Source organism: Cibotium barometz, chromosome 10 (genome assembly GCF_041138505.1).
Source record: "Cibotium barometz isolate CiBa-2024 chromosome 10, ASM4113850v1, whole genome shotgun sequence".
Taxonomy (NCBI): domain Eukaryota; kingdom Viridiplantae; phylum Streptophyta; class Polypodiopsida; order Cyatheales; family Cibotiaceae; genus Cibotium; species Cibotium barometz.
Genome location: NC_141055.1, coordinates 42,875,687 through 42,947,775, shown reverse-complemented (window position 1 = coordinate 42,947,775; position 72,089 = coordinate 42,875,687). Strand labels below are relative to the sequence as shown.

The 72,089-nt window shown below is 39.1% G+C and overlaps 1 protein-coding gene and 1 pseudogene across 1 annotated transcript; both read right to left on the bottom strand.

Moving 5' to 3' along the window:
• Positions 1-45,787: 45,787 nt before the first annotated feature.
• Positions 45,788-47,862, bottom strand: LOC147634934 (ricin B-like lectin EULS3). The gene is made up of 3 exons (XM_086804193.1): positions 47,470-47,862; positions 46,676-46,798; positions 45,788-46,046 (listed from the first exon to the last, which is right to left on the bottom strand). Exons 1-3 carry the CDS (start codon positions 47,791-47,793, stop codon positions 45,843-45,845), a joined length of 651 nt encoding a protein of 216 aa, XP_086660319.1. The 5' UTR covers positions 47,794-47,862; the 3' UTR covers positions 45,788-45,842.
• A 17,044-nt stretch (positions 47,863-64,906) lies between these two features.
• On the bottom strand, positions 64,907-65,548 carry LOC147634933 (uncharacterized; annotated as a pseudogene).
• Positions 65,549-72,089: the final 6,541 nt, after the last annotated feature.

Genomic DNA, 72,089 nt, shown 5'->3' with positions numbered 1-72,089 from the left:
ACAACATTCTAGATGGCCTACAATAATGCCCAATATCTCTATGCGTAAGCCTAAACCCTAAACTCCGCACCCACCAAGGGTGCAATAAACATGAGGTTGAATGAATAAGAGAGCTTACCTCGACAATGTCAAGCCAACCAAGAGAAAACAATAACACACGCTTAGACAAAAAAGGCAACATGTGATATTAGAACATTGTTTTGATCTCCTACAATATTGCTTAGACAAGCAGGCTGGATAGTGTCCCTTTGGATGATAGCTTCTAAGGACTTTCCACATGCTCCCCACTATCAAAACTAAAGGCAACTTCTCTTTTTATAAGAGAAGGATAGTGAGAAGATGAAGGGCTCCCCCTCCACTATAACCACTTACTCGCGGCGGATAACCACTCCTAACTTGACATAAACATCATTCTAGATGGCCTACCATAATGCCCCATATCTCTATGCATAAACCTAAACCCTAATCCTACATAAACCTCTTGCATAAGGCTTATGCATAAGCCTATGCATAAACCTATTGCATAATCCTTATACATAAACCTATTGCATAAGGCTTATGCATAAACCTATTGCATAAGGGCTTATACATAAGCCTATTGCATAAGGCTTCTGCATAGCCTATTGACCTAACCCTAATCCCCGACACCCAAGGGTGTAAAAACACAAAGATAAGAAAAATAAACAAAACATGGAAAAAGAGGGCTTACCTCTTTAATGAGAAGCCATATGAAAGGATTGGCCTAAACCCTAGTTCACTTGAATAATCCTAGAAAAAAGAAACCATTAGGAAGTGAATGGGGTCTTCTTGGGCCCTTTAATTTGCCCAAGCCTAATCAAGGTGATTAAAGAATAGCCAAATGGGGGGTTGCCATGTGGACTGAAATGTTGGGTTTGTAAGAGAGGTGTAAGAGTGGTCAAAGGGTGCACTTTTCCCCCCAAAAAGGGGGGAGGCAATTTTACAATTTTTGGACCTCCATAACTTCTACATACAAGCTCCGATTTGAGCGGAGATTATAGATCCGTGATCTACGCATCAAGAGCTTTCCATAGATATGTTACATGATATGGTTTTGTGCGCTAGATTTTAAATTCCATTTTTCCCCCAAAATTCAAATTCGAATAAAGTAGCCGTTTTGAAGCTTCTAATTAGAAAACCTTTCTTCTTAAGAGAAAAGGTTTGACTCCTTAAATTGCCAAATAAAAGGGCCCAAGAAGCCTTCCATTGAGGTCCTAATGATAATAAATAATTTTTTTAGTTCTAGCCTATTGCATAAGGCTTATACTACATAAACCTATTGAATAAGAATATTGCATAAGACTATTGCATAAGGCTTATGCAATAGCCTATTGCATAAGACTTATGCAATAGGTTTATGCATAAGCCTTATGCAATAGGCTAATGTGGTAATGAGAACTAACTTTTTTATTTATTATGTAATAGGTTTATGCATAAGCCTATTGTATAAGGCTTATGCAATAGGCTTATACAATAGGGATTTTTGAATTAAACATTAATCATAATTAATATTTAATTATGATTAGGTAAATTTTAATTTTTACTTAATCCTCCTCTCTGATTACAGAGAAGGAGGGGGTGGAGAGAGAATGGAATGGAAAAGAAGGAGAGGAGAGAGGGAGTCTCCTCTCCCTCTCTATTTGGCGCACGCAGGGGGGGGCGCTGTAGAGGCGGCTAGCGAAAAATGCCACCCCCCAAAAAAAACATTTTTTGAAAGGTCTTAAAAACCTTAATTAAAAGGTTTTATTTTTAGCTTTTAAAAATATAATAAAAAAGAGTTTTTTTTTAAAATTCCAAAAAAGCTTTAAAAAAAGGAGAAAGTATGAAATTTTGAGGAAAAAAAATCTCTGAAATTTTTTGATTTTTTCTTCTTGAATTCTTTTGGCTTTTTCCGCATTATTCTGGGGAAACCTTTTGGCTTTTCGAATTCTGAAAAATGTTTTGACCTTTCGGATTCTGGAAACTTTTGACCTTTCACATTCTGATTTTTTTTTCTTTTCATTTTCTCGAAACTGTTGGCTTTCCGTAATCACGAAAAACCGTAGGGATTCTGAGATTTTTTGACCGTTCGTATTCTAAATGCGTTTGGGGTAAATTAATTTTTTTTAAATTCCTGAAAAACTAGTGGAAAATTAGACAAAGGTTATTTTAAATTTTTGGAAAATGTGGAGTTAGTGTTTGGCATGTGGTGTGTCCATTCGGGCGCCCATGACCATTCAAATTCCTTTAAAAAGTATATTTTTTGACCCGAAAATTTAAAAAATCCATTAAAATTGTAAATTTTCATTGGATTTGAGAATTGTTGGGCGGAATCGAAAATTTCGTGAACGATGGGATTCTCAAGAAAAATTAGGAATTTTTTACAAATCATTTTTAAAAATCTTAAAAAATTGGTATTAATAAAATATCAATGGTATTTTGGCAAATTAAATTGCTAATTTTTTTTGAAAAAATATGGGTTTGGAATGCCATAAGATAGGTTTAGTGGACGTGCAGTACTTGACTCTATGTTAGTAGTCGACCCATATGGCGGCGGATCTTTTAAAGTTGCACTTGTAAAGAACCTTGAAGCCCAGGCTGCTACGCGATGGGGTGGGCACAACACCTTCTGCATTCTCGCACCCCACCTGGTATCCACCTTCCCATAATGAATATATCTCCTCATTTGTGAGGTTCGTTCCTATAGAAACTGGCCATATCTTGGGTGGTGGACTAGGCTTTGGGTCTATGTTGTTGTCCAAAATATAGCAATGAAGCACCTGGTCAAGGCAGAACCACATCCATTGTCTAATGAGACCATTAGGATGCTTGCAATAGCCCTCAAAGGAAGGTGCAGGCACACCCTTAGCAGATCTGACTATGTTTTGCCCGCACCTCTTACCCCCACGAGGCGTTCTGTCTGCATGTGACCTTGCTGCTAATGCATGTCCTCTATGACTTTTGTAGTTCTTTCTAGAGTTCTGCTTGTATCATGTTCTTTGAAATTGAACTTCCGTGGCCTCCCAAAATACTTGCAGTCTCTTATATGTGTGTTGTACTCTAGTTGATGCGTGGCCTCATCATCAATATCAATTACCACCCTTGATGGCCTCTTGTGACATGCACTCTTTTTTTCACCAGTGAGAGGGGTAGGCGCCCTATACATGGGTGTTCCTTCAGTTGCCTGATTAATTGTTTGGACCACACTTGGGCAGGGCTTGTAGAGCACCATTCTTTTAGTTTCTCCAAGATTGGGCCTCTTGAGTGTAGGAGACTACCATTTTGCTTTGAAAAACTTCATTCACCATATCGGTATTACATGCATCGTAAAGAGAAATCTTGTATCTATATCCTTCCCCTGCCAACCAACTTCCACATGCTTGCTTTCTACTAGGTTTGTTCTCGGGGTGTTTGGATCATCATTACTTCTCTCTATCATTGTCATGGTGACTGAATCCCATGAATGTACTATGCGCACTTCCCACCAGCTCAACCAAGAGTCCATTGCTGACAAATTCCTATCCATCACATGACCACTGTGCCACCATTATCATATCAATCGAGCCTCACTGATGAAGCTTCACTAGTAGGAGCCATGCACCACTTCTCACACATTGCTTTGTGCTCTCCTTGAGGCATAACACAAACATACTTTGTTGTGTGGGCAACCATGCTTTACTCCCAAATGAAATAGGCAAGATCTCTCCCTATCTGTCAAGACGTTGTTGTTTCCACCATTGAACACATGTCGAACTGCATTCCAGTTTTCCTGAGCCTCGTCTGCCATGAAACCATAGAAATCTGCCCTCTTACAACCATGGTTGACCATCACTTCATTAATGCATTCCCAGAATAAACATTGGGCATCCATATTCTCCTCTTTCATTTCACATGTCACAATGGTGAGAAGATCGTGCATGCTGTGTGAAAACGATAGTTATTTAAGAGGTTGTACAATTAGCTTGCTCTAACCACCTAAATACTCTACATTGGTAATTTTCTTCCTTGGATCATATCCATGACAAGACATGGTCACCCGTCGGGTGTGGTTGACGAACTGTATCCACGCATGTTACAGGTCGCTAGAGCCGGTATGTCACATTCTACTCACCAGATCTAACCCTGAAGTGGGTCCAATGGTGGAAATCTTGAAAACATAGCACTTCTCACCTAAGGAGGACGCTTGACTTGGGAACCTTCTCCATGGAATACGTTGTAAGTGTACTCTCGCTTCAGCTTTAGAAGTGCATCCAAGCTAAAACTCTCCTTTGAAGGGCCTTGCAAGGCTAAAGTGACTTACCTCCAAAACCTAAAAAATAAATTGTTCAAATATTACAATGCATCTTATCAAGATTTTAATAACTATTTAATACCTACCAAATTTTCCAATCAGATTAGCCTACCATCTGTCTTCCACTAGTGGTCCAATATCCTACCATCTGTCTTCCACTAGTGGTCCAATATCAGATTAGCCTACCATCTGTCTTCCACTAGTGGTCCAATATCCTTTGTAATGTTGATGAACTCTTGTTCCCCAATGAAATGTGAGGAACCACCTTCTTGCACTAGTGTTGCCATGACGATTTCTTTTGCCACACACATTTGAACCTTCCTTGCCCCCAGCATTGTGATCCACCCCTAGAACCTCGGACATCATTTGCCTGGTCCTATCAGTTAGTGCCTTTGATGTGCCTACACATACATTATGTTGATGGGTGCCAATGTGTATCATTAATCTTCTCATTGTCTCATCGAAGGGCATCACATAATAGATGTAGCAATCCCATGCAGCAATGCACATTGTTGGAGCTGAGCAGTAATGCCAAAGGAGCTTCCCATATGCATTGCTACACTCCTCTCCAGTGGTTGGTGCCTTTAGCATGCTTCCAGTAAAATGTGATGTATTTGACACCCTATGGCTCTTTAAATGTGGGCAAAGTTCATTAACACACTTCAAACTACCTAGACAATGGCTTTGCCGACATACTCCAGGGAAGGGAATGTTAGAGGTTTGTGGCTTTGACCACCAGTGGGGATCATACTTATGCTCCATGGAGTCCATTCCTAGGTGTGTTCCCATGATTGGTGGGAACTCAAATGCAATATCACCATTTTATTGTCTAGGAATCTCCGCGGCCTTGATAACGTCTTTGACATTTAGCAAAATCTTTGTTAATGTGTTTCCCTTCTTCATACTGAAAAGGTATTCTAAAATGCTCTTACCTTGTCCTCTTGCAACATTGGATGAGCCTGATGCATTGGTATCCTTGTTATCTTGAAAGGGACTGCATAAATCTATCACATTCTTCAGAGTTGCAAGACCTCTGGGTGGGCTATCTAAGATGGCTATTGGTTCTGGGTTTGACTTCAATGAAGAATCAACTATTGCCAAGTAGTTGGCTGATAGAGAGTCCTCAAGTATGTAGAACTCCTCCCCCTCATGATTAGAGGTTGCCTTGACAAGGATGTGCAAGTCTTGGGCCCCAATACTTACTAGGGCTTGCAATCCACAAAATGAGCGGGGAGCTACTTTTTCATGTAAAAACTTTTCACTCACCACAACCCATCTAGAAACTCAGTTCTTTCTTAGAAGATAGAAATGTGATTGTGCAACTCATTGTAAAGAGGAGCATAAATGAAGTACACAAGAACAAAAAAGAATGGTACAATAGTAGGTAGGGAGTACACAAGTACTGAATGGTTATTAAGACCCTTAAAAAAGTTGGTTGTTTTTAATTAGACTGTTAAAATTTAATTATATTTTTTTATTATTTTATTTTTTTTAAACCTAAAAAATAAATATATATTAATTTATTTTTATTTTTTTAAAAAATTAGCACCCAGTCATCTCCCTCCCTCATCTCTCTCCTATATTTCTCTCCGTACTCTCCTTCATCATGGTTTACAAGATGAACATAAAAAAAACATAACCATCTAAAAAACGCGATAAATACATTAAAGAAGTTGGCACTATGAAGTTTCTATATCATCAAAGAAGTTGCATTATGAAGTAACGCCAACATTATTACAAACCTCAAAACTTAGTAGGAAACACACTCATAAGTTTCTACGATAGGCAACCATTGATTGGGCCGTATTCCTAATTAATTGCTCGTTCCCATCGTTAATGACTCTATATGTCCTCTAATAAGCAATTGCACTTGATATTCTAAGCTAAAAAATATCTATGATTGCCAGGTCGTTCTCCTATCCTTTTATTATTTGCTTCAATTCCAATAATAAACTCCTCAAAATCTATCTAGCACGGTACAAGTCACGATTGATTGAGTCATTCTTGTACATCTCATCAAGCGCCATGTATCCTTGCAAGATGATACACTCCATGGTAAGATCCTATAACGATGGCATGGTCATGATGCGTAAATAAACACAAAAGTGGGCGCTTGTTGGGAGGAGCTGAGGAGACGCTTGAGGAAATTGTGGGATCAGGAGGCGCTTAAGGAAGGGGCGCTTGATAGAGATTCAAGGTGGAGGGGCCGCTTAAGGAGGGCACGAGAGGAGGTGAAGTGGGCACTTGAGGAGGGAACAAGAGGACGGCAAAGGGGGCCGAGAGGAGGGCGCAAGAGGAAGTGGAGTGGGCCAAAAGGAAGTGGAGGGGGTGCTTGATTCCGGCGCTAGAGGAGGTGGTGGGGCGCAAGAGGAGGGAGTCAAAGTGGGCATGGGAGGCTTAAAATAGCCATGTGTGGCGTAGCATGGCAACACCATGCATGGCTCGCACTGGAATTAGCCATGCATGGTGTGGCCACACATGCATGGCTACCATGTTGTCGTGCCATGGCACGTCTATGATGTGAAACCGTGCATGTGAGGCCATCAAATACATATCCAGATGCATGGGGTTAAGTGCCATGACGAGTCATTATATGATGCCATGTACATATGTTCATATTGTAAATGAGGTTTAATAAGATGAGTTGAGGCAGAGCAAGATCTAGGAGTTTTGTACATGAGTGTGGTGTGAATTATGGAGTTTTATGCATATGATGGACCTTGTAGTAGGGAACATCCTTCTTAACATGTATGAAAACGCAAAGGTTTGATGCCAGATGAGTTAAAAGAAATTCAGTGGGGGCCAGTGTTGTGAGAACTCATCCAAGTCTGTCGAGCCATTAAAAAGAGCTTCTCTCAGCTTGTTGGTCCAGAGCTGGCAGTGGCAGCTTTGACTATGAGTATGTTAATAAGAAGGATGAGGAAGTGGATGTGTCTCTAAGTTGGCTTCAGTGCAACCACCACTTGAGTTTGGTCTCTTGCTTGCAAGCCACCCGGAGGATAAAGATGATCAAGAGGAGGAGGAGTAAGAGGCGGTTGATGGATCCCTTTTATGAAAATGATGAGGCCTTCGCTAGAGCTTTACAAGAGGGTGAGCACCATGATGCAACCATACTTCTATGTGGACATTCTTTTGGAAGTGAGAGTCTCCAACGTGTTCTAGAAAATAATGCCTGTATATCATGTGGAGCAGCAGCTAAGAGGGAAGATATGGCGCCAAATCATGGGATGCCTTAATGGATGATGTAACCGCTTACATGATGGCATCATTGGTGTCGACGGATGAACATGCATACTTGCTTCACCATATTGGAAATGAAAGGAGTAAATATGATACATCTGGCTGGCAGCTTACGTGTAATAACCTCTCGAAGAAATACAAGCATTAATGCGCAGCTTTTTTTAAAATGGAAAGCCGAATTCTAAGCTGCAAAAGGCGAGGGGACGCCGCATCTCTTGCGGGAATCGGTGAGATATAACCAGTTCGTGGGGGCAAAAGAAAACCAGTCTGCAGAAAATATAACCAGAGGGGAAGATGACCAGTGCTCCTATTTTCTTGACGGCGGCGACTGTACATGATGTCTTGGGTCTCAAATTAAAGAGGAATTGAAGAGTGATAAGGAGATACGTTTCCCAGAAAAACCTTCAAGCTTCATGATACTCTGTCCTCACGCCTACAGCAAGGTGGCGAACAAAAGGGAAGAAACGAAAACTGAAAATCGCTTCTTTTCTTTTTAAGAGATAAGCGAATTTTTTTTTCTAAAAAGGTTTCCCTCCAAAAAGCTTTGGAATGAGGTCTTGTATAGTTTTTTTTAAAATAATTTGGAGAACCTTAAAGCTTGGATTTCAAATTCTATTTAGCTGGGCTTTAGAGTGCAAGATAGGGAACTTTCAAAAATTACAAAATTATGTGGTACATATGCCATGCTATTTTGCTTGTGAGATGTTAGAATATTAAGGCAGGTTTTCAGGTGATAAAGTGCATCTCGAAATAATGGTTTTGATGGCACTGGATGTAAAGGATGTAACTGGTCACATGTATATTGGAAAAATTGGAAGGCCTTGTTATGCCTACATGTGAATGGTTCAAAGGATTTCAAGAGAGAAGTAAGTGAGTAAAGGAACAAACACTTGGTATGCAATTTTGTGCAATCATCAGGATGAATTCAAGGATGTATTGAGGTGAATCGACACATGTATTTGTCATTGGAAATAGTGATGTTCAATACTCCTTGGGAAATTTTGTGTGTGAGTTTCCTTGTTAGATTTGACATTCACTCTCACGGCTAGAAGTCTCGTACTTTCCTGGCTGTACCGCACACGTCACGACATCTTTGGTGAACCCGACGTGAAACTGCTGGGATGAGAGTGTGGTGAAATATACAGGGAAGCTATGGCTGAGAATTCTGAGGGTCAGGGGGTTCATTTTGACCCCGGAGTTATGCAGATGTTTCAAATGTTTACCATGTACATGCAACAGCAACAAGCTGCTGAGAGGGGACAAATTTCCACGACCAAAGCATTACAATCAATTGTGAAAAAGGTGGATCAATTTGATGGGAAGGACATTACAAAGTACCTGCGCAATTATATTAAGGAGATGGAGCTAAACAGGGTGACTGAGGAAGATATGGTTCGAAGTTTCGAGCTGGTATGTGTTCCTGAAATAAGAGAGCACGTAAGAGGATTGCAGATAGCACATGGTGGCAGAAATTGGGAGGAGTTCAAGCTTGCTTTAAAGGATGAATATTTCATGGAGGATTCTGAGCGAGTGACCAAACGAACTTTCTTGGAATGGGTCACAAAACCTAAAATGGGAATTTCTGCCACAGAATTGCTAAGAGAGTTTGAGAAGCGCTATGCCCAGCTGTCAAGGATAGAGCGTGCAACTTTGGACAGAGAAAAAACAGAGCTCTTCTTGCAAGCAGCTGGGAAAGATCTTCAGGAGAAATTGGAAATCCTCCTTGAGGATAAGGATACAGAGCAGGGATTAAAGAGTGATTGGAATGATGTTGAGGATGCAGTCACTATGTTAGCAAAGCGGCAGCGGAGGAGGGATAAAATGGTGATGGGCTCTGCAACCCCCATAACTGCTGTCACCCCTGAGAATCTATCCAAACCAGCTGCTACAATTCCAAAGATAGATGGGCCGATGGATGAGCTTATCAAGGGGATGCGTGACTTAAAATTGAAGATGTCCAGGATTGAAGAAAAAGGTCTACCATTGGGGCAGGCTTCTATGCAAAGGCCTCAAAGCAAAGAAGGGTTTACATATAGATGCATATGGTGTGATGACCCAGAGCATGCAAAGAAGGATTGTGCTAGCTATAAAGAATTTCTTAAAAATCAACTTGTGTTTTTCAAAGATGGGAAAATCCATCTTACAGAGACTGGTCTTCCATTGAGTACAAACTTTGGGAAAGGAGGGATGAAAAAGCTGGTAGAGGATATGGCTGCTAGTCATGCCATTTCTATGGTTGAGGCAGCAACCTATGGATTAAAGGTTGGTCAACTAAAGCAGGGATTTGAGAATGATGAGGATTATGAAAATGAGGATTTTTGGCCATCAACAATGGAATTAATTGCGTCAAAGAAAGTATCAAAGCAAGCTTTGCATGAGGCAGGTGATTGTATACGTCTTGAGACTGGCTGGGAGGAGCCTGTGGATTCTTTATCCATTCATGCCTATATTGCCAAATGCCAAAATAATGAGGCACAGGTAGAGGAGAAGCGTAAAAGGGAAAATGAGGAAGGAGGGCCATCAAAAAGAGTTACACGTGGAAGTGAAAAGAAGGATCCTGGGCCATCACATATGCCTCCACAGCATAGCAGACCTCCACAGGATGTTTCAATGGAAGAAGTGCCAGCAAAAATGAAGGAGAAGGGTAAAGGGAAAAGTCCACTCTACAAGCTTCAATCTGATATTGAAGTTGCAACAGATCTCAAAAAGGTACTTGAAGAAAGGATTCTAAACTGCAGGGTGGAATTCACACTGGAAAGTCTTGGGGATTGCAAAGAAAGAATTTCATGATGAGATAATTGATATTATACGAAGAAAAAGGCAGTCCATAATTGAATCTATTCCATCACAAGGGGAGGCAAGCACTTCCAAGACTCATGGAGTACATGTACAGAAAAAGGACGAGAGAGAAAATGTGGTGGAATGTAATCACTCTGCTGATGGGGCACGACAAGTGCGCTTTGTGGAAGAGGATGATGAAAAAGAAGTTCTTACAAAGAGTCATTACTCCTGGAGCCATTGGGCAAGAGCAACCACTAAACCCTTGTCAAGATAGGTGACTTGGAAGAGCCATATGCCGCTCTAATTGATCATGGGTCTGAAATAAATCTTATGGCTAAAAATCTCTACAACAAATGTAAATGGCCAATGGATGTAGATCATGGGTGGATGATTAAAGCAGCTAATAACTCATCTGGAGAGCTTTATGCAGCATGTCCAAATGTAAGGGTAACTATAGGGGATGTGAAGGATGATCAGAATTTCTTTGTTCAGGAGATGTCATCGTATCCCCTTATCCTTGGACAACCCTACATTACAGCTGTAAGAATGGAAACAAAGGTTTTGGATGATGGTTCAGCATATGCAAGAATAAGGAGTAAAGATGGTAAAAAAGCTGTTCAGTTTTTGACAGTTTGCATTAACCATGAAAGGAATCGTGAGTCTCTTCGGGCATAGTCACTCCCAAAGATAAACAGAGAGTTCATGAATTACAGGGAGATGAGGGATTTTGGCCAGGTGCCATTGTAAAGCGGGATTCCAATGGTACAAGGGGAAATGAGTTCTCGCAGGACTCAATCAATGTAAATAGCTTTTCAGCAAATTTTCAGGGATTCTCCAGCTATGGGTCACTGGTTTTTGTAAAAAGCAAGGATTTGAAGCGTGGCATGCAAAAACATATACAAAATGAACAAAAAAGTTTTGAGCAGTGTGGTCTTTTGGAGAAGAATGAGTTTATTTCAGGGGTGCTTGATGAGGTGTCATTTGTAGATACTATGGATGTGCTTTTTGATATGGGAAGAGCATGCTTACAGGGTGGAAATGAAATGATAAAGGTGTCATCTGTGGAGATGTATGATATAATCCAGGAATTTGAGGGGGTGGAATGTAAAAACATGAATTGTGAGATGGATGCTCATGTTGATACAAAGTACAAAACGGTTGCAAAGAAGGTGAAACCAGTTGCCTTGCCCTTGCCACCAGGAAGCAAGGAGAAGATAGATGAAGCTTCTATGCAGCCAAATCTTAGAGATCCGAAGAAAATTGGGCATAAATTTACTCAAGAAACTCTAAAAGAGCTGAAGATTGGTGAGAAGGATTTTCTGTTGCCAGTTGAAAGGGAATGCTTTGAGGAAATGCTTGTAAAACATGGGAAAGCTTTTGCTTTTCAGCCGCATGAGATAGGCTGTGTTGATCCAAGTGTAATAGCACCAATGGTGATCTTTACTGTTCCACATGTGCCCTGGAACCTGCGGCCAATTCCAGTACCAAAGGCTCTCTTGCCAAAGTTGATGGAATTACTAAAGGAAAAGATCAGGATGGGAATCTTGGAGCTTTCATGTGCCCCATATTCCAACAGATGGTTTACTGTACCAAAGAAAAATGGGACATTGCGCTTTATTCAAGACATGCAACCTGTAAACAAAGTCACAATCAGGAATGTGGGAGCAGGTCCAATTGTGGATGAGTTTGCAGAAGCATTTGCAGGGAAAGCTATATACTCTATGGGTGATCTGTATTCGGGATATGATCAGTTCCAGCTGGATATGCAAAGCAGGGACTTGACCACAATGAGAACTCCTTTGGGATTAGTAAGGATGTGTACCTTACCACAGGGAGCCACTAACTCAGTGGCACATATGATGAATGGAATGAATAAAGTCTTACGAGACTTCATACCACAAAAAACTATGCCATTTTTGGATGATGTGCCAATAAAGGGCTGTGATGAGAAAGACAAAGATGGGGATTTGGATTCAAAGGGGTGCCGCAAGTTTGTGGCAAATCATATAAAGGATTGTGACATGATTCTATCCAGGCTTGAAGAAGTGAATCTTACTTTATCTGGGCTGAAATCAGTGTTTGGAGTTGGTGAAGTGCTAATAGTGGGACATCTTTGTAGTACTAGTGGACGCCGACCTTGTCCAGCCAAAATAGATGCAATACAAAGAATGAAAGAGACATGCATTAATGTTACAGAGCTGAGGAGATTTCTTGGAGCATGTGTCTTTTATGTTATTTGGATCCCACATTATGCACATGTAGCAGATCCTCTTTATCAACTTTTGAGGAAAAATCAAAAATTTTTGTGGAGTGCAGTACATATTAAAGCTATGCGGAAGCTGAAATATTTGCTCCAATCATCACCCATTTTGAGAAAGGCAGATTATGAGTGTGGCAGGCCTGTGATTGTTACAGTTGATACTAGTCCTACTGGGATAGGATGGGCAGTAGGGCAAGATGATGAGGATGATCATAGGTATGTAATTAGATTTGGAGCAAAGGTATTAAGCTTTCGGCAACGAAAGTATCCACAGATCAAGAGAGAATTATGGGGGATAGTCACTGCTCTAAAATGTGAAAAAGAATATCTTATTGGGGCATCTGTACTTGTGGAAACTGATTGCTTGCCACTTCTTGGGATGATAGCAAGTTGTACCACTCCAGATATTGCTATGCTTAGGTGGATTGCTTATATCAAGTCACTAAATCCTGAGTTTGAGCATATTGCGGGAAAGGATAATCCAGTTTTGCAGATATGCTATCAAGAGCCAGGTATGAAGATGAGAAATAAATGATTAGTGACATTGATGATGTGGGTACAAAATTCTATACTACAGCATATGCAAAAGGGGATCATATTTGCCTATCAAATGCACTTGAGTCTTTTATTGAGGAAATATATGAAGGGGATTGGTTGCTTATTGGTCAATATTTGAGTACTCTGACAAGGCAAGAAAATTGGTCTGACTCGGAATTTAAGAGAATCCGCAGAAAAGCATATGGTTATTTCCTAAAGGATGGGTATCTCTGGAAGCATCCTAAGCAAAGGAATGCTATGCCACAGAGAGTCATATGTGATAAAGAGACTCAAGGAAAGCTTGTGAAAGAATTCCATGAGAGTCTCTGGGCTGGACATAGAAGCGTGTGGGCCACCTTTACCAAAATAAAGGAAAAATATTGGTGGAAAGGAATGTACAAGGATATTTCCCAATATGTGGAAACATGCATGGTATGCCAAATGTACTCAAATGTGCGGCATCGTGATGGCTTGCAACCAACCTACCCACCTGCCATGCACTACAAATGGGTAGTGGATCTAGTTACAATGCCTTTGGGAATTTGGCAGATGCGGTACATTGCACTTGCAAGAGAAGATTTGACAAATCAGGTAGAAGGGCGTGCTCTTAGAACAAAGAGTACGGAAACAGTATGCAAATTTCTCTTGGAAGATGTGATCTGCCGGTATGGTTGTGTTGGGAAGATAACAGCTGATAGGGGTGAGCTAGATGTTGAAGAAGCAAGGGAATTCTTCTCTAGAATTGGTATCAAACTGTCCCTAACATGTGCTTACAATCCTGAGGGCAATGGGAAAAGTGAGCGAGGACATCCTCCAATCATTAAAGCTTTGGCTAAGGCATGCAGAGAAAGAATGCGAGAGTGGCCAAAGCTGCTACCATATGCCTTGTGGGCTGACCGTACAACTCATAGCTCAGTGAGACAGGATACATGCCTGCAGAATTAATGTATGGTCAGAAGCCAGTGATGCCAGTTGAAGAAGTAGTTCTAACTTGGAATGTATTGCCCTGGGTGGAAGGATTGAGCAGAGATGACCTCCTTGCATTGCGAATAAGACAGTTGGAGAGGAGGCCTGGAGATATAGAGCTTGCTAAAGCTCGCTTAAAAGATGCAAGGTTGAAAAATAAAGAAAGATTTGATAGCAGACACAGACTCCGACCAAAACCTATTGAAGAAGGTGATTGGGTTCTAATGTATGACAGTAGCCTTGACAACCAATTCACTGTTCAAAGAAAATTTGCAAAAAGATGGTTTGGCCCTTACATTGTCAAGCATGCGCATGGAAATGCCACGTATACCTTGTGTGAGCTTGATGGAACAGAAATAAAGAATCTTGTGGCAGGCAAAAGAATCAAGATATTTAAAAGAAGGCATGATAGTGATCCTTTTGATTCACAAGAGGCTCAGGATGAGAGGCTTGACAGTGGTAGTATGGATATGGTTGAAGAGGAAGAGGATGATCTTCCTGGAACTGTAGAAGATGAAGACGACATCCACTTATATGTGGACCTTGATGATGATTTGGCACATACCAGAGGATGTGCAAGTTTAGAGGGGGTGGATGTCATGCCATGGCACGTCTATGATGTGAAACCGTGCATGTGAGGCCATCAAATACATATCCAGATGCATGGGGTTAAGTGCCATGACGAGTCATTATATGATGCCATGTACATATGTTCATATTGTAAATGAGGTTTAATAAGATGAGTTGAGGCAGAGCAAGATCTAGGAGTTTTGTACATGAGTGTGGTGTGAATTATGGAGTTTTATGCATATGATGGACCTTGTAGTAGGGAACATCCTTCTTAACATGTATGAAAACGCAAAGGTTTGATGCCAGACGAGTTAAAAGAAATTCAGTGGGAGCCAGTGTTGTGAGAACTCATCCAAGTCTGTCGAGCCATTAAAAAGAGCTTCTCTCAGCTTGTTGGTCCAGAGCTGGCAGTGGCAGCTTTGACTATGAGTATGTTAATAAGAAGGATGAGGAAGTGGATGTGTCTCTAAGTTGGCTTCAGTGCAACCACCACTTGAGTTTGGTCTCTTGCTTGCAAGCCACCCGGAGGATAAAGATGATCAAGAGGAGGAGGAGTAAGAGGCGGTTGATGGATCCCTTTTATGAAAATGATGAGGCCTTCGCTAGAGCTTTACAAGAGGGTGAGCACCATGATGCAACCATACTTCTATGTGGACATTCTTTTGGAAGTGAGAGTCTCCAACGTGTTCTAGAAAATAATGCCTGTATATCATGCGGAGCAGCAGCTAAGAGGGAAGATATGGCGCCAAATCATGGGATGCCTTAATGGATGATGTAACCGCTTACATGATGGCATCATTGGTGTCGACGGATGAACATGCATACTTGCTTCACCATATTGGAAATGAAAGGAGTAAATATGATACATCTGGCTGGAAGCTTACGTGTAATAACCTCTCGAAGAAATACAAGCATTAATGCGCAGCTTTTTTTTAAAATGGAAAGCCGAATTCTAAGCTGCAAAAGGCGAGGGGACGCCGCATCTCTTGCGGGAATCGGTGAGATATAACCAGTTCGTGGGGGCAAAAGAAAACCAGTCTGCAGAAAATATAACCAGAGGGGAAGATGACCAGTGCTCCTATTTTCTTGACGGCGGCGACTGTACATGATGTCTTGGGTCTCAAATTAAAGAGGAATTGAAGAGTGATAAGGAGATACGTTTCCCAGAAAAACCTTCAAGCTTCATGATACTCTGTCCTCATGCCTACAGCAAGGTGGCGAACAAAAGGGAAGAAACGAAAACTGAAAATCGTTTCTTTTCTTTTTAAGAGATAAGCGAATTTTTTTTTCTAAAAAGGTTTCCCTCCAAAAAGCTTTGGAATGAGGTCTTGTATAGTTTTTTTTTAAATACTTTGGAGAACCTTAAAGCTTGGATTTCAAATTCTATTTAGCTGGGCTTTAGAGTGCAAGATAGGGAACTTTCAAAAATTACAAAATTATGTGGTACATATGCCATGCTATTTTGCTTGTGAGATGTTAGAATATTAAGGCAGGTTTTCAGGTGATAAAGTGCATCTCGAAATAATGGTTTTGATGGCACTGGATGTAAAGGATGTAACTGGTCACATGTATATTGGAAAAATTGGAAGGCCTTGTTATGCCTACATGTGAATGGTTCAAAGGATTTCGAGAGAGAAGTCAGTGAGTAAAGGAACAAACACTTGGTATGCAATTTTGTGCAATCATCAGGATGAATTCAAGGATGTATTGAGGTGAATCGACACATGTATTTGTCATTGGAAATAGTGATGTTCAATACTCCTTGGGAAATTTTGTGTGTGAGTTTCCTTGTTAGATTTGACATTCACTCTCACAGCTAGAAGTCTCGTACTTTCCTGGCTGTACCGCACACGTCACGACAACGTGTGAGTCCCACGATCGTGGGCATCACACGTGGCTGCCACATGTTGATGTTTAGGAGGCTATTTTTCTTAACTTTGAAATATTTTTAGATTTTTTATGAGAAATGTTTTATTTTTATCACCAACAAATTTGTAAAAACTCATTCCAAATAGTAGAAAATTGTTATGGAAATATTAATTGTGAAGATTATTTGACATTTAATGTGATATTTATGGTACACATGGTCTTGGGATTGGCTACGTGTGAGAGTGTGGAATAGTGGTCACATCATGTTGGGCACATAAGAGAGATTTAATGTGTTGTGTTTTTGGTGGGCAGATCAGTGCACAGAGTAGCGTGGGTGTGATGGATTTTGGCCAGTGTGCGGTCGTCGAATTTTGGTGTGCGCCGATAATCACCCCATAGTTTCATTTAATTAAACTACTACAATTTGAATGTAAATAGCCAAGCTTAGGGACCAAGTTACTTTTTGGAATTAATGGCTTAAAGTGGAATGTATCAAGAACACTTACTTTTTGGCTAATACATAAATACATGCACGATGTAAGATTCCTCCAGCTTGAATAATTAATAAGATTTTACTTCAATCCCCCCTGTAATCATTCCTTGTTTCTAAATACAAAAAAATATTATTTTTTCCTTATTTTTGCCTAGAGAGAAAAAATTCTAGAGAGAGATAATTCAATATTGAGATATTTTTAGATATAAAAATTCTACAAATATCAAAAATATATTTTCCTAAAACAGAAGTTCAAAATAAATTCTCCAAGGTGCATTAGGAATCAATTAAAAATGATATAAAAGACCTTAGCCTAAGGGTCAAGATTTTCAAAAAAATTTGAATTATGGTCCAATTAAGGTTCCTATGGGCCAATAGGATTAATCCAAGTGTTGGGATGAGATAAATCCAATAAATAAATGAAAATATCCAAAAATGAGTAAATGCTCACATAAGATGAAGAGTTGACTGAGTACAAGGTTTATTAGTTAAAAATTAAGAGAGATTACTAAAAAAATGAGATATTTTGGAGAAATGATGAATTTTTGACACCTTGGTAAGGAAGGGGAAACCTTTGAGGTAGGCGCCTCCTTCACATGTGGGAGGGTTTTTTATTCAAAAATATTAAGATATTTTTATCTCTCCTCTCTCCTGGATCAAACTAGATCAAAATGGGAGCTAAACTGGTTCAAATCTTGTCCAAATTCAACCAAACTAAAGCTAAAAAAATCTAGAACTTAGTTGGACTCAATTAGTGGCCTCCCTCACCTATAAATAGACCCTCATTCTTTTGTATTCTCATCTGTGAACTATACCATGCCAGTATTACATTGAAATACTCATATTTTCTATTATCCCTTAAAAGTTCTCTACTTTTGGAGAGATTGGAGCTTTTCTCTCTCTTCAACAATCCTTGGAGCTTTCTTCTCAACATACTAAACCAATTGATTAGTTGGGGGCTTCCTTCTAAGATAAAGAAGCAAGCCAAATCTAGAGGTAAGAAGTAATTTCATGGTTTTCATTAATATTTTCAAAAGATTTTACTTCTCAACCCCTCTCAAGCTTGAGAAGCTTCAAATTAATTGTTTTCAATGCAAATCAAGCTTTCTATAAGAATTTTAATGATTAATCATAAAAAAGTGAATCTTTATGCTTAATTAGGATTCTTAGAAGAATTTTCACCATAATTCCGCCTAGAGAATTAGGGTTGATAAATTAAGTTGGTAGAAGAATATCTTTAGATATTTTATGTGGATAAATCACCAAATTGATATTTATCCAAAATTAGATTAGAGAATTAGGGTTGATAATTTAAGTTGGTAGAAGAATATCTTTAGATATTTTATGTGGATAAATCACCAAATTGATATTTATCCAAAATTAGATTAAATGGAAGAAGAGTAATATCATTAAAATCTGATATTCTCATGTAAAACCATTTCTTAATCTATTATAGTTAAGAAGGAATGAAATTCATAAAGTTGGAATTTTCTTCGGTTAGAAGTTCAGTAGATGTTTATCTGAAGAAAATCCTTGGAATCAAAGCTAGAACTAAACCAAATGATTTTGGTTAGAGACCACGACTATGAGAGGGATGGTCAGTAAACTATTTGTCCATCTCTCAATAAAAACTTCGTGACCAATTCTAATTCTTAGTACAAAGAATAGACTACCATTGAATTAACCTAGTTTTCCCTTGAACGAAATCACCAAGAATCTAGTTGGACATTCAGTCAAATGATGGATAGATTACCCTCATAGAGATCAATGATTGTCATTATGAAATTATGGATTAAGAAAAAAGGGTTTTGTGGAACCAATCTCAAACCGGAAATTTTACTTGCATAGAACCTTTGTTTTCTTTTAAAGGACTGTTTTACGCCAGAATGCTGGAGAAATCATTTGGTATGTGTTTAACTAAGAAGAGGTTCGTTACAACAGCTGACAGGGAGTCATCGAGGGACGTCGCTCAGCAAAGCCTACCGAGGTCTTGACCAGCCTCGGTACGGTTAAAATGGTGCGCTTTTAGTACGATGGGCAAGGACCGACGAAGCGGTCCCTGAGTGAAGTGGTAGGACACCTAAGTAGGATCCTAGAGGGTTCTGACCAGGTGATGCACGGGCTCGCGGCGGCGGTTGCTAGGACACCCATGTGTGCGTCGAGAAAGATTCGGATGGACTAAAAAGAATGACTTTTGTGACTCAAATTTTGATATTGGATCTCGTTGGTTGGCTACGAAGAGTCCAGATGACATATTTTGTAATACAATGGACTCAACATTTTGGAGGATTATGATCAGTAATACTACGATTTTCATTAAAGGATTGTTTTAAAGACAGCCGAATCTATTATAATGGCAATTTCATATTGGGTGTGTACGTGGTATGCCTACCTTAATGTTTGCATGAAACGCCCATTAGGAGGCTTGGGAACTCTTTTCCTCGGTACTCGGGCAAAACATAACAAATTTTTATAAAGGAATCCCACCAATACAGTGGTTGGGTGGTTGGCTAATCCATGGACTATGCTGGATTGGGGGATTCCTGTGATACAAATAAGTTACGATTAGTTACGCTAGTTAGATTAAGTCCTAGGAAGACCCTTGTTCTGTGGAGAGAATCAGCGCCGGCTGTGCCTCGTTTTAAAGGACGAAAAAAGTAGTGATTCTATGGACCAAGTGCAAGTCTCTTCTTTGATCTGACCATGTGACTTTGGGTTCGGTCGGATCAATTTAAATAGATAATACTTTGACTCGTTAGATTAATTCTCCCATTAGATAATTTTCCAAGCGGAATCGCCTGTAAGATTCCTCCCCAGCCTCTTAAGATGTCCAGCATCTTCCCCTGTAATCAAATCCCTCTTCAGAAATATAAAAGATCTTGTTTCTACCAGTTTTGGCCTGGAGAGAGAAAATCTTCTAGAGAGTGGTAATTTAGTTTTTAAATATTTTTGGATAGAAAAATATATCATCTTATTAAAATAAGTTTCCCTGAAACAGAAGTTCAAAAAGATTTTCAGAAGGTGCATTAGAAATTAAGTATAATCTGTTCAAGAGGCATTATCCTAAGGGTCAAGATTTTTTTGAAATTTTAAATTAAGGTTCCTATGGACCAATAAGATTCATCCAAATGTAGGGAGGAGATAAATAGAAGAATAAAAGGAAAATCCCCAAAAAATGAGTAAATACTCACATAAAATGAAGAGTTGACTAAGGACAAGGTTAATAGTTAAAAAAGAGAGATATTTAGGTGAAATGATGCATTTTTGACACCTCAGTATGGGGGAATTCCCCTCATGAAGGAGGCACCTATTTCACATGCTTGAATGAGTTTCAAACTCCCAAAATAATGAGATATTTTTATCTCTCTTCTCTCCTGTTTCAACTAGATCCAAAAAGTGGACTAAATTGACCCAAAAATGATCAAAAATTGACCAAACTGATCTGGAAAATTCTAGAATCAGTTGGCTTGGTTAGAAGCTCATTTTTTCCTATAAATAGAAGCCTTCTCCTTTTTTGAAACTCAATAGTGTTTTGCACTGTTACCCTGTCTCTCCCAAGTGCCAAAAACTGTGAATTTTACTCCATAATTCATTAGTTTTTGACCTTCCCTCTTCTAAAAGATTGGTGGCCACTCTTGTTTCAAACAAGAGTAGAATCCTCAAACCTTAAAGCCAAAGGAAAGCTCTCAAATTATCCATGTAAGTTGGAGATTCTTCTCTTTTCTATTTCTTTTATGGTTTTTCTTATGACTTTTGTCTTCTCTAAATTGAATGGATGTTATGCCTCATTGAAAAAAGGCATTACCCTCTCTTCTTTAGTAAATCCAACCATTCTTTATCCTAGATGAATGATTAATGAATAAAATCAAGTTTTTCCTAATGCTTCTCTTAAATTAGTAAAAAATGTTTACTTTAGAATGATTTAAATACTCTTGGTGAACTTCTAATTAATTTTAAAGAATAAAAATTAAAAAATGGTCAGCCATACAAAGGAGGTTATGGTGAAATTTTTTAAAAATTTGGAAAAAAGTATTATCTTTTATTATTCTAAAAGAGTAATCCTTATGGTTTCTATATTCTAAAGTGTCATTTTCATGCATAGAAGATGCATTTTGATTATTTGCATAAAAGAATTTTATTTTTATTATGAAAGTGTTACTTTCTTCATAATAGATTTTTATGCATAAAATAATATTTTTATTATTATTATAAAAGTGTTACTTTTATCATTATTGATTTCTATGCATAAAAGTATGCATAAAAGAATATTTTTTTATTATAAAAGTGTTACTTTTATCATTATTGATTTTTATGCATAAAAGAATATTTTTTTATTATAAAAGTGTTACTTTTATCATTATTGATTTCTATGCATAAAAGCATACATAAAAGAATATTTTTTTATTATAAAAGTGTTACTTTTATCATTATTGATTTCTATGCATAAAAGTATGCATAAAAGAAATTTATCTTTTTATAAAAGTGTTATTTTTATCATTATTGATTGTATGCATAAACATATGCATAAAAGATATTTTTTTATATTAAAAGTGTGATTTTTATCATAAATGATTTTTATGCATAAAAGATATTTTTTTATATTAAAAGTGTGATTTTTATCATAAATGATTTTTTATGCATAAACATATGCATAAAAGATATATTTTTTATATTAAAAGTGTGATTTTCATCATAAATGACTTTCATGTTAAAAGAGTGATTTTTATCATAAATGATGTTTATGATGATAAAAGTGTGACTTTCATTAGAATCTTTATAAGTAAATAAGGGTTCTCCTTAATCCTCTGTTTAATTTTTACAAAAATTAAAAAAATGAATAAGTAGATAATCTGTGAGAAGAAATGCTATCGTTTCATATTCACTAAGATGGTAATGAGAAAATTCAATTAAACTATCGAAGTCGGAGATCGAGATAAATGATTATTTTAATCCTCAGATTCATGTTTTAGAAATCTGTAAGCAAATATTCGTCGAACGAAATTTAGAAAAAGAGAAATTGAAATAGTACCTTTCAAGAAAGATAGTTGAGGAAGAACCTTTCCATACCCAAACTCTGATTCAGACTATTGACCAAGACCTAATTCCTTCGTCAATGACGATGTGCTCAGTTCAGGAAAAATGCACTCAAAACACCCACCGAATCTGAAACTAAGTTAAGCCTTTTGATTTTGATCTGAGGATCAAGTTAACAGAATTCGAGGAATTTTGTTTGGAATTAAGACCTGGATCTAAAAGTATTGAGATATGGATTTAAGATTATTCATGGTTTTCAAACAAAATCAAAACTGAAAACTTGTATAGAAACCCTATTTTCTTAAAGGACTGTCTTACGCCAGAATGCTGGAGGGAGCATTTGGCATATATGTTTATCTAAGGGAAGTTCGGTTGTAACAACTGGCGGGGAGTGTTCGAGGGACAGCTCACACGGCAAAAACCTGCCCAGGTCTTGACCAGCCTGGGTATGGTGAAAATCGGTACGATGGGCGAGGGCCGACGAAGCAATCCCTGAGTGAAGTGCCAGGACACCTAAGGAGGATCCTGGAGGGTCCTGACCAGGCAATGCAGGGGCTCGCGGTGCTTAGGACACCCATATGTATGTCGAGGAAGATATATATATGTATGTTGACGAAATGATTATTGCAATCTATTACTGGATCTCCTCTGACCAGCTGGTCCCAACGGAGAGTCCAGAGTGGTATTGTTTTTGTGAAACAAGGGATTGAATGGAAATTTTTGAGTAATGAAATCTGTGATCATATCTGTTTTGTCAATGGATTATTTTTTTATATTAAAGTTTTAAAGAGGAGTGTGTGCGTATCTGTTTTCTAAAGCTAAAGTTAAGAAAGGCAATTCAATTATGGGTGGGTGAGTACTTGTTTGGTTCTATCGATTCCAGTGTGGTAGGTGGTGGCTAACCCATGGGCCGGATGGGTTTAGGCTGGAATCAGTGGAGTTTTAATAATCAAACTGAAAAATCTTAGGATTACGGTAGGATTCGAGTAGCTAGTTAATTCTCTGATAAATTTCTTAATTGAGTGGATCAACGATTGTGCCTGATCTTGATTAGGAAAAAAGCGTTGAAATTACTCAAATGATCAAATCATATCAGCGATATTTTCCTTCTATTTGGTTTATTCAGGTGAAGGATAGTTTAGAATTGATCTCGTTAGAAAAAAAAAAATTGTTAAGAAAATTCAAAAAGGTGGAATCGTCCCCGCTTTTCGGGCATGGAAAATTTTCTCGGTTTCTATTTTCGGAGTGACCACCAGCCTAGTCTCGTGCCCGGACATTCGTGGGCAAGGCCTCGAGTGAGAAACCCTGCCCTGCGCATGAGGGGGCTGCTGCCGCTGTCATCTACCGGGAGTCCCCGCCGATGTGCGGAGGGGGCAAAAGAATCTCACAGTTGGTATCAGAGCTTTGTTAAAAGCTAATAAAGATAAATAAATTCTTATCAAAAATTGATAATAAAAACTCAAAAAAAGCATTTTCATAATGTATTTTCATTCCGTAAGCTTCTTTAATAAAGAATTTTTAATCAAAGAAATTATTTTTAGAAATTATTTTTATAGATGGAAGTTTCCTATTTATCTGGTATTCTCGACCTCACCCAGTCTCAAGATATGACTGCGTTCGCCTTCGAGCATCTCGTTTCTTCCGCTTCAACTCGAACAAGCCAAAGCCTGCACCCTCTAACAGACTGGTCAAGAATGCCAAGCCAGTGTCCATGGGCTGAAGCAGTAAGAATGGCAAAGGATTTTGCCAAAGCCTTTGTAGTAAAGGTCCCGCCAAAGCCTGCACCCTCTAACTTTAAAAGATTCCAAGCCCAAGGAAGTACTTCAAACTTTCCACCCCTGAAGAGGCAGCAAGGCCCCAATCAGAATCAGAATCAGAATCAGGATGCAGGAAGATTCCGAAGTGAAGGAAGACCCTTCCCCCCAGAATACTTTCTCAGGAGCCCCACCTCTTTCAAGAAATCAGAGGGATGAGCTCAAAATTGTAAATCGATGTTTTGGATGCCAGGGTTTTGGTCACCAGTTAAAAGACTGCCCGACTCCTGCCATGTCAAGGGGATAGGGAAGTCAAGGACCCCAAGTTCAGAGACCAACCCGTTCATACCAGTCTACCATGTCGCCCAAGCTAGGATAACCCTAGAAGAACTCCAGCTCAGCCATCTGCCTCTATCCAGAGTAACCTCAGAACTCATTCCCATAACTGGGGCAACCAAAGAGAAAGAGTTCCGCCTTAGACTGTAGCAGCCAGAGCAGTCACAATTTTAGATGTAGTAGAAGAGAAAAGAGGGCAGATCTATGCTGCAATTGAAACCCAAGGGCCTAACCAGTCATCCATACTCCAGCAGAGTATCAGGGTAAGCCTTTTAAGCTTTTGATTTATTCAGGCACTTCTCATTCATTCATTTCCCCTAGATGCTTGCGTAAGCTAGTCTCAGAACAGAAATCACGGAAACCTATGCAAGTTGAATTGGCCAGTGGGAAGACTCTTTTCACTCACCATGAGACAGATCTTCCAGTTCAATCTAGATGGTAATGTAACCGACTGTCAGTTCAAAGTCTTACCTCTCGGAGTTTTTGATGGGATCCTTGGAATGGATTGGCTCCACAAAAATCAAGCTGACATACACTGTCACAATGGAACCATTTCCTTCCATGACCTTCATAGGAACAAAGTTCAAGGAACTGGACTTTCCGGATCCCCAGACCTTCAGTTAGTAAAAGCTTCTAGGTTGCTGAAAGGACTTAGAAAGAAGCAGCAAATTTATGTTGTCAAAATGAATCCAGTAGACTCAAAGCTTAAGGCTAAAGAACCAGAATGGTTAAATGAATTTGATGATCTATTCCCAGCAGAGCTAACTGAAATGCCTCCAATCCGGGAAGTAGATCATGTGATTGAATTGACCCCCAGAGCTCAGCCCACAGTAGCCCTGCGCGCACGTACAAAATGCTATTTTCTGAAGCCATTGAACTCAAGGAACAGCTTAGGCAGCTATTAAAACAAGGGTTTGTAAGACCCAGTGTTTCACCTTGGGGAGCGCCTGTTCTCTTTCAGAAAAAGAAACATGGAATGCTTAGACTCTGTGTGGACTACAGAGGTCTAAATCAACTGCTGACAGTTAGAATAAGTATCCTATACCAAGAATTGATGAGCTTCTGGACATGCTAAATGGAGCCCATATCTTCACAAAGATAGATCTCAAATCCGGGTATTACCAAATCAGGATCAATGATCAAGATATACCGAAAACAGCCATCAATACTCGCTATGGGCATTATGAATTTACTGTCATGTCGTTTGGATTGACAAATGCCCCAGTTACATTCAATCGCTTAATGTTGCAGGACATTCTTAGAGAATCCTTAGATGATTTTGTTCTTGTTTTCTTTGATGATATTCTGATTTACTCAAAGAATGCAGCTGACCATGAAGCTCATGTCAGAAAAGTTCTTGAGATTCTAAGGAAGCACCAACTCTTTGCCAAAAAGAGAAAATGCACTTTCTTTGCCGACCACATTGAACACTTGGGCTTTTTGGTATCAAAAGATGGAATTTCTCTAGATTTCGCGAAAGTCCAAGCAGTCATAGATTGGCCTGAACCAAAGACAATGAAAGAAGTCAGAGGATTCTTTGGATTAACTGGTTGGTATAGAATTTTTATACCAAAGTATGCTCTCATAGCTTCCCCCTAACTAATCTTCTCAAAAAGAATACCCCATTTCACTGGTCTTCCAGGGTGCCAGAGCGCTTTTGATAAGCTGAAGACCACCTTAGTAACCAGTCCCGTTCTGAAGCTGCCAGATTTCTCTCTACCCTTTGAGGTAGTAACTGATGCAAGTGGTTTTGCCCTCGGAGGTGCACTCATGCAGGAAGGTCATGCAGTGGCCTATGAATCCCGAAAGCTCAGAACGCATGAGAGGAATTATGCTGTTCACGACCTGGAATTACTTTCAGTAGTCTATGCCTTAAAGTTGTGGAGACATTACCTACTGGGAAAAAGATTCACTTTGATGACAGATCATCAGAGCTTAAAGTGGATCTTTACTCAGAAGGACCTCAACATGCGCCAAAGAAGGTGGATGCAGACCTTACAGGAGTTTGATTTTGAAATCAAGTACCACCTAGGCAAAGAAAATGTGGTAGCAGATGCCCTCAGCAGAAAAGCCTCCTTGCTTGCAATTACTGTAGTATCAAATCCCTTGAAATCTTATTGAAGCAAGAGAGAAGATCATGCAGGATAGATTCTTTGGCCCTATTGCTACCCTACTTATGCAGGAAAGCAAAACTCCATAGGAGTTAAACAAAGTTCAAGGGTACAGCCTGAATGATGGCATTATGTATTATAATCGTAGGCTATGCATTCCCAATGATGAGGGAACCAAGGGCCAAATTCTGAATGAAGCCCATGACAGCCTTATAGCAGGACATCCAGGTTTCATCAAAACCTACATGTCTGTAAAGAAAAGCTTCTTTTGGCCTGGTCTGAAAAAAGATGTACTGAATCATGTACGTTAATGTCTGACATGCCAGAAAGTCAAAGCTGAAAGTGTAAAAATGCCTGGGAAGTTACATCCGTTGGACAGCCCCCAGATGAAGTTGGGAATGTATCAGTATGGACTTTATTACTGGATTACCTTCAGTGCAATCAGGTTACAACTCCATTTTTGTGGTAGTTGACAGACTAACCAAAGTTGCCCATCTGATCCCAATAAAAGAAACCTACACTGCAGAGATGTGGCCAGAGTGTTCCTCAATGAAATCTTCAGATTGCATGGCCTACCCAGGAGAATAGTAAGTGATCGAGATCCCAAATTTACTTCAAGGTTCTGGATTGCATTTTTTGAAGCAGTGGAAACTTTCTTGGATCTCAGCACAGCTTATCACCCTGAGACCGATGGTCAAATTGAAAGGGTAAACCAAGTAATCGAAGATATACTTCGGTCATGTTGTGGCAGGGAACCCAAGAAGTGGCTAAGCTATCTGCACCTAGTCGAGTTCGCCTACAACGCTTCTTATCACCGAAGTATCGGGATGAGCCCTTTTAAAGCTCTATATGGACAAGATTGCTTAACTCCATTAACTTGGTCCGACCCATTGATTAAGGTCGAGATGTCCAGACAGATGCTTGACGACATGGAGCAGCAGATGCAGGCAATTCGTAAAGATATAAAAGTTGCCCAGGATAGACAAAAGCAATATGCAGATAAGAAGAGGACAGACAGAGAATTCAAAGAAGCAGATATGGTCTTCATTCGAGTATGGCCCAAAAGAAGTTCTTTATCTCTTGGGATGCCACCTGGTAGAATGAAGCAGCCGATCTGTTTTGCGGGATTATCCCCAGTTTGCAAAATGAGAACATCTCGTGTTTTTCAAGTGGGAAAGAATGTAATATTCCTCCCCAGCCTCTCAAGATGTCCAGCATCTTCCCCTGTAATCAAATCCCTCTTCAGAAATATAAAAGATCCTGTTTTTACCAGTTTTGGCCTAGAGAGAGAAAATCTTCTAGAGAGTGGAAATTCAATTTTTAAATATTTTTGGATAGAAAAATATATCATCTTATTAAAATAAGTTTCCCTGAAATAGAAGTTCAAAAAGATTTTCAGAAGGTGCATTAGAAATTAAGTATAATCTGTTCAAGAGGCATTATCCTGAGGGTCAAGATTTTTTCAAAATTTTAAACTAAGGTTCCTATGGACTAATAAGATTCATCCAAATGTAGGGAGGAGATAAATAGAAGAATAAAAGGAAAATCCCCCAAAAATGAGTAAATACTCACATAAGATGAAGAGTTGACTAAGGAAGACAAGGTTAATAGTTAAAAAAGAGAGATATTTAGGTGAAATGATGCATTTTTGACACCTCAGTATGGGGGAATTCCCCTCATGAAGAAGGTGCCTATTTCACATAGTTTTAAACTCCCAAAATAATGAGATATTTTTATCTCTCCTCTCTCCTGTTTCAACTAGATCCAAAAAGTGGACTAAACTGACCCAAAAACGGTCAAAAATTGACCAAACTGATCTGGAAAATTCTAGAATCAATTGGCTTGGTTAGAAGCTCATTTTTTCCTATAAATAAAATCCTTCTCCTTTTTTGAAACTCAATAGTGTTTTGCATTGTTACCCTGCCTCTCCCAAGTGCCAAAAACTGTGAATTTTACTCCATACTTCATTAGTTTTTGACCTTCCCTCTTCTAAAAGATTGGTGGCCACTCTTGTTTCAAACAAGAGTAGAACCCTCAAACCAACAAGCCAAAGGAAAGCTCTCAAATTATCCATGTAAGTTGGAGATTCTTCTCTTTTCTATTTCTTATATGGTTTTTCTTATGATTTTTGTCTTCTCTAAATTGAATGGATGTTATGCCTCATTGAAAAAAGGCATTCCCCTCTCTTCTTTAGTAAATCCAACCATTCTTTATCCTAGATGAATGATTAATGAATAAAATCAAGTTTTTCATAATATTTCTCTTAAATAAGTAGAAAATGTTTACTTTAGAATGATTTAAATACTCTTGGTGAACTTCTAATTAATTTTAAAGAATAAAATTTAAAAAATGGTCAGCCATACAAAGGAGGTTATGGTAAAATTTTTTAAAAATTTGGAAATAAGTATTATCTTTTATTATTCCAAAAGAGTAATCCTTATGGTTTCTATATTCTAAAGTGTCATTTTCATGCATAGAAGATGCATTTTGATTATTTGCATAAAAGAATTTTATTTTTATTATCAAAGTGTTACTTTCTTCATTATAGATTTTTATGCATAAAATAATGCATAAAAGAATATTTTTTTAATTATAAAAGTATTACTTTTATCATTATTGATTTCTATGCATAAAAGTATGCATAAAAGAATATTTTTTAATTATAAAAGTGTTACTTTTATCATTATTGATTTCTATGCATAAAAGTATGCATAAAAGAATATTTTTTTATTATAAAAGTGTTACTTTTATCATTATTGATTTCTATGCATAAAAGTATGCATAAAAGAAATTTATCATTTTATAAAAGTGTTATTTTTATCATTATTGATTGTATGCATAAACATATGCATAAAAGATATTTTTTTATATTAAAAGTGTGTTTTTCATCATAAATGATTTTTATGCATAAACATATGCATAAAAGATATTTTTTTATATTAAAAGTGTGATTTTCATCATAAATGATTGTTATGCATAAAAGATATTTTTTTATATTAAAAATGTGATTTTCATCATAAATAATTTTTTATACATAAACATATGCATAAAAGATATTTTTTTGTATTAAAAGTGTGATTTTCATCATAAATGATTTGTATGCATAAAAGAAATTCTTTCATGTTAAAAGAGTGATTTTCATCATAAATGATGTTTATGATGATAAAAGTGTGACTTTCATTAGAATTGGATTTTATGCATAATTAGATGCATATAGAATCTTTATAATTAAATAAGGGTTCTCCTTAATCCTCTGTTTAATTTTCGCAAAAATTGAAAAATGAATAAGTAGATAATCTATGAGAAGAAATGCTATCGTTTCATATTCACTAAGATGGTAATGAGAAAATTCAATTAAACTATCAAAGTCGGAGATCGAGATAAATGATTATTTTATTCCTCATAAGAAATTCATGTTTTAGAAATCTGCAAGCAAATATTCGTCGAACAAAATTTAAAAAAGAGAAATTGAAATAGTACCTTTCGAGAAAGATAGTTTAGGAAGAACCTTTCCAGACCTAAACTCTGATTCAGACTATTGACCAAGACCTAATTCCTTCGTCAATGACGATGTGCTCAGTTCAGGAAAAATGCACTCAAAACACCCACCGAATCTGAAACTAAGTTAAGACTTTTGATTTTGATATGAGGTTCAAGTTAACAGAATTCGAGGGATTTTGTTTGGAATTAAGACCTGGATCTAAAAGTATTGAGATATGGATTTAGGATTATTCATGGTTTTCAAACAAAATCAAAACTAAAAACTTGCATACAAACCCTGTTTTCTTAACACTAGTTCTGTAATTGGACACTAAAGTGTCCTGAAAGTTAGCATTTTTCTTGAATTTTTGTGGGCAATCTATTAAGAGTTTTGAAATGCTTAACATCCACATATGTTCCTCAAGACCCAAAAAAAAAATTTGAGATTTTTTAAATTGCACTTTTCTTAGCTTTTGCAAGGCAATATTTTAATTTTCTTAGACACATGCTGATAAAACGCATGATTTTTGCTGTTTTCAAAATAGTAGTAATTTGTACATAACTTTTAGAAGGGACATAGTTTGATCATGAAACTTGGCTTGATGGAAAGCCCATGATGTAAACTAAATCTTGGAATCATTAAACGATAATTATTGGATAAATTTTTGACTCGCTAATATTGAAATAATGTTTTTTATACAGGTGGAGCATGAATTTTTCTCCTTCCATATGCAAGCTAATAATGTAAAACTTGAGGTGCACCCATGTTATATAGGGTAAATACTACTTTGTTTTGAATTTTCCAAAACTTTAGAGCCACTTTTTGGGCCTCTTCTCATACATGGCCTTTTGCGCAACCTGTTTTTAATACGTAAAATGTCTAATTATGAGCCTAATTTTGATTTTCATCAAAGGGGAAAGCTGTGTAAGTGCATTATTTGTTGTAACTATAGGTGTAGACTACTTGTGCAAGCATAGTTATGATTAGTTTTTGAAAAAAGATAATCAAATTTTGTATTTTTTACAGTTTTTTTAGAACTAGGCGATAAGAACCTACTTAAGTGGAGGCTAAGTTAGTGTCATACACATCAAATTATGGCTTATTTATCTCATCTCAAGCATGAAAACCAATAATCAACATTCTCATTGATAGGGCTACAATTGTTTTTAGTGGCGTGATTGAGTTTTGATAATACGCGTTACTTTTGCTGATTTTATACAACTTTTTTGAAAAAAATTCTAGGAAAGGAAAATGATTTTTTTGGTAAACTTCTACCTCCTTGGACTGATGTATGCTATCAAAATATCTTGGGAAAAATGCTATTGATATCATTGGATTTTTTTTTGAGAGAATGATGCTTGCATATTTGGAAAAATCTTGAAAAATCTTGAAAAATGTTCATTTTCAAGACATATGCTACTTTGTTGCTTATGTACTTCCAAATAAAAAGGCATTTTATATGTTTAGCATTTTTTACATAAGCATAGGGTTATGTTCTACATGCCCAATGAAGCATTTTGGTTTTTAAAGCCTACATTAGGAGTTTGATTTTTTTTTTCGCAACCCCCAAAAAAGGACACTCAAGTGTCCTGTTTTGGTACCAAACTAGTGTTAAAGGACTATCTTACGCCAGAATGCTAGAGGGAGCATTTGGCATATATGTTTATCTAAGGGAAGTTCGGTTGCAACAACAGCTAGCGGGGAGTGTTCGAGGGACAGCTCACACGGCAAAAACCTGCCCAGGTCTTGACCAGCCTGGGTATGGTGAAAAATGGTGTGCTTCCGGTATAATGGGCGAGGGCCGACGAAGCGGTCCCTGACTGAAGTGCCAGGATACCTAAGGAGGATCCTGGAGGGTTCTGACCAAGCGATGCACGGGCTCGCGGTGCTTAGGACACCCATACATATGTCGAGGAAGATATATATATGTATGTTGACGAAATGATTATTGCAATCTACTGGATCTCGTTGCTGACCAGCTCGTCCCAACGGAGAGTCCAGAGTGGTACTGTTTTTGTGAAACAAGGGATTGAATGGAAATTTTTGAGTTATGAAATCTATGATCATATCTGTTTTGTCAATGGATTATTTTTTTATATTAAAGCGTATCTGTTTCCTAAAGCTAAAGTTAAGAAGGCAATTCAATTATGGGTGGGTGAGTACTTGTTTGGTTCTACCGATTCCAGTGGTAGGGTGGTGGCTAACCCATGGGCCGGATGGGGTTAGGCTGGAATCAGTGGAGTTTTAATAATCAAACTGAAAAATCTTAGGATTATGCTAGGAATCGAGTAGCTAGTAAATTCCCTGATAAATTTCTCAATTGAGTGGATCAACGGCTGTGCTTGATCTGGATTAGGAAAAAGCGTTGAAATTACTCAAATGATCAAATTATATCAGCGATAGTTTCCTTCTATCTGGTTTATTCAGGTGAAGGATAGTTTAGAATTGATCTCGTTTAGAGAAAAAAAATTTGTGTTAAGAAAATTCAAAAAGGTGGAATCGTCCCCGCTTTCTGCACATGGGAGATTTTTTCGATTTCGATTTTTGGAGTGACCACCAGCCTAGTCTCATGCCCGGACATTCGTGGACGAGGCCCCGAGTGAGAAACCCTGCCCCGCGCATCACGTGAAATCTCCAATCCCCTCTACCACCATTCCAGAAGCCCCAATGTCGTGTGGGCAAAGATTGCATCTCTAAGCATCCTTCACATGTTCTCCAAATAATTATAACCAGAGCTAATTCTACACTACCCTTAGACATACCATCTCTCACAACACCCTTTCACATGTACTCTAAATAATTGTAACTAGAGCTCATTCCTAAACTACTCTTAAACTTACCATCACCTACGTTCATGAGATAATGGATATCTGGATCAAACATCAACATATGGATACTATGCATTTTTGCCACCACCACATATCTACACATATCTACATGATATAGGCTACAATTTCTTCATGCCACCATTATCCATATTGCATAACAAGAATTTTCTTCATGACAACAAATGCCTATGTGAGTTGAAATTTACACCCATAGGCTATACGATGTATGTCGCTAAAATTATCCTTTTCTGAAAAAATATTTCAATTTTCTACTCTTTTAACATGCTTAGGTTTACTCAACGCCTCCATAGTTACTGTCTTCTACATATATATGAATAGAAGTCTACCTTTGCACACCTATAAGCTAACCTCTTTAAACTTTTAGCATTGGTTGTATATCATGCCCACTACCTGCTTATAATTAATAGAGCAAATAATTATGTCATGCAAACTGTCAAGGTATGTATATACTCAAGGCTTTGCTATTTGGATCTATAAATAGACTCAAGGATGCTTGTATGATTTTTTCATAAATTATGGAGCTTATAATGTTATGTATTCTAATATTTTTTGAGTGCTTCTCAAATAATGTATATATTTATACATAGTGGTAGAATTTTTCCCCAAGAACATCCATAAAAAAAGTCTCTTACATTCATGAAATTTATAAAATAAATTTTATTCAAAAAGATTAATATTTATTTAAGTTGTGTAGACTCCTATGCCATTTTGTAAGTCAAGTTTATATTTATGTCACAAACAATAGCAGTTTATAAATCCACAAAGGTCACACATGTTCTCAATCTTGAAAAAAATATCAAAATTCATGCAATTTTTAAATGTATATATGGAATTCTAGATGTGTTTTCAAAAAACTATGTTTTTAAGCCATTTTTGAGATTTCACGCATTTTGAGAGGGAATCTTTTTAGGTAACCCTTGTTAGTTTTACCTATTTTTCTCGCAATAGTGTTTAATTCTGGAAAAAGAGGTTAATAATTGATCTCTCCTCCCTTACCAATGAGCACTTATCACTATGACAATCCATTACCGCCAACTCTAGGATGTGGAACCTATTGTCCTCCTACCCACTCCCACATCACAGCTCACCACCATACTCCACACATCCACCACCACCACTTCTTTCATCTGCATGTAGTAGTCTACTACCAAGATACCTTGTGGTTCCATGCCCCAGAACTATTGGTATAATGACGAATGTCGAGCCACATGCTCTCGTCTTCTTAAGCATGAGGTATGGATTCGGAAAATCACGAAGTGCCAAGTGCAACGAATTTCTCAACGGCTCACCCAACACAAGAAAACGGGAGCTCTACGCTCGGAAAGAGGATGATTTATACCGACTTTTTTTAGGGCCACTGCAAAGAGGCCTGGAGGAAACTCTAAGAACATCAACCCCCCATACCTTCTCTCGGACACATGACACTCCTATGCACGCTCCCTCTACCGTATCCCCCATCAGCCACCCCTACCCCCACCACCAAATCCTCGACCACCCCACCACCTCCACCTTCTTCACAAAGGGCATGGTCCTCAAGGCCATCCGTAGATTATGTAATGGGTGATCCCATGATTATGAGGGACTCATTGCCGAGATTACATCTTACATGTCGATGATACCCTGGCACCCCTACTAGCCTACATGTTTAATAGAGCCCTTTGTGAAGGATTTCCACCCTCTTGATCCCCAACACCATCACCCCCATCATAAAATCTTAAGATCCACTTGATCCTAATAATTTCAAAACGATGATGATTGGCCACACATTGGCAAACTCTATGGGTTGGTGCTAGAGGCAAAGCTCAGTTTGTTTGTGTACGAAGATAGGGATGCATAGCCTCAAGACATGAAGGCTTTCGAACACTACACTACCCTTGACCACATCTTCACCCTTTGTGCCATCATCGAGGAGGGTAGCGCACAACATCCTACTACTTTGTGGATTTCCACAAAGCTTTTGATACTCTACCACGAGCATGCCTCTTACACCATCTACAAGAGATATGAGTCCCATATGACATGGTTTGGAGCATCATCACCCTCTATGAGTCCATCACCAGAGAAGTAAGAGCCCCATGAGGTACATCACATCAAATTTGAGCACTATTGGGGTGAAACAAGGATGTCGTTTTTGGCCTCTACATTGATAAGATATCGAGCTTCATTGATGGATTAGGTGGGGTTGGTTCCACATTGGAAATCATATTGATATCCATATTACTTTTTTGTAGATGACATCTTCCTCCTCTCAAATTCAACCAAGGGTCTTTAGAGACAGTTGGATGCCTTACAGGACTTCTGCACTCAACGGGAGATCTTTGTTAACCTTGATAAAACCAAGGTAATGGTCTTCAATACTTTTTGCCCCTTCACATCCAAATTGAGCTTCACGTACAAGATCCTCTGAAGATTGTCTCATCATCCTATGCCTACCTTGTTGTCACTTTCAATGGGCCATGATTCACCATGGTTCCGGAGCACACGGGGATATGCAATCTTGAGCTTACTTGAGCACCCCAACACTTCTAGGCTCATTTCGCAGAGCCTAAGATGACGGGTTTTCTTTTTAGCACCCTTGTCACACCAGCCTTAATGTATGGAGCAGCCTTCTAGGGACCAAATTTATCTAATGAGGATTAGCGGCGAGTTGAGAGGCCCGAGGTGATGGTATGATCCATAGCAAACGATCAGTCCCACACCAGATTACCTAGGCAGAGTTGGTTGTAGCCCCAATGGTAGTGGATGCACTCTTCTAGATAGTCACATACCTCCATCGCACTAGTCACATGGATCCCCACAGGTACTCAAGGCTTGCCCTAGAGTCCTTGAGACAACGAGCACTTTAGGGGCACTTTGGAGTATGGTATGCCTTAGTTTCCACTTGGTTATCAGTATATGGGCTCCACACATGGAACGCCTACCGCCCCTTCAGTATAGTTTGGACACCCCTTTTCTCCATCTCTCTCATAAGGATACCGATCGGGTTATCTCGTTAGATCTTCTTAGCCTGTACACCCATTGCACATGGATCACACCTTTGGAGCTCCCAACAAAGATGCACTTCTATAGAGATGACTTCCTCACGCTCACTGAGGATGGATTCATCCAACATCCTAGAACTTGAGTGTTCACATGTCCCATGCCATGCAGATTGCAATTGGCCAAATATAGGTTTCATCCTGCCGCCTCTCATCAGAGGGGAGACAAGCAGAGCTAAGCATGCCTTTAGAGCCGGGGAGCTCATACAAAGACCCAGAGAGGACGTTTCACTATCTATTTCATGAGGGATTTGATCCACTCTCCATGATCATTGACTTCCCGGATGAACATTGCCTAGGGTCTTCTTGTTTGTGCTATGCAGACACAAGGACACTTTCTTGAGAGCGCTTCGGCCATAGCCACCCCGACCCCTCTCTCACTAGCCAACCATCACCAGTTTCTTCCAAACCCATGAGGTGGAGGACACCCATACAGTGGATCTTGTGGACCCACCTCGGGTTGCTCTCTGGACCCACCTCACCCGATAGGAGTTACCTCAAACCAGTCCTCCGCATTCCAATGTGTTCGATGCCTCCAACCCCCTAGTGGACGCTGACCACAATCCCCTCACCAGCTCCAAATCCAAGAGATGCTCCACCGCCAATCGAGCTACCTTTCCACCTCACTTATCTAACGGATACCTCTCGGACATACTCATTAGCCCCATGCTTTATATTTTGGAGAGTGGTACACCATCTACTGAGGTTTAATGCTCCTCTCATGTTTCTATGTTCCTTGTATTCCATGATGTCAAGTTTCCATGGACAGTTGTGTATCACCCAACGAGATAGCTATGTTTTTGTTTCTATTTTATTTTCCATTCCATGATGAGATATGCATGGAAATTATTGTATCACTTTGGTCTCATAGACCCAGTGGTTCTTTAGTATACTCTTAACATATCTTTCTTTCTTTATTTCTCTCTCAACATTTAAGCTCCCTCCCTCCTCCCTCTCTCTCTCTCTCTCTCTCTCTCTCTCTCTCTCTCTCTCTCTCTCTCTCTCTCTCTCTTTGAGTCTTCCCTTGAGTCTCCAATGGAAACGAGGACTAGAGGAAAGGAAAAGCATGAGTTCCTTATAAACAACCACGAGCAAGAAAAGTACCATGGCACACATGTAACTTTTGGGAAGGGCTACACAAGTAGCGTCACGAGGCTCCTTGCACATGTGTCCAAGCTTGGAGAAAAAGTTGCATCGTGCAAGGAGATTCCTCAAGAAATTGTGGATGGTATAATGAAGAAGTACTCACTCATCCGCAACCATGGAAAATGTGGACGTGGAGGAGCTTCCATGTCTCAAGCCTCCACTTTCGTGAGTCCTTCCCCCACACCATCGGCTGGCTCCACCATGAGCCGTTCCAACTTCCAATCAAAGAGGCCAAGGGAAGGGAGATCTCTAGCAATGAGGCAAACTACCATCAATGCAAACATAAGCAACCACACATATGTGAGGAGATGAAGATGAAATCCATGAATGAGGAGATTGCACGCACAGTCATCAATTGCAATCTCTCCTTCCATGTGCTCAAGGTCCCAAAATGGCACTAGATGCTAAAGGCCATTGTGAAGGTGGGGCCATTGCATGGAGATTGGCATGGTATCACATACCATGAGATGCACCGGTGCGCAAAGAATGGGTGAAGTATGGTTGCTCTATCCTCTCTAATGGATGGAGTGATTGAAAGAAGAAGACTATCATGAATATCCTTATGCCATGCACTCTCAGCACATATTCCTATGCACCATGGATAACAGAAAGGTGGGACAAAGAACATCGGGTGACTTTATCTATCGTCATATCCGGCAAGCCATCATAGAGGTGAAATTTGAACGACGAGTCTATGTGCATTATTGTTATTTAAGTTTTATTTATGTCCAGGCTTCTAAAGAATGTCATGACTCATCACACATTACATTTTCCATTGTGTTACATGTAGGTGAGGCAAGAAAAAATCATTCAAGTTATCATGGACAATGCGTCCAATTGCCCCAAAATGGAGCATTTGGTAGAGGTTAAGTTCCCATCCATTGTATGAACTCCTAGCACTTCCCATTGCCTAGACCTACTCATGGAGGATGTAGGGCATCTAGAGTGGGTGAAGAGGGTGGTTTCACTCTATCAATTGTGAATTCCTTCACAAAGAAGGTGAAGGTGCTCGCTATGTTTTGTAAGCAAAACTACTTGGAGCTTAAGAAGCCCTCAAGCACGTGTTTTGCCTACATGTGGCTTCTCTTGGAGCGGCTTTACACATGCAACTGAAGCTCCAAATGACTATGGTCTCTCCCTGGATTTCGTCACATGGCTAAGGAAAGAGATGAAGACTAGTACAAGCGAGGCCTGAGAGCCATTCAACGACTATGCATGAGAGAGTCCTTTTGGCACAAGGTGCATGTAAAGGGTTTCGCACGGCATGACCGATATGGAGGGCTCCACATTGGGAATATTCACCCACCTTATGCGAGAGACCCTAGCCAAGATTCAGGCTTAATGAGGACGTAAACCCATGGGCCATCTCGATTATCCTTACTCTTTCTTTTTTCTTGTTTCAAATCTCTTACTCCTTCATACTTAAATTTTAATATTTATTAACCTTAAAGCGACCCTTTTGCATTCTAGGAATCCCACTGAGCCTCCACCCACTCCACGACACGCTTGTAGAGAGGAGATGGGGATGGATGCTAGAACTATCCATGGTCTTGCAGCCTTGTTGCATCCCGCGTAAAAAGGACCAAGGATCTTTATCGATGGGGAGCTACTTTACGACCGTCACTTTCACGAACCCACTTTGCAGCATGAGTCCCTAGGGAGTCGATAGTGAGGCCACTTTTTTGGTAGGAGTCATTTAGTTATCAAATGACTCACGTACAAAAAGTGGCTTTAAGAGTCTTGTAACAGAGTCATGACTATTGTCAATTGAATATTCAAGAGTCAAGAGTCAAACTTTTAAACAAAGACTTTTAACTTTAAAGTTTATACATTCTAATTTCTAACTCTAAATTTTTCTGCATAGGATTTCTCTTCGAAGACATGTGAGAAACTGGAGTTCTTACTCATTCACACAAAGATATGCAATCATTTGAGTATCATGCAATCAGAGCAGCTTGTATAGTGCCGCACTAATATGCCCATGGTGGAGAAGATACATGACATGGAGCTCTTCAAACAGGTAGAGATCTCCAAAGCTCAAAGTTGAATTTATGATTCAAATGTCATAGCAGGTCATGAGTGATAAGTCGCGAGTCGTGATGTGACTAATAATTTATAAATGTTTTCTTTCAAGGAATATTGATGAGTTTAAGTTAACAGTGGACACTCTTAATAGTGTCCACCAAGGAGCCTGATGCAGATGAGGAGACTATATACAGAGCTTTACAAGGAGCTAGAGGATTTTGACCATCGAGTCTGTCATACTCGTAGAGATCGCGTAGCACTAGCTAGAGGTGGCACGTGAGTACGCAATTGCGGGATGCACTATTCGGCACCCTACCTCAACTGACCCGATGCCTACATATGTGAGGCCTAGCTTGACTTTGAAGAGCTCTTTAGAAACTATCGTCAAAGAAGAGGATGTTCCTATTGCAAACATTAGAGAGCCTGAGTATGATAACGAGAAAAATGCAAGGGCAATTTTGGATTGGCCTCGGGAGAACCTCCAGTAGCACGAGAGCAATCTTTCCCCTATTAATTCCTCTCAAGAGAAGAACTAGAATCTAGACTCTAGTCATTTTTCTACTTAGTGTTGTGACTAGTCACTACACACTTTTTTGTATTTACTATTGCAAGCCACAAGCCATGACTCTTATTTATGGCATGCGACATACCAGATGCATATGTTCACCATTCATAACTCTTTGTACTAGTATTTTAACTTGTTTCTAGTTTGTGACAACTTCTCTTCTAGACTTTGCATCTCTAAATGTGTACAAGTATCTATTTCTCAAGTGTTTTTTTAAAGTGGATCGTACCTTAATCATTTTTATTTTTCAAACATTAAAAGTTTCGTATCAGTACCATTTTTTCGTACCTTCGTTTCATACCTGACAACTGTGCATACATGTATATATTGTCACAAGCATGCCCGTATCATTGTTAATATTCAATAAGAATATAATCCTTGATTAGGCCATCAATCAAGATAGTAGTTAAGTCAACATTTAGAGTATCGACAATAACCTTAATATCATCTACATCATCAACATCAATACCATCAACAATAGCACCATCATCAACACCATTATCATTATCATCAGAGGACATGAAACTCTATCAGCAGCTAATAGTCAACATGGAGTCTAAGCAATAGTCAACAACATCTAGGTGAAGACCATCAAGCACGGAATAAGCAGTAAAGTAAGCGCAACATTTAACACATTATTATCAGCATTTTCTTATCCAAAGCTAGCCGACAACATTTGGGACTGATCGACTAGCACCCTAACACAATGTATAAGCATAAAGTCATCATTCAAAAAAAACATCAAGTCATTTAACATATTCAAAGTAGAAGTCGTCATCTATCATGTAGAAAGAAGCCAAAGGTCACCCCTAAGAAACTAACCAAGAACCTAATCATGTACAAGTATTTCAATAACCGTTTTGTATTATATTAAATACATGAAAACTTGACTTGCTGCAAACTATCTCTCTTCTTCTCCTCTCTTCTCTATCTTAATTATGTTTAAATAAACATCGTGTTCTTAATCAAGCATGATCACTTCCGATTGTTGTGTTAAGGAAAAGGAATAACAAGCATGGGAACAACAATGAAACAAATGCTTAGTTCTTCAGCAAGACTTGGAAGTGGAGCTCAAAAGTGAAAGATTTTCAAACAAAAAGAATTAAAGTTAAAATAGAAGATCAAAGTCAGGTCAAAGTCAATAGTCAAGGAAGAAAGGATGACAGTGTCCATCCAATCATCATCAAGTTTAGCAGAAGGGGATGTCACATGCACGCTAATCTTCAACAAGAGCAACATAATCCCTTATTAGAATATCAATTAATATAGCAATTAAGTCAACATTTAGAGCATCAACAATAATCTCACTATCATCCTCATCATCATTAGCATCAATACCATCAACACCATCATTGCATCAGCGTCATTATCATCGTCATTGGAGAGCATGGAACCCTATCAACAACAACCAGTAGACGACTAGCATCATGGAGAGGTGAAGGCTATCAGGTAATGAGACTTCGGCTCAAATATCACAATACAATTTAAGAAAATAAAATTTGCATAAATTTTTGAGGTAAAAAGATAACAATTCTGATATAATCAAGAAAGTTCTTATAATAATCTAATATGAAGCACTCTTGGAGGAAAGAGCTCAAACCACCCGACCACCCCCTGAGCTATCTCACTCACACTCACTCTTATGAACAACTCGCACTCACACGCACACGCACTCACTCGCACTCACAATCTTCTTTGGTTTTTTTATGTGTATTCCTCTTCTTTTTGTTAAAATCCAAAAGTAGCCCTTTCTTGAGCTTTCTTGAACTGCATGCCATATTTTTGACGATGTAACCCTTTTCTGAAATAAGTGTGTTCGAAAAGCCTTCTTCACACGCAGTCATCATTCCCATGAGATTATTATTAGTATTATTATTTTAACACTGAAAAAATAACCCTTTTCATGGTGCGCCACTCGCGCATGACCCGATGAGGATGCTTAATAGCTCATCTCGAACATTTCATCCTTCTCTTAGACTTTGTATTTATTCGTCTGAGACTAAATCTTTTTCCTTGACCTCTGTTTAGGACGTGTAATGTCTAAACACGAAAACCTAGGCACAATTTTAGCACAAAACCACTCAAAGACCACTTTGGAGTCACGAAACAAATGTGAAATAATGTGAATCACAAAATTTTCACTCGAGCAAAGTTGTTCTATGTACAAAATGTAAAAATTCTCTCATACAAAACTTCTCCTAATTCTACCTCTAACATAATCAAAACTCGCCCACGAAATGGTAACTATCTAAAAATGACCAAAACTAAAACAATTATGCAACACAAAATTTTATCAAAACACGTTAGATGTCCTAACAAAGCAATCTACATATTTCTTACAACATGAATTTTTTAAAAATTATTTATACAAAATTATGAAGCTTCACAATTACCCCTTCTTTGAGAACTCTGTCCTTTAAATAAAAGAAATTTTGCATGCAAAGAATTTAAGTCTACCCACCACGAAGCATCTTCTAAGAGATATACATCCCACTTAATCAAAACTTCAACTATAGTCATATTTCTAGGTTGCCTCGTCCTTCTATCCAAAATGAATTAAGATTCGACCCTTAAACTCCCATCTTCTTGAATCCTAAATTTGTCCTGTAAAACATAAGAAAGATTAACAACATAACTTTTTAATAAACTCACATGAAAAATAAGATGCATTTTTATATTGCTAGGCAATTCTAGTTCATAAGCCAATGTTCCCACCTATTTTAAGATTTTAAAAACACCAGTAAAACGAGGTGAGTCTCCTATCATTTCCAAGAATCAAGTTACTCTTCTTAGGAATGACTTTCAAAAATACCATATCATCGATTTTGAACTCACGAGTTGCATGCTTCTTGTCATAATAGAGTTTCTGTCTATGTTGAGCCTTCTTGATACACTTCCTAATAGTCTTTGACTTCCTCATCCATCCTCTCAAGCATCTCTTTGGAAACCTCAACTCAGTTCTCTAGGTCTGAAAAGTTCAATGGTGTATAACAGTTTTGTCCATAAACGGCCTCGAAAGATGTCATTTGGATTGCTTTTCTTTAACATACCTTCTAAGAATATCCTCTAACACTCGGTTTACGCTCTCAGTTTTTCCATCTATTTGAGGATGAAATGTCATGCTCATTCGGAGCTCAGTACCAATGGCTCTAAATGTGGCTTGCCAAAAAATAGATATAAACTTTGAATCTCTATCAGACACTATACTTTGAGGCATACCATGCAAATGAAAATTTTCTTTCACAAACAAATTGGCTACCTCAAGAGCACCATTTGTCTTCTTCATGGGAAAAAAATGAGCCATCTTCGTCAAATGATCTGCAAAGATGGTGTCATATCCTCCTCTAGCAGTGAAAAATTTAGTGATGAAGTCCATCGAAATCGATTCTCACTTCTTAGAAAGAATGTCTAAAAGTTGCATTTGACCTAGCATTCTATGTTGTTTAATCTTTACTTGCTAACAATGCAAACACTCTCTAATTTAGCATTGGACATCACTCTTCAAACCACGCCAAAAGAAAGCTTTTCGAACCTTATTGTATGTTTTGTTATATCCAACGTGTCCAAAAAATGGTATATCATGACAATCATAAAGAATTTTGACCTTAAAAGATGATTCACTAGGCACACAAAGTCTCTCATTATAGTACAAGTTCTCCTTAACCAAATGATATTTTTCATCAACCCTTTCAGATAGAGTCTTGGAAATTCTCTCTAGGATGCTCACATAAAAAGTGTCTGTCAATTTCAGCTCAATTGTTTTCCATTATGTTTGAACGAATGACAACCAAGGAATTAATCAAGGATTGCCTACTCAAAGCATCAACCACTTTGTTCTCCTTACCCTCAATGTACTTGATCTCAAAATCATACTCGCATAAGAGGTCCATCCACCTCCTTTGCCTATTGTTCAACAAAGGTTGAGTGAATATATATTTCAAATCATGTTTTACTTGTTTGTCTTTGTATTCATTGTAAGTTATTTGCTATGTATGCCTATGAAGATACTACATATGTGCAAATGTCATCTGAGTGGTGAGTCTTGTTACACACAAAGAGACAATCTCTTAGAGACTTTGACCCATCTTGATTAGGCGTGGGTATGCTCCCAACATCTTCAAATTGATGGACAAGGAGTAGCCCTAGTTGTACTAGTGGGTAGAGCAAGTGTAGATGATTAGTCCGAAGTTTAAACTTAATACCAACAAGTAAGAAATGTCTCCAATGCTTAAGGACATACACAACTGTGGCCAACTCAAGGTCATGGGTAGGATACTTCTCTTCATGGCTCCTAAGCTTCCTTGACTCATATTCTACTACGTGTCCATCTTGAGAGATAACACACCCAACTTGTGTTCCACTAGTATCACAAGTTACTACAAAAGGTTTTTCCATTTCACATATTTTCAAAACACAGTTCTCTGCAATCTTAGCTTTTAACGTGTCAAAAGCTATTTGGCATCTTTCATCCCACCTAAACTTTTTTTCTTCCCTAGTCAAATCGATTAATGGAGAATCTATCTTAGAAAAGTCTCTAATGTATTTTCTCTCGAATCGTGCCAATCCTATGAAGCTCCTCACATCTTTCACACAAGTGGATCTAGGCCATTCCATAATCACTTTAATCTTCTGGAGATCTATGTGGATACCCTCCTTAGAAATGACACGGCCTAAATACACAATCTTATCCTTAGCAAAGAAACACTTGCTCATCTTTCCATATAACTTCTTATCCTGCAACTTTTGAAGTGTTTTTCTAAGATGAATTTCATGATCTTTTCCATTCTTTGAATACACAAAAATATCATCAAAGAATACAAGAATGAAATCATCCAAATATTCACGAAGCACATTATTCATCAAACACATGAAAGTAGCAGCTACATTAGTCCATCCGAAAGGAAGAACCATGAACTCATAATGCTTATACTAAGTCCTAAATGTAGTCTTAAGAATGTCTTCTTCTTTGATACGAATTTGGTGATATCCAGATCATAAGTCAGATAGAGGACCCACTTAGTTGACTCAACAACTCATCTATGTGAGATAAAGAGTACTTATTCTTAATAGTCTGCCTATTCAACCCTCTATAGTCAATACAAAGTTTATAAGTCCCATCCTATTTACACTAAAACAAAACTGGACTACCCCAAGGAGAAACACTAGGTCTGATGAAACCCATTTGCATCAAGTCATCCAACTGAAGCTTCAGCTCTCTCAACTCACCCACATTAAATCTATAGGGTGCCCTAGAGTAAGGTTGTTCTACCTCTATGGCATGATCTAAATCTCTAGGAGATGACAGCCCAGGTAAGTCATCCAAAAAAACATCACGATATTCATGGAGGAGTTTCTTCACATACTCAGAATGGTCTTCCTTCTCTGTCTCTTCCTTAAGCTCATCGGCAAAGATTAAGAATGTCTCACATCCTTGCCTAATCCCTCTCAAAAGTTTCATGGTCGAAGTTAGAAAGGTCTCAATATTCCTCTCCTCTCCTTGAATAACTTGGGTTTCTCTCTCCTCACTAGCAAAACTCACAATCCTATCCACACAGTTAATGAGAGCTTTGTTAAAGAATTACTGCATCATATTTACCCAGTTCAATGCTGGGCAGAAGTTTGGTGTGACCACCCTCAGGCGTTAAAAAACTCAGAAACTACATATCATGGGACAAGTTTACCGAAGGATTCAATCCCACATACCAACCTTAACAGAATATATCCAACCTTACAAGTTGTGAAAGTAATTGAACTTATTTAACAACAAAGGAACAAAAACAATGAAACCACTAGAAGAAGTATTGCAAAGAATACAAGGACGTAATCTGAAGTTCAACTGATAAGAGTAACTACTAAAACAAGAGACCTAGCAAGTTATGGTTTAATAAGTCTAAAACATACAAGGGGGGGAGGAGGGGGAGAAAGAGAGAGTCCAATACTTATGTTACCCAAACATAAGTTGCTCACTGCGTTTCGATAGAGTCCGGATGCTTTAGATGAACCCAAGGCTACTAAGATCTTATACATATTAAAGCATTATATATATACCTAGATGAATCCAGGAACATGCCCAAATTCACCTTTTAGGAACGTGCATGTTATATACTCATGGTAGTCAACCCACAAGACTATATAACTATCAACTACATTATGCATAGTATGGACTAGATACTACAACATCCCCACTAACGTCATCAGTGCCCAATAGTGGGTGTAGAACTCTGTATCAAGATATGCTCTCACACACGCACTCCACACACACACACACACACACACATATATTCATACAAAGGCCTTCATACTGAGTTTCAGTCAAACCTCCGGAGATGCAAGGCAGACTCAGCCATAATGAAGCCTAGCACTAAGGGAAGTAGCAAATAGAAAGAATTAGTACAGCAAATAAGTAGTTGATAGGGCAAATGCACCACCAAAGATAGAAAGAATAAGCACAATAAAGCATTATGCACATTAAAATAAAAGTTCTGAAAGGCAGGTGCAATCAGAGGGGGAACAGCTTCCAGAGCTGATGATCTGCTTTGTGCCAAGTGTCAAGTTCCAAGGTCTTACCTTGTCCAGAAACTGTCAAGTTCAAGAGAGTATTACTAGCACAACGAAGTGTTTTAAAACCCTCTCCAAAGTCTTGGCTCTCTGTCCACATGATATCATCATCTCTTATATTGACATTGTAATCCATCAAATACACCTGCCACATATCAAGCAGAAGTAAAACAGGTACAATCAAAACAAATGAAAGCAATTGCTAGCAAGCGTATACCGTTCAATACAGCAGGTGAGAACATGCTGTGCATAAGATCATCTAAATGACAGCCCACTATCAAAATCCATGTGCATGCAACATTGGGCATGGAGCATGGATCCTGGCTCATTTGGAATTGCTAAGACGGGTAGGTTGTATGCTAACGGAAGCTAAACAGTATGTCAGTAAGGGAGATGTCTGGAGTATGAATGGGTGGGACTATGACCCTCTAAATAGCTCTGGAGACCTCAGTGGCCATGTGTGGTAGGTGCCAACTGGGTCAATTTATATGACTGTGTAGACTAATTATGAAGGTCTCAAGGCTTCACTGGCTTATTTGTAGTTGCTCAGGTGGGTAGCATGCTAATGGAAGCTAGGGAGCAGAAATCAGTGAGGAGTAAGGTAGATACAGTAGAACCATCTGAATTCACAACCTAAGAAGAGGGTGTTCCGGTGTACAGGCTGTACATGTGTGTGGTATGGGTCTGCAACTCCCATAATTTGAAAGGGCTATGAAGAGCTTTTAAAGGATCCTGCAAGAAGATCCAAAGAACAGAAAAGTTAGCCCATCAAACCTGCTCGCCCTTGTGCTTCATATGCATGAGGATTTTCCCTGTGGCCTTGTTGATTAGGCTGAAGGCAGGGTGCCCATAGTTATCTCTTACTCGCAGGCTGTATGACTCGTCCTTCACCCATTGCTGCAAAAAAGCAAGCGTCACTGAAAAACTGTTGGCACTCAAGAACTGTGACCTGAAAAAACTCTTACACTGATCTTCCTTTACAAACAAAATACCATCTACAGGGAGTTTCAAACTAGACCTCAATAATACCCATCAAATGGACACTTGCAAACCTAGACACCACACACACACGCACACATACACTAGAATGGATACATGTATATAACACGCATACGCTAGAGTAGACACATGCACATACAACCACACGCATACACATATAAGTACATCAACGACACATACACACATATGCCAAAATGGACACATACTCATACGCGCACACATACGAAATCACACCATATGAAACACATATGTATATCAAAATCGCATACATACACATCTGCCAGAATGGATGCATACGCCAACACACACAAACATACACTTAACACACATAATACCACATAGCCTCCCCACCCCAAAAAACGCACATGCTCATGAGTCCTCCTGTCTTCGTTTAAGCTTATGCCTTATTATTAAAGATTAAACATGGGATCGCTCACATACACATCCTCTTGACTTCATTAAAGATAATGCCTTATTCATTAAGGATTATGCCTCATAGATTGGCTATAAGACTAGACGTTCCTGATACACTAAACTAATGTCACTTGAAGTTTAATCTAATCTTGTACCTGTGTTTCATCCTGAGTGTTGGCGGGTAACAAGACAAGGCAGTTTTGGTGCACAGCGAGGTTGAGACCAGGATGTGTCTTGCAGAAGACTCGGAAAACGTGTTCTCTGATGAGTCGTCCATCATGCTGCTGCTGCCAAATGTCAGCCCACGATGGGTAGAACAGCCCGTTGGAGTCGTCCAGGCAATCGGTTTCGTAGCAGAGGCTTTCAGTGTGGAAGTGGGCATGTGGATCCGTCGCCAATATTTCCAGCAGATCGGTGCCAGAAGGGGCCATCGCCTGCTGCGCCGATTGAAGAGCTTTCTCGTTAGAGACCAAGCCCATCACCTGTAAATTTGCGAATAACCTTTACCTACTGAGAAGCCTTTATTCGTTGCACATTCAATGAGATGTTAACGCAAAGGTGAACTTGATAATTAATCATCATCCAAGACTTAGCTTGCATATACAGAAGGGAGAGGCCACACATTAACTGAAAGTTTGAAACTTGATTAAAACTTAGTAGAAGTAAACTGAAGGATTGAAACTTGATTAAAACTTGGTAGAAGTAAAGTGTCTTACGTTAACCATCCTTGGTTTTTACTTGGGTAGTGAAGTACACGCGCCAAAGATCCATTTTAATGTAACGCCTTCAAAAGTGACACTTAGCTTTGTATGTATCAAATGATGGGCGTAGGCGAGTTGGTAGAACAGTTGGGTCCCATTGCCGAGGACCCGAGCTCGGGGATGCCATCGAGTTGCGCGACGTGGGTACTATGTTGTGAGCCAATGTATACACTCCACCTTCCCGTGCAAACACAAAAAAAGGCGGCAAGGAGTGGGGCTAGTCAAAGCAAAGAAGATTGTAGCTTGAAGTAGAACAAGGAGGTGGTAGGGTAGTGAGGCGAGGGTAGATAGCTGGTAGAAGAAGGTGATGAGGACAACACACTTGTGCGGGATCTCGTTGAAGTTGCGTTGTGAACACGATGCAAAAGCAGGCATCCACTACTAAGAGCTACTTTTGAATGTGCCAACAAGGCCCCAACTACCTTCAACAACAGCTCCTTCTCCCCTTCATCAAATGATGTACATGTTAGAAAAATACCACGAGGAGTGCGGCTAGTCGAAGCAAAGAAGAGCATGGCTTGAAGTAGTAGTACGAAGGTGAGAGTAAATAGCTGGTAGAAGAAGGTGATGAGGATGACGCTCTTGTTAGGGTTGAAGGAGGTAGGAAAGCCATGGGAGGCAATACATGGGGCTTATATTGGCTAGGGTGTTAAAGGCACTGGAAGGCCTTAAGAAACGGGAGGGGGTTAGAGGGGCATCTTATTGGTTGGGGCATTGAAGGCACTTGAAGACCTTAAGAATGGGAGGGGGTTAGAGGGGAGTCTATAAGACAGTGATGGCCCCAACTCCAAGAGCTTTCTAGAGGTGCATTGATGGCCCCACCTTTGAGGAGTTCTAGGAGTGTTGGAGATAGGTGCAACATTAAAGAACTCGTCGATAGGCATGTCAAAGAAGAAATCACGAATCAATAGGATATAATATTATATATTTACCCAAAAGTCTAATTACAAGCACGAGAAGATATATAGTATATATCATCTTGGATTGCTTAAATTTACAAGCCCGAGCATCTCCTTCTCACTCCTAGGAAATTTTCCACTTGGAAAGTCAAGGAATAGTAGACATCTCTTATACACCCTTGCATCCCAAAGTTCTCCAAATTGTTGTTGTGTGTACATTGTGTTCTCATGTCTTGGATCCCACCACTCATTTACGATGGCTGGCATAGCTGCAATATAATTTTCAGCATAGCACTTATGAATCCATCTACATACAATTGTTTCCATTCAAGTTAAGAAAACAACAAAATAAAAAAATAGTGAGTGGTCTTTCTAGATTGTTATGCACCTGAATACAGCGCGCTTAGTAGCTTTGATGATAGTATGGTGTGAAGCTACAAAACATTTCCCAAAATACAATCTCTTGAGATCAAAGATGTCTTCCTTAAAAGTATCTGGAAATTGTATTTGGTACTTATCTGTAATTTTTGTAAGGACTACCACACCTTGTGCTCCAATCTCGTGACATATCACTTCTCATCTTAGCAAATCTCTAAATAAACCTGCATTTATTATGTTATCATTGAAAGTGTTATTAATACGAGATGCAGTGCTTTGTATATATTATTATTTACTCTTTGGGATTTGCAAGTCCTTAAGCCTCTGGGAATCTCCATCAATCAAGATATCTAAAATCATAGTTTTTTGGTCGTTTGGCAGAGTGTTGGATGCCAAGCTATATAACCTATCCTCCGTTAAACAATCTAGTCTGTCATCCCAATTTACTTGCATTGGTCGACTATAACACACAACATCAAAATCAAATTGCAACATCAAAACTAATTTACATAACTTGTAACCCATTGGTTGCCCACGGCCATACATGCCAAAGTTTGACATTCTATAAATGAGAGCCAAGGTATTGTCATCATGCATCCTTACAAACTCTACATCAGAGTCTATACTCGGTAGGAGTTGTATCCCGGGCGCGGTCCTTCTACGGGATCTGGTTCTTGCATATAAGTGTTGACGGCAGTGACATCCTAAATGTGTGGTCTTGCCTCAATGTGTCTCATGGGTGTCACATGAAGAGCTATAGGTTGAGGTCCTTTTCGCGCCCGTGTTCCCTTCCACAATGTCTCTTTGTGTGTCACTTTTTTTTTTGCTATTCAAATTTTTTTATTTTCAAAATGTTTTTTGATTCTTTGGTGTTTTTTATGTGAATACTTAAAGTGCAGCTAGTTTAAATGCTTGTGCAAGTGTGTTTCCTTTGGGGTAGGGGATTAAGCCACACAGGTATCAATTACAACACATCATACATAATCAGATCATCACTTTACCAAATTGAGCATTATGGTTTTCACTATTAACTTACAACACAAAGTGAAAACTTGCAAGTCTCACAAAGTGAAAAATTGAGAATAATGATATGGATTTTGAAGATGAATAAATGATAACAAACGTAGCATGCCCTTCTCCAAGGAAGTGTGATTATATATAAGGTGAGTGTGTGTAGATGCAAGATAGAACAAAAAAATTGTATGCACAAGGGTGGAGTGGCCTAATTCAAAAGCTGGTTCTCACAAACTTAAGTGGCCTCAAATCAATTAAAGTCTAGATTGTTGTGACTAGATCAATGTGTTAATGGATTTAATTGTGGATATGTGTGAAGGTCATGAGGATGCGTTAAGCCCGATGCTCATAGAAGGGGGTGGAGCTACAAGGAACAATAATAATTGAATGCATAAGATGTAGACCGCCTTAATGTAGCCCCTATCTCCATAGATTTTTATTATGCTTTATTTTGTATTTGACCTTTTTGGACTCATACACTTATGTAATTTTGACAAGTATTGTAATAGATTTACAACATGAATAAAAACCATGAATTTGAATTGTCCTTTTTTTATATTTGTCAAATTTTACATTACATGTGTCCATGAACGATAAGTAGGACATGAAGTTGTGTTAGTTTTATTGTGTCTGTATTTTGAAAAAAGAGCTAGGCCACACTGGGGAGTCCTGCAGAGTCCTTAGTCTACCCCATCTTTTTTTAACACGCAGTACTTTCGTTGATGAGCAACAAAATGTTTCTACTTAGCAGCAATATTTTGTTGATGAGCATCAACATTTCGCTGCTCATGTCCGAAGGGACACGAACCCATAGCACACAGGGTCTCTTGCAAATTATTTTGTTGTTGAAGGCAAGAAAGGGACACGAACCTTTATAGCACCATGTACTCCTTCACTGAAAGACAACCACCTTCATAAGGCACACAAACACTTTCAAAGCAAGAGAAAACCCAAATAACCCCCTAGTGCAAAAGACTAAGAAAAAGAGAAAGAGAAATGATGAGAGATTGGTAGGAAGATTTGGTATGATGAGCAAGAAATTTATGAGTATATATGAGAGACCTTCCATGTAATCAGTGTATGGAAAAATGCTACCAAATAGAGAGAGCTCTTAGTATTATTTGAGAGGAAAACACACACCAATAAAGAGGTACCAAAAGTCCACTCTCAAGTACAAACATGTAGGCTTTCTTGATAGATAAAGACTATCATCCTCACACCTTCTCACAAGAAGGGCCAACGGATCTTCCACCCTTGCAACACACACTCTCTCTCACACAAGAACTAACAAGAGGGCAAGGGGAACAAGAGGAGGATTTGCACAAGAGCAAGCTCACTCTCTCACTCAAGGACAAGGAAAAAGAGTGGATTCCAACTCTAGGGTAAAGAGAAATGACCTCTCCCCCATGCTCATACTATATAGCAAAAAAAGACCATATCATGCTGTGAAAACCATGTGTCCCCAAAGATCACACAAGCAAGATCCTCCCATGCTGCCCTCAAGAATGGAACTGATGAATCCCAAATATCCTCATTATATGAAAGGATTTTTGTAAAGCCGGTGATGCATGTGTGGTCATGGAGGATGGGTAGCTGATAAAGTAGTGACACAAATGAATCCTATATCACAAGAAATAATGGAGCAAAAAATGTAGATGTGTGGTCATTGTGCATGTGACATGTTTTGTACTTACGTGCACACAAAAGGGGGTGTACATAGTGTAAGAGTGTGTGGTCCACTTATATCTCCATGGAGTGCTGGATAAAAAGATGAGTGATCAAATCTCCACGAAAAATGTGAGAATGCTATGTGCACAGAACAACTAGCCCCCAAAGGTGGAAATTCGAGTACAAAATCATTTTACCCTTGTAAAACATTCACAACACATAAAGTTGACAAGGGAGTGATATATGCTTTTTTTAAATTATATTAAAAAATGGATTGAAGGGTTAGAAAGATGTTATTTAGTTTGATATAAGTTAGTAAAAATAATGAAGTTAGTGAAAGTTAGAGGGTGTGTGCGTGTGTGTGGTTGTGAGTTACTCCAAATGCACGATAACACTTTCAAGCCATATGTTTTGTACTGTGTAAATGTGGTTTATGTACTAAATAAAATATGTAATCATTTTTTTTTCTTGAGATTACCTTAAGCTTGCTTGTGATGCTTATGGAGAGAGGGTTTTCTTGCTTGTGAAGGGATAAGAGAGAGAAGAGGGGGTGAAGAAGGAGAAGAGGTGAGAGCTTTGTAAACCCTACATAAAACATGCTATTAATTACTTTATTTTTGATTCAAATGATTAAAGAAAACAAAAAAGACAAAAGCTTGAGATTACTTTGATGCTTGTCATACTTATGGAGAGAGAATTTTTTGCTTTTGTGAAGGGAGAGAGGGTTGCCTTCTGAAGCAAGATGAGGGATAAGAGGTGAGGGCATGTGAGGAAAAGGGTTTGTGAGAATATCTTGATAGTAAGGGAAAGAGGGATATTAAGGTTTGTGAGAAGAGCTTGATAGTAAGGGAAAGTGGTAGATTAGGGTAACATACAAAGGCATGCCAAAGCTAGGGTTTGGCAAGCAAGATTGGAGCTACAAGGAGTATATAATCCACCATGGTGTCCTTGATGCCTTGTAGACTCTGATAAATGATTCCTTCTTAGACTTTGTTGATGCTGCCATAAACTATGTCCATGTCTCCTTGAGCTGTGCCCATATTTGCTTGTATAGAAGCTGGCCTTGACCCTGCAGTCCTCTACTTGCAATCGGATAAGAGAAGCTCTTAATGATCCACTATTGTGTTCTTGTTGCCTTGCAGATCTAACAAATGGATCCTATTTAAGTTTGAATGATGATTCTAATGAATGCCTAAATGATCCTATTTATAGGGAAAAGGTATCAATTCATAATCAAGTCTAACTTGCAAGTAGAGGGATGCCCAAAATTATAGCTCCCTTGTATATAAGTGAATTTCTCTAATGAGAAAGGGACATTCCCATGAGTTAATTGAGAATGTTCTCTTGCTCCTTGTGCTCTAGCTCTCTACCATATCCTCTTATTCTCTTGGTAGTGCTTATGTGAGGGTATCAAGTGTGTGTTAGATTCCTATCCTCTTGTCCTCTTGGTCTTATCATGTCTTGATCTAGTGAGAGAGTGAGTGAGGTATTTCTATCCAGTGGAGCACAGTATTGCAACAATGAACAAGGCCAAGCCCTACATAGACAACTTTTGTGATAGTGGGAGGTGAGTCTTCTAAAGTGCTAGCTTGCATTCGTGTGGTTGCCTCTTCCATGAGATGGCAAGTAAGCTACTAAGTTCCCCATGACACACGAAAGGTCAGTACTCTTCCCTTGGTTAGCTTTGTGTTAGTGAGTGTTGTGTATTTGGGCTATCCACACAAAACATTACAATAAATGTTATGTAATTACAATGCAAGACCATCATGAAGCTTATATAAGAAAATTAAACTTACCTGTAACATCGTGTGTCAATCGTGTGTTTTTAGACCATACAATTAAGTTACTCCTTTATTCTTTGATTTTGTGAATGCCCCCTTTAAAAACTGCATGACACCGCATTATGAGTATGAAAGGAAGTAATTTGATCATCAGGACTTCACCCTCTTCTCCTCCTTCTCTGTCAAGGTTATTTAGGTTAAATTACCTTTCCATTATCTTGAACTATTGGCAAGTCATGGGAAGGCATTCAATCAATCCCCAGGCCTCTTGAACTGCTAAAGAATCTCTCTTGCCAATTGTGTGGTCCAAAATATTCGATGCAACATTTTTAATGATATGCATGGGATACAAAAGATGATTGTTTCTTAGATTTATTCTAAGAACACATTGAGTGGATGGTGACTCTTTCACTTGGCTCCTCCCTTGAGTATATCATTAAACGCAATTATGTGGGAAATAAAATGATTAGAATTCCCGCTTAGGTAGACAACACACAAGCGAGGGTGGACAAGGATCTTTTAAGCGGTGCCCATTATGTGTGTACATCCTTTAGTGACTTCGCACTAATTGTACATGCTCTTGGCTTGTTATAGATGGCTCATCTCCACGTGACCAATGCACACTTCCATTAAGTTTGTCATAAATGCAGATGTGCATCTATGACACACTTCCATTAAATTTGTCATAGATGCAGATGTGCATTATTGATGTACATGTTGGTGGTCTATGTTAACTCGAGTTAACATTCCCCCCTCCCAATTCTAGGTCCATTCTCAGACATAGGGAAAGATTGGGTGGCACAAGGCTTAATAAGAGGAAAGTAATTTGAGAGTTTTTTTGGTTTTGAAGTTACAAGACATGTCGCATGGTGAGGCTAGTTGGTGGTGTTTCGTTGGAGAGTCGATGCTGAGGGTAAAGATGTTAATCCATGTGCATTGGAAAATACAAGTGCTTAAAGCATGTGCTTGAATGTTACAAGCACCTACATGTTTACATGCTTTACAAAATTGAATAGTATGTTGTGAAAGAAAGAGTTGATGGGAAGAGCTACCGCCGATGTTGAGGATTAAGGAATTGGTCGAGGTGCAGAGTGCATGGCAATTGTGAGAAAATGATATAAAAGAATTCACCCTTCTCCCCAAAAACAATGAGGTGGCCTTTATGCTTGTCCATATGTGATATAAGTGACTTTGACTTAGACTCTTATGTGTGTGCTAGGGTTTTTCATCAAAAATGTGTCTAGATCATATCTTCAAAAGTGGCATGATAATGCCCGTGGAGGTACTACAAATGATAATGGAAAAAGGTGATGTGATCCATGTCTGGGCCTTCATTCAAGTGAAAAATAAGGTGGCACCTTTACATCTACGACATATGGATTTGTGGCATGCGAAATTGGACTCAATTTTGGCAAACGGTTCATCCAGTAGCATAGGCAAGGGTGGTATAATGTCATTAGTGTCCTTCCAAGTATCATCATCGATTACATCATCTTCCTTTGGGTATGCTTCATCATCTTGTAGCTTGTGTTGTAGATCATCCGCTTCCTTATCCAAGCCATTCTCAGGTGGCATGTATGTTTTTCAATTGTTTCTCTGTTAATGGCCCAAAATATTGACAGAGTTTTGCAGCCATTGACGAAGGTCTCCATAGGAATTCCATCTAATGTTTCCAATCAAACAACACTAGTTAGAACATGATGGGAGATCCTTTTCTAACTATCATTGTATAGTCAACTTCCATAAGAATTAGCACAACCATTGAGTGATTTGCCCACTAGTAGTACAAGGCTTATGTCCAAATATAGAACTGCTTAATGCTTAACAAAATACATGCACTTATCGGCCAAAGGTAATGTCTAAACTTCTTCACTACATATACCACGGCCAATCCTTCTCGTCTAATGGTTGTTTAGTTTTTCTTTGCATCATTGAGTTACCTACTTACATAGCACATAGGAAAATCCATGTGGTTTTTCCTTGGTTGTGCTAAGATACATCCAATGGCAAAAGTAGTCACGTCAATGTGCACATGAGAAGCCACTTCCCATCTTCGTGGTCTAAGTATTGGAGCTGAAGACAATGCCATCTTCAAATTTTGGAATGCATCCTCACATTATTTAGTCCATTCAAAGATAATGATAAATATATATAGTACATATATAAAGATAATGATAAATCTATATAGTAGTTCGGTGACACTACAACACATCGGGAGCGTAGTAGTGTTTTTGCAGCGTTTTTGGAAGGAAAATATCGGGGGTTTTCAAGATGCTCAGCATCGATCTTCGTTGCTCCACAACACTTTTTCGCTGCTAAGCAACGCGTTTAGCAGAAAAAATGCTGCTCAGCAGTGTTTATAGTGAAGAAACACTGCTATACTGTAAATATATCCCGCTTTTTTGCTGCTTATTTTTCCGCCACGTGGTTTGATCTTTTGAATACAATAAACTTGTACTCTGAGTTTTTTTTTTGTAGATTTTTTCCTTGTCTATTACTTCTACCTCTCTTAGCCTATCCTCCTCAAGCTCAAGCAATGTACGTCTACTGTTTTCCTTCATTTCCTATGCAAACAAGCTTTCCATTAAAGCTTTCTTGTGACTATTTCCCTTCTCTTTCATCTCTTTTAAGTTTTTCTTTTCTTGTTTTTTCCTTCTCATTGAAGCTTGACCCTAACCCTAGCTTCTACGTAGAAACCCTAATAAAGAGATTTGATGGAGAGCTTTCCCATCAAAGCTGTCTATTATGTTTTCTATTTAGAAGCTAGGGTTAGGGTTAAGCTATAATGAGAAGGGAAAAATAAAGATTCGATAAGTTTTCTATATTATGAAAAATCTTTCATTAAGATTAGGGTTTTGTAAATGCTTTCTATTAGGGTTACTAATACTTTTTTTATTTATTTAGTTTGATTTTGTAAGTTATCCACACATACAAGCCTCATAAGGTCAGAGATCTCTCCCTTTTATGTTTCCTCTCTTATGTTTTTACATGTTATAGGGTTTGTAAGTTTTAGGATTTGTTATGTTTTCTATCCTACATGGATAGCATAGCTCCTCTCTAGAGGTGGCCATATGCCTTAGCCTCATGTATGAGGCTAGTGCATAAAGCTTATGCATTAGCCTTATGCATAAGCCTCATACATAAGGGTAGTGCATAAACCTCATGCATAAGACGCATTACCAAATGTATAAGCCTCATGCATGAGGCTTATACATAAGGTTTATGCATGAGAATTTTGCATAAAGCCTCATGCATAAGCCTCTATGCATAGCCTTATACATAAGCTTATGCATGAGGCTTATGTATTAGCCGTATATGCATAAGCATCATGTATAAAGCCATATGCATAAGCCATATACACAAGTCTTATGTATAAAGCTTATGCATATGGCTAATGCATAAGCCGGGTACATAAGCTTTATGCATGAGGTTTTATGCATAAGCCTCATGCATAAGATACATACATGAGGCTTATGTATAAGCTCATGCATAAACTGCATACATGAGGCTTATGTATTAAGCTTATCCATATGGCTAATACATAAGCCTCATGTATGCGGAGGCTTGTGCATAAGGTTTATGCATGAGGCTTATGCATAGCTTTATGTAGGCTACGAATGCGTAGCCTCGTGCAAGCTATAAATGCTATGTATAAACCTTAAGCATATGCATGAGCCTTATGCATAAGGCTTATGCATTAGGCGAGTGCTACCTAGGCATGCACGTAGCTACCAGAATGCACACTGAAAGCTCCCATTACATGCCGGGTGCTACCTAAGCATGCCGGTACTTACCAAAATGCCGGTAGCTTCCTATGCATGGGCCGGTAGCAACAACCAATACATGTGGGTAACCAATGCATGCCGGTAGCTTCCTAAGCATGCCGGGTGCTATCGATGCATGTCGGGTACTTACTGACATGCCGGTAGCAACCAACACATGCCAGTAGCTTTCTATGCATGCTGACAGCTTCCTGCGCATGCCGGTAGAAACCAATGCATGCCGATAGCTTCCTATGCATGCCGGTAGCAATCAATGCATGTCGATAGCTTCCTATGCATGCGGGTAGCTTCCTATGTATGTCGGGTACTATCGATGCATGCGGGGTGCTACCGATGCATTCCGGTAGCGTTCTATGCATGCCGATAGCTTCCTATGCATGCCAGGTGCTACCGATGCATGTCGGGTGCTACCGATGCATGCTCGTAGCATCCAATGCATGCCGGTAGCATCCAACGCATGCTGGTAGCTTCCAACGCATATGTCGACAGCTTCCTATGCATGCCGGTAGCTTCCAACGCATGCCGATAGCTTCCTACGCATGCTGATAGCTTCCAACGCATGCCAGTAGCGCGACCAATACATGATGCCGGGAGCTTCCTATGCATGCCGGTAGCAACCTATGCATGCCGGTAGCTTCCTATGCATAAGAGTTTTAAGTATTTATGTTTTTTCTTGGATAGATGGCAAATAACTTAAGGCGTGATATTACACGTGAAAGAGGAGTCGATATCCCAACAATATTTGTAAGTATATATTAGCCTCAAATTGTATCTTATCTTTTAATTAAATAAGGTTATCTTAAATAAAAACTTTCTAAATTGTTCACTTGTTTGTACAATTACAGCTTGAAGCAGTGGACTGCCCCCCTATGCAAGAGAAATATGATTTTGCATTCAAGCTCTATTTGAAAGGGGAAAGATGAAGGATGGATTGTTATTACTAGAGGAGAGGCTTGGCAAGCATGGAAAGTAAGTACATTCCTAAACCCTGAACCTCTCTGTTTTTTCAAAAATTGATTCTCACTTCTGTTAGTTTTATTGTGTTTTAGGATCATAGAACTCAAAATGGTGGTGCAAATGTCCATGATGACAGCAATGGAAATATGAGAAGCGAAGGGGCTAGAGCCACAAGGAACAATACCAATTGCACAGCATGAGATCTAGGTAGCTCCTAGCTCCATAGGTTTTTATTAGGCTTTATCTTGTATATGAGTTTTTTGGAAACATACACTTATGTAATCCGCTAAGTATTGTAATTGAATTTTGACATTCCTAAAACCATGGTTTGAAAATGTTTTTTCTTTTTGGTATTTATAAGTTTTACACTTATCCATGATGATTTGAAGTTATGTTAGTTTTACTGTGTCTACATTAAAAAAAAAAGAGCTCAGGCTGACTGGGAGTCATGTGCAGACTCCCTAGTCTACCCTAGCTTTTTATTGTTATGCAGTACGTTCGCTGCTCAGCAGAGAACCCATTTTTACAAAAATAGCAGCGTGTTTAGGAGCGATATAGGCCCGACATCTCTGCACCCTTCTAGTTATAAAAGCGCTGCTATTTTTGCAGTTAAACCCTCATTCTATTGTAGTGTGAGGTATGCATATAAAAGATAAATCTTTGGTAATATCCACAATGTCCTATGAATCTTTGGACACCCTTGAAGTTAGGAAAGTTCTATGATAACTTTTATTTTACTCTCATCAATGGATATACCATTCTTGGAAATAATGTGTCCAAGAATTACTTCATGGCGTACCATGAACCCACACTTCTTTGGGTTGAGAGAGATAAGATACAACAACCTACTAGCTCAAATACTTTTCGTAGATAGTCTAGGTGTTCTTTCTGAGAGGAATTGACACACAAATCATCCATGAACACTTCTAAACATTTCTTAAGAAGTTCTTTGAAGGTTGTTCATCAGTCTTTGAAATGTTGCTGGAGCATTGGTAAGGCCAAAGGGCTTAATGCTATAAGGCAAAATGTCCCACCAAGTAGCAAAGGAGGCTATCTTATGTTGGTTCTTTAGGATCAATCCTGACCTAATTATATCCATGTTTGTTCTAAAAATCCGTCAAAAAAACTACAAGCAAGTTCTTTGCCCTCAGCTACTCTCTGAAGGACTTGCTCTGTGAAAGGAAGTGGGAAGCTATCCTTCTCTTAAGATCAATGCAAACCTAGAGGTTGTCGTTTTTCTTTATCAACCACCGCACTTGGGGGCACCTTCTCTGTGTTCAAACTCATATATAAACCCTACATCCAAGAGTTATCGAATTTTCTCTTTGATAAGCTGAGCGTATTTTGGGTTCATTTCACATGGCCTTTTTTTGATAGGTCGTGATTTTGCCACTATTGGGATCGTGTGCATAATTATCAAAGGATCCACACCTTATTGAAGCATGGGTAGGACAAGAGAGAGAGAGAGTAGAGAGAGCTTGTGGACAAGATTACCTTTTATATTAGCTTGAAGCTTTACAATGGCAATTGGCCCAGCAAGAGAATGTTGAACTTGCACAAGTTCAACATTCTCTTGCTGGGCCAATTGCCATTGTAAAGCTTCAAGCTAATATAAAAGGTGATCTTGTCCACAAGCTCTCTCTACTCTATCTCTTGTCTTGTTTATGCTTTGGCATGTGCATTCTCCAACATGGTATCATTCTCTTAGGTTCAGGCTTCTCCATCTTCTGCAAATCTGCCCGTTAGTTCCTCTTGTGGGACTGAAGATCAATCCTAAACAGTGGTGGCTACGTTTTCTAGCCTTGCTACGTTTTCTGGTCCAGCCAAGTCTTCCCTTGCTGCTGCCGACCATTTTGTTGGTTGTGTTTTCTCCTACAGAGGGAAACCGACGAGTTGTGTTTTCTTCTACGGAGGCAAGCATTGGATTTTTGGCTACAAATTCTGCTTTGGCGTCACTTATTCGTGAGTTCTCTTGTTGCTAGACAAGTGGTTGTACATTTTCTTCTTCCTTCATGAGTCCCTACCCTTTTGGTAGGAGGTTCCCAGTGGTTTCTTGGACTATTTTGTTGTTGTCCAGCCTCCTTGCCCCTCAAAATTGAGAGGGGACTGATTGGTTCTGGAGCCTTGCTTCTTTGGAAAGCACTTGAGAGAAGTGTTTGAGAGCTGACATCCGTGTTTCTTGTTTGCTATGGATATGGTTTCCCCCTGTATGAACAAGGATGACAAGTTGAAAGGACCCAACTATGCCCATTGGAAGCTTCAAATGCGGATCTGGTTCATCCACAAGGGTTTGTGGGATATTGTTCAGGGCACTTAAAGGAAGCACAAGCGGACTCAAAACTCTAGGAGGTGGACTCATGATTAGGAGGATGAATTTGTTGCAAAATTATAAGACTAGGAGAATCGGGACTCGAGGGCACATTCTATTCTTGTGCGGACCATCACAGAGGAGGTCTCACCGACCGTGCAAACTCTCACCAGTGCTCATCAGCTATGGTCTAAATTGGAGGCTCTCTTTATCCAAGATTCGTCGCAAACAATGAGGACAATTACCTTGCAAGGGAAGCTCTACAGTTTGTTATTCCCTGAAGGCAGTTCCATGCAATTGTTTCTCATGAAGGCCAAGGCCAATTCTCGAGGGGTTCACCTAAAAATATGTAAGAATACCACGTGATTTCAAATGAAGGGGTTCTTTAATTCAAGATTTTAAGATAAATTTACAAAAATACATTTACATAAGGGATTTTTTAAATCAATTTTGAAAAAAAACTCGTCTCATGAAGGCCAAGGCAAGTTCTCGAGGGGTTCACCTAAAAATATGTAAGAATACCACGTGATTTCAAATGAAGGGGTTCTTTAATTCAAAATTTTAAGATAAATTTACAAAAATACATTTACATAAGGGATTTTTTAAATCAATTTTGAAAAAAAAAACTCGTAAGTCTATAAAAAAAGGGGTCATTTTATTTATGAAAAATTTACAAGTAAGGGTTTTTTTAAATACCCCTTAAACACACATGATATGTAAGAATTCTAAGTAGTGCACCCCTTGAGAACCAGTTTTACTGGCTATGGGGACTTCTTTATCCTGTGCTCAGCTGGCTGCTTATCCTCACCAAGCTTCCTCTAGACTATGATGTGTTTTCTTGATCTTTGTGGTGCCAGGTCACATCCACTCAGTTGGATTTTGATGATCTTAGCTCCCTACTTTTGGAGGAGGAGTCTTTTCGCGTTTCACACGGTAAGTTGAATGTGTCAGTCAGCAGTTCTGACCAAGCACTTTCCTCAGTTCAGAAGAAAGGTCTGAGTCGCTGCTTCTTTTGCAGGAAAAGAGGACGTCTATCCAAGGATTGTTTGTCCAAGAAGAAGGACAAGACCAAGGGCAAGGTTTCATATCAGAGAAAAGGCAAAGACACACACTTTTAGGACTCTCAAGGCGCTTTCGGCTCAGAAGAACCCAGATGGTGTACTTTTCTAGTATACATGCAGTTCCCCCCCATGTGCTTCCAGCTAAAGGAGACTTGTGGGTGGGAGAGGGTGTTGATTATAGCTCCACTGACTAGTGCATGGGAACACTGATTTGGAGTTCCAAGCATTATACATCTGGCAGAACATGGTTATCTTTTGTATAACAGAGATTATGAATAAGATCTATTCCGAGTTCATTGTTCGAGCCTGTTGGGATGTGATGTGTTCACCGTCCACTGTTGGGATTATGGGTGCAGTGTGTCTAGCAGCTCATCCTCTATTCTTGGAGTTCTTTGCACACTTGTGTGGGAATTCATGGCCAAGTAAAGTTCATTGCTATTTGTGTGTTTTTCGAGGAAATAGGTTGGCGGGTGCTCTCTCTGAGGTGATTCCAGTATTCACGGTGCTCGAGGGTCCATGGTTGCATCTGCATCGGCTTATCTTCTTCTGACTCTTGCACACTATGAGCTGCATAGGGGGTGTTAGAATTTATGCATCTTAGTGTTTTCAGGTTGTACCATGTATTTGATATTTTTTATACTTTCCCTTGATTTATGTGGTTGTGGAGCACTCGACCAATTCTAGGGGTTGCTAGCCTTTGCTCCTTTGCTCTCCATGCTAGTGCACCCCAGCCTTAACGCTCGAACTTCAGATTGAGCCTTCGTTCTCCATGCTAGTGCACCCCGGCCTTAAGGCTCGAACTTGAGTTTGAGCCTTTGCTCTCCATGCTAGTGCACCCCGGCCTTAAGGCTTGGCACTGCATGAGCATAAAGGCCTCTTATGCATTCTCTTATGCATAGATACATAGAGGCAATGCATTTATATTATCGATGTATTCCAGACATTGCGAGGCTTTAAAAGAGGCCTCAGGATAGGATGGACCAAGGAGGACAAGGTGGTCATTGGTCTAAAAAACCGCCACCATCTAGGAAGAAAAGAGACAGCGAAGTCCAAAAGAAAGAGCAGTATATAAAAGCACGAAAGGAAAATCGTTGCTTTAATTGCAACGATGTAGGGCACACAAAGGCTGAGTGTCAAAGCTTAAAGCCAGCACCAGCGGCAACGAGCCCAAAAGAGATAGTAAATCCTCTAGGCAGTTGCATACAGTGCAGAGACTCCCTCTCAGTTCCACAGAGTTCAGAGAGGTGACAGTGCAGAGACTCCCTCTCAGTTCCGCAGAGTTCAAAGAGGTGACAGTGTGTCATTGTGAGATGAGCATCACGCTTGTTCGGTGACACCAGCGATGTGGCAGCCTACTGTAGGTCCGCATGACATGGTGCACATGTATGGCACCATAGGTGGCCGTAGAGTCACAGTTTTTATCGATGATGGAGCTAGCCACAACTTCTTGAACTACTCGTTAGTCAAGAAGTTGGGGTTGACTGAGACCCAGAGCGATCATGAGTATACTGTTGGCCTAGCCAACAGGTATGACAAAACGGTATGGAATACCGTAGTATTGGGGGTCCCATTATCTATGCAGGACTATGAGGCTCCGCTTGACTTTCAGGTCATGGCATAGAGGTCTCTTATGCATTCTCTATACATTCTCAAAAGGCTTTATACATATATGCATAGAGGCGTAGTGGTCCCATATTCATAGATGCATAAAGGTCCCTTATGCATTCTTTATGCATAAGGGGCCTTTATGAGAATGCATTCTCATAAGACTTTATGCATGGTCTCTATGCATAAGGCTTTATAGATAGCCTATGCATATGGCTTTATGCAAAAGCTATGCATACAGGCTACATTAAATGCAAACCTACTACTTTTTCCCATATTTATGTCTACATGCATGAGATAAGGCATTATTTAAAAAACCTTACTTGCTAAGGAGAAGAAAATAAATTGGGTTTCTATAAGAGGAGTGTCTTCAGAAAACATGCTATTATTTTATATTCTTTTCAAGCCTCCACATCTCTTTTTGGAAGGTTCCTACATCCTCTGACAAGGTTATGTATAGGGAGAACTTCATTACCCTCTCCTTATGCACCCATATCACACCCATTTATACATGCCATAGAGACTCAAATCATTAGCCAATATGCCTTCGTTAGGCCTTTGGGTTTGATTTTCTCATAACAAGTACTCTTTTTGTAGAGTAACTCTTTGAGAATAGCTCAATTTCTTTGTAGTGAACATTGATCTTAAATCATCATCTAATTTACTTTGACTCCCATTGATTACAAAGTGTTTTTTTGCTTCTTCTTTAGTCTTTTTCTCCATCTAGCATACATAACGATCTTCCTCTATGACATGCTTCTAATATTATGCCCATGCACATTTTTTCTATTGGTGTGTTTGTGCCAATGCCCATGTTTCTTCTCCATGGTTCATGCTATATATGTGAAATCACTAACCCACATACATATATGTGAAATCACTAACCCTCTCGCCCACGTAAGCCCACGTAAGTATTCTTGGTAAACATTACATGCTCAAAGATCATAATTAATTAAGCTGGTTTTGGATTCAAGATTGTATTTCTATGCATAAAAACTCTCAAAAAAACGCATAATATATTGAAAGGCACAAAATACAAGACATAAACAAGAAAATAAGACGAAACATCTCAACGTATATCCTAAGAGTTACACTACGATGAATTGCCATAGTCAGAGTAATCACCAAAATAGTAATGGCAATGGAAAAGTCGTGAAGACCTTCATTAATAGAGACTCCACGTAATCTAATAAAAAAAATGTTCTTTGGCACTATAGATAGAGAGCACAACCATAGAAAAGCCTTGAAAGACTACAAACCGAAAGCCTCTTTAGAGAGAGAGAGACGTGCCCAAAGAGGAGAAGCATTAGCTCATTACCAAATCTCGTGATCGAGTATCTTACCAATCAGGAAAAAATTAATGTGGCATTGTAACCCATCAAGAAGAAGATAACGGCAGCCGTGTGTTAGTGATGGGTGGTGCAGCGCCCATGAGGCGCTTGAACTCTTGGAAGTCTACCTTGCCGTCGCCATTCAGGTCGTAGGCTGCAATCATCCGGCGGCACTCTTCCAAGGTGGAAGTCTTAATGCCGGGAACCTTAGCGGCCGCCAGCCTCGCCAGCACGTGGCGGAGCTCATCGGCCTCGATGTAGCCATCGCTGTCCAGGTCGAACATGCTGAAGGCGTCTGCCAGCTCTTGAGTAATGCCAGCATCCTCCTCCTCCTCTTCCGCCGAGTCAGGCGCACCCGTCGTCATGAGGGCCACGAACTCCAACAGGTCCACCTGGCCGTCCGCCTGCTGCTGCAGGATGGCCTTGGCTTCTTCGTGTGTAAGCGTGTCGTCCTTCAGCGAGGCCAGCACTCCCTGCAGCTCCTCCGCCGAGATTCGCCCGTCTCCGTCTGTGTCGAAAGCCTTGAACACTTCTTCCAGCTCCTGCCTCAGCGCCAACCGCCTCCCCCCGGCTGGTGACAGCGTGGTGGGCGTAGTAACTGGTGCGCCGTGCCCTGGCAGTGATCCGGCTCTGTTGATGATAGTACTGGCGGCTGTGGTGCAACGCTTCAGAAACTTGGGGAGCTTCATGACTACAGGTGTGTAGCGGATGGCTGTTCAAGCCTTTTACTTTGCGACAAGAGCAAGTTCTTATGCTGGATCGAGAAGCGTGTAGTAGATGATACAAGTGATCTTCATTGCTTGCGGGTATATAAAGGGTTTTCTTGCGTTTCGTCGGCGCTTTTCACCCCGCTTGCTTTTTAGAGGTTTCCCACGATTGCCTTGAAACAGGAGTGGCCAAGTCCATCGAGTTTGATTGGTGACACCTCTTCGCTTTACCCACCTCAAAATTTTCTCGCATGGTGTGTCAAAATGACCTCTCTTGCTCGGTTAAGCTCTGCTCTCACCATACTTGACAAAAGCGTTTTTGTGCTAATTTCCTTTTAAATTTATTAAGAAGCCTACAACATAACATAAGAAATCATGTCAAAATGTTACCAAGAGAGTATATAGAACATAAAACATTTTCTATTTGTGAGAATGGAACAAGTTGGTCTTACTGAAGAAGGTTGGTGACACTTGCATCACTCCATTCGTAAGTTGTTTGTAAGTTTAATAGCTCCATGTTTACTTGCAGTGTGGAGTACAAACATCCCTCATACAAAGGGGTGCCTGCCTCTCTATACAAGGTTTCCTCCTCATGACATTGGAGCTTGCTCACTATCATCTATGACCTCCCATCCAAAGAATTCATTCACCATATCATCCATGATGAGATTCTCTTCCTCCTCATGTGGCAATGGTGGAGGCACCTCATTCATTGGTTGGAGAAGTTAAGTCTCACCCATTCTTTTCATATGAAGCCTTGTCACCTTCCGCACTCTATCCGATGTCACCAAATGGTATGGCATGTTACCTATGAATCTCCTCCATGTCATCATCCGCACTTGGTTATACCAATGCCTCATGAAGACCATACATTGTCGTGTATATTGGCCCTGGCATTGATCACACACACAACGAATTTTTTCTCTCAACCATGCGTCGGAACTAACTTTTAGTCCTTGATAATCACTGTCAGACATCTTCAACTTGGCCAAAACTGATTTAGGGCTTATATAAAACACACAACACCATCCAAAAATCTTGACAGAAAATTGTCCAGGATTTCGCTACTACACAGCGATGAGACAGTAGCATTATTTCGTTGCTCAGCAGCAAAAATCCGCTCCCCATCAGCAAAAGTAGCAAAATTTTGTTGCAGTGAGCAGCGACCTGGAAAGTGAGACTCCCGCCTAAAATGCCGTCGACGGGAGTCAAGTTATCTACCTGCTTCTAATAGCCTGCACATACAAAAGCTATACCTGCACATACAAAAGCTATACCTGCAGCCCATCTATTCATCCCATCACACCTCTTCTTTCAAGGATATTCCATCAATCAACTCTTCTTCTCTAAGGTAAGTGCCTCCTTCTTGCTTTCTCCCAAGCTTTCATGGAAAGCTTCAAAACTTTTCCTTATTCTAAGCTTTCATGGAAAGCTTCTACATAGCTCTATGTGAGCTTTTCTTCCCCCTTTCCCTCTCTTTTCTTCCCCTTTCTCCCTTTCCCTCTCTTTCCTCTCCCTTGCCCTAACCCTAGCCCTATGCATAGAGCTCTAATAGTGAGCTTTGATGGAGAGCTCTCTATCAAAGCTATCTATTAAGAACTCTAAGCAAAGAGCTAGGATTTAGGCTTAACATAAACTAATTTATTTCAATCACTTATGCATTAAGAGTAGGGTTTAGGGTACTTACCTCTTTTTCCTCTTATCCTCCTTGCTTGCTAATGTGTTAATGAGAACTAACTTTTTTATTTATTATATTTTTTTTGTGTCGGTTTATTCAAGTGAACAAGGGTTTAGGCCAATCCTCTCATACGACTTCTCATTAAAGAGGTAAGCCCTATTTTTTCATTTTTTGTTATAGTTCTTCTTTTTGTGTTTTTCACCCTTGGGTGCTGGGGATTAGGGTTAGGTCAATAGGCTATGCATAATCCTTATGCATAGCCTTATGCAATAGGCTTATTGTGAGATCCCTGTTCCCACCGCGCAACGATTCGGGGTACTAGCAGCGGAAGTAGCACTTCATGCGCGGGCAGGAACCCACACTCGGGGCCTCGTCCACAGATATCCGGACAAGAGACTAATCCGTTGGTTTTTCAAAAACCGAACCCGAAAAAACTTCCCTTACCCGGAAAGCATGGGCGATTCCACCAGGATAACTCTTTACTCTAACGTAGTCAAGATCATAACTGATCAAACCGATCCGACTGCACCTCTAACGGTACTTGGTCAGATCAAGGAAGAAACTTGCACTTGGATCATTGGGATCAACGCTTTTTTCCCCATCAAGAGGCACAGCCGTTGATTCCTATCCATAGAACAATTTACTATCCGGGATTTACTTCATCTATCGTAATAATAGAATTTAAATCTCGATTTACGGATCCATCAGTCCAGCCTAACCCCATCCGATCCCATGGGTTAGCCAACCGCCCAACCACTGTAGTGATGGGATCCAATTTGGAATTTGGTTAGGTTTTATCCCGGGTACCAAGGAAAAGAGTTCCAAGGCCCCCTAGCCGGAAGTTCATGCAAACATAAAACTAGCCACACCACTTACACACCCAATATGAAATTGCCTTTTTCTTAGCATCAGCTAAGAAAACAATATGAAATTGCCTTTTTCTTAGCATCAGCTAACTGTAAAACAATCCTTTAATGAAACCATAATACCACTGATCACAATATTCCAATTTATCCAGTTGATTCATAATTTCCCATCATTCCTTCATCAGAGTATCTATGGCATCATTGGCAACTAGAACGCTCACCACCTGTCCACACAGGGGCCTTTTCAATAGTTCCTAGCCCATAATACTCGGCAATATAATCACTTATAAAAATAAAGATGGACTCTCGTTGAAGATCAGCAAGATCAACCAACAGATCCATATAAAGAGTCATGGACTCATCCATTGAAGACCAGCAAGGTCAATCAACCAGATCCATGCCCGTTTTCACAAAACAACTCTTACTCCTTGTTCCAATATCTTCCTCGACGCACGCGTGGGTATCCTAGGCGACCCAGAGCCCGAGCACCGTATGGTCAGCACCCTCTAGGATCCTTCGCAGGTGACCTAGCGCTTCACTCATAGGCCGCTTCCTTGGCCCCTCATCCACCGTACCGGAAGCTCACCATTTTAATCGCACCGAGGCTGGTCAAGACCTCGGCCGACCTTGCTACGCGAGACGTCCTTCATTGACTCCCCGTCAGCAGTTGCAACTTTATCAGTTAAGTCTCCACGACCTTAATCACAAGACGGTCAAAATGCTTCCCCAGCATTCTTGACATAAAACAGCCATTTACAAACAGCATTTACAAACAGTTTACAAATACAATTTCTATATTAACTCTCATTTTTCCACATTATCCCTCATTAATCCACATTACTTATTCCACATTCCATTTATATGTGTACTCATCCAATCACATCATTTTCCATCTCTTCACTTCAGATTCCTTCACATCACATATCATATATTCACATCCATATCCACATCCATACATCCACATCCACATCCACATTCACATCCATACATCCACATCCACATCTACATCCACATTCACATCCATACATCCATATCCACATCCATACATCCACATCCACATTCACATCCACATCCACATTCACATCCATATATCCACATCTACATGCTTACCTCCATTTTCACATCCTCATTTATACATCCACATCCCATATCCACATTCATACATACACATCCACATCCACATTCACATCCATACATCCACATCTACATGCTTACCTCCATTTTCACATCCTCATTTATACATCCACATTCATACATACACATCCATATCCACATCCACATGCATACATCTACTATCACGTCCTCATTCATACATCCACATCCACATACATACATACATCCACATCCACATTCCCATTCACATCTATACATCCACATCTATATCCACATACATACATACATCCACATCCACATTCCACATTCACATCTATACAGCCACATCTACATCCACATTCACATCTATACATCCACATCTACATCCACATTCACATACATCCACATCCACCTTCCCATTCACATCTATACATCCACATCTACATCCACATACATACATACATCCACATCCACCTTCCCATTCACATCTATACATCCACATCTACATCCACATACATACATACATCCACATCCACATTCCACATTCACATCTATACAGCCACATCTACATCCACATTCACATCTATGCATAAACATCTTCATGCATACATCCCTTTCCACATTCATACATCCACACTCCCATCTCCACATCCACACATCCACACTCCCATCTCCACATCCACACAACCACATACATACATCCATTTCCACATTCCCATTCATATAACCCCATATGCCTTCACATCTAATCTTTTACATCACATCCATTCTCGCCCTATCACAACCCATATACATCTTATCCTATCACATACACTTCTTACCTCATCCCATACACATCTTATCACCTCTTGTCACATCTTATACACCTCTTATCACATCCTATCACATCTCATATCTATTTATAGAATACAAGAGCATTCTTATATTTGATATAAGATTTCTTTACACATTTATTTATGCATAAATTCTATTTAAGGAGATTAATACTTTCGAAGTAAAAATCAATCTTTTATGCATCTTCTTATGCATAAATTCAATTTGGTAGGAATTACACTTTTAGAATAAAAGAATTTCTCTTATGCATCTAAGTTATGCATAAAATCCATTTATGATGAAAATCACACTTTTAGTATAAAAGAATATCTTTTATGCATACCTCTATGCATGAAATCCAAATATAATAAAAGTCACACTTTTAAAATAAAATAATCAACTTTTATGCATACCTTTATGCATGAAATTCAAATATAATAAAAGTAACACTTTTATAATAAAATAATTAACTTTTATGCATACCTCTATGCATGAAATCCAATATGATAAAAATAACACTTTTGATATTAAAAAAATTATCCATTATGCATACTTCTATGCATGTAAATAAAAATGATAAAAGTAACACTTTTGATATAAAAATTTATCCATTATGCATACTTCTATGCAAGTAAATAAAAATGATAAAAGTAACACTTTTGATATAAAAACTTATTCTTTAGGCATAATATAAAAATTCAATTTCTCCATGATTATAATGAAATTCTTTCAATTAGTCTAGTATGATAATTCCTAGAATATGGTAAGAAGTCCTCTTTTTATGCTTTGAATGAAATTATTTTATGCATAATTTTTTTAAAAATATTGCCATAGCTCCGCTGCTATGACTGATAAATCTCAATTTTTCTAAGGGATAAAGCTTATCATTAAGGAAATAATTAAAATGATCTCTAATTGGATCATTAATCCATAATGGATTGAATCATCAATATGCATAAACTAAAAGCATAGAAAAAAAACCATTAATTTGGCCTCAAGCATAGCTTAATCTTGGATTAAGGAAAAGCTTTATGAAAAGCTTCTTTTGGGTTGAGAATGGATCATGAGTATGACCATTTCTTGAGTGAGAGAGAGAAATTACATAAAAACCATTAGAATTTAAACATAAATGGAAATTAACTTCAATAGCATTTATTAAATTATATAACTCTTCACTACTATTCACCAATTAACTTCAATAGCATTTAAAAAAACATACCAATTAAGCTTCTCAAGCTTGAGAGGGGTTGAGAAGGGAGAAACATTGAGAAATTATAGAAAAGAGCAATATTCACTAATTACCTTACAAATTGCTTGATTCTTTGTTCACGGTAGAGGCCCCCAACCAATCAATTGGTTAAGTATGTTGATGGAGCCACTAATGGGGATTGAAGAAAGAGGGAAGCTCCAAAAACTAGTGAATTATTAAATGAATTCACAGTTCTTGGCTTAGGTGGAGTAGAGTAACGATGCATAAACACTATATATTTTTCAACAAGGGGGAGGCTTCTATTTATAGGAAAAATTGAGCTCCTAACCAAACAAACTGATTCTAGAATTTTCCAAATCAGTTTGGTCAATTTTTGACCATTTTTAGGTCAGTTAAGCTAACTTTTTGAAACTAGACTTGAATTAGGAGAGAGGAGAGATGAAATATCTTAATTTTTATGAGTTTAAAACTCATTCAAGCATGTGAAATATGCACCTCCTTTAAAGAACTCCCCTTCCTTACATATGTCATATTTTTAATATTGCTCATAGTTTTTTTACTAATAAACCTTGTACATTTTCAACTCTTCATCTTATGTGAAATATGCACCTCTTTTAAAGAACTCCCCTTCCTTACATATGTCATACTTTTAATATTGCTCATAATTTTTTACTAATAAACCTTGTACATTTTCAACTCTTCATCTTATGTGAAATATGCACCTCCTTTAAAGAACTCCCCTTCCTTACATATGTCATACTTTTAATATTGCTCATAATTTTTTACTAATAAACCTTGTATATTTTCAACTCTTTATCTTATGTGAGCATTTACTCATTTTTGGGTATCTTCTTTTACAAATTG

What these genes read in the sequence shown, in the direction of transcription:
- LOC147634934 (XM_086804193.1), bottom strand. Translation starts at nt 47,793, where the DNA reads ATGGGCTTGGTCTCTAACGAGAAAGCTCTTCAATCGGCGCAGCAGGCG. An exon ending in ACACTCAGGATGAAACACAG is followed by an intron (nt 46,799 to 47,469) that starts GTACAAGATTAG and finishes GCTTTTTTGCAG; the next exon opens with CAATGGGTGAAGGACGAGTC. An exon ending in TGAAGCACAAGGGCGAGCAG is followed by an intron (nt 46,047 to 46,675) that starts GTTTGATGGGCT and finishes GATATGTGGCAG; the next exon opens with GTGTATTTGATGGATTACAA.